At 34.7% G+C, this 72,089-nt stretch overlaps 2 protein-coding genes and 1 long non-coding RNA gene across 3 annotated transcripts; 2 read left to right on the forward strand and 1 right to left on the reverse strand.

Annotated features, from left to right (window-relative positions):
* Window positions 1–6,484: 6,484 nt before the first annotated feature.
* Window positions 6,485–6,963, reverse strand: LOC122142009. The gene is made up of 2 exons (XR_006158279.1): window positions 6,852–6,963; window positions 6,485–6,726 (listed from the first exon to the last, which is right to left on the reverse strand). It is a non-coding gene; the product is annotated as an uncharacterized LOC122142009 (long non-coding RNA).
* Window positions 6,964–19,001: 12,038 nt separating this feature from the next.
* Window positions 19,002–43,298, forward strand: LOC109106943 (E3 ubiquitin-protein ligase Itchy). The gene is made up of 25 exons (XM_042750087.1): window positions 19,002–19,158; window positions 23,105–23,195; window positions 25,001–25,142; window positions 25,377–25,501; window positions 26,794–26,928; window positions 27,017–27,062; window position 27,104; window positions 27,799–27,970; window positions 28,744–28,939; window positions 29,130–29,225; window positions 30,521–30,695; window positions 30,778–30,841; window positions 31,171–31,255; window positions 32,365–32,493; window positions 33,524–33,596; window positions 34,077–34,148; window positions 34,344–34,432; window positions 35,246–35,404; window positions 35,561–35,695; window positions 36,609–36,749; window positions 37,969–38,089; window positions 38,345–38,447; window positions 38,521–38,619; window positions 40,123–40,195; window positions 41,268–43,298. The coding sequence occupies exons 2-25, from the start codon at window positions 23,126–23,128 to the stop codon at window positions 41,365–41,367; spliced, it is 2,601 nt and encodes an 866-aa protein (XP_042606021.1). The 5' UTR covers window positions 19,002–19,158; window positions 23,105–23,125; the 3' UTR covers window positions 41,368–43,298.
* A 1,929-nt stretch (window positions 43,299–45,227) lies between these two features.
* LOC109106942 (transcription factor E2F1-like) lies at window positions 45,228–51,643 on the forward strand. Its single transcript, XM_042750944.1, has 7 exons — window positions 45,228–46,377; window positions 46,837–46,939; window positions 47,218–47,437; window positions 47,530–47,682; window positions 47,858–47,972; window positions 48,075–48,291; window positions 51,219–51,643. The coding sequence occupies exons 1-7, from the start codon at window positions 46,135–46,137 to the stop codon at window positions 51,467–51,469; spliced, it is 1,302 nt and encodes a 433-aa protein (XP_042606878.1). The 5' UTR covers window positions 45,228–46,134; the 3' UTR covers window positions 51,470–51,643.
* Window positions 51,644–72,089: the final 20,446 nt, after the last annotated feature.

A 72,089-nucleotide genomic window follows, 5' to 3' on the forward strand; every position in this document is an offset into this window, starting at 1 on the left:
AAACTTCCACATCATTGCATCCTGTTTTTATTCACAATTTGTACAGTGTCCCAACTTTTTTTGAATCGGGTTTGTGTATATATATATATATATATATATATATATGTGTGTGTTTGTGTGTGTGTGTGTGTGTGTATATATATATATAATTTTTTTGGGGGGGTGATAGAAATAATACTTTTATTTAGCAAGAATGCTTTAAATTGATCAAAAGCGATGAAAAAGACATTTATAATGTTACAAAAAGAAATCTATTTCAGATAAAAGTTGTTCTGAACTTTCTAGTCATCAAAGAAACCCTGAAAAAAATTATACTCAGCTATTTTTTAGCATAATAATAATGTGTAAAAAATGTTTTTTGAGGAGCATATCAGAATATTTAAATGATTTCTGAAGGATCGTGGTTGGAGTAATAATTCTAAAATTCAGCTTTGAAATATCAGGAATAAATTAGCCTACATTTTAAAATATTTTCAAATAGAAATAAATAAATAGTAAATATATTTCACAATATTATTGCTTTTGCTGTATTTTGGATCAAATAAATTCAGGCTTGGTAAGCAGAAGAGAATTCTTTAAAAAACATAAAAAATCTTATATATTTATATATATATATATATATATATATATATATATATATGATATCTCGAAATCACATTCAGTGGGGGGCGGGGGTCAAAATCAAGCCCATCCGGCTCCAGGGTCGTGTCTACTTGGTGACCAGGGGTGGCACTGAACTGCTAAAAGAAAGCGATGATGGGATGTGCATGAACAGAGCAGCTGAACCAAGTCTCGTGCTGCTTGGAGATGGCATCACAGTATGTTAAGGGGCGTAACATTTCTGTCACATGCTTGAGGCATTTGGCCAATCACAACACACTGAATAACTGGCCAATCAGAGCACACCTCGCTTTTCAGACCGATGAGCTTTGTAAAAATCGACGTGTTTCAGAAGGCGGGTCAGAGAGGAGAAACTATAACGTACATTATATGGAAAAAATTTGTTGTTTTAACCTTAAACCGCATAAACACATTGCATTACACCAAATAGACAAAATAATGTTCTTTTTAGGCAAAGCAAGGCAAGTTTATTTATATAGCACATTTCATACACAATGGTAATCCAAAGTGCTTTACATAAAATAAAGTAAAATAATCATGAAAAAAACAATCACAAAAGTAAAACAAGGAATTTAAAAACTTTGAAAATGATTTAAACATTGATTTAAAATGAATTTAAAACAGTTAAAAATAGAAAATGATTTTGTGCAAAATACAGTGAATACATAAAATACAATGCAATCAGTTCGGACATCGCACAGTGCTCATTCAATAAATGCACAGCTAAACAGATGAATTTTGAGTCTAGATTTAAAAGTGGCTAATGTTTTAGCACATCTGATCTCTGATTCCAACTGCGGGCGGCATAGTAACTAAAGGCGGACTCCCCTTGTTTTGTGTGCACCCTTGGTATTTCTAACTGACTCGATCCTAATGATATGAGTGGTCTGTTAGGTTTATATTCAGTGAACATATCTGCAATATATTTTGGTCCTAGGTCATTGAGTGATTTATAAACGAGTAAAAGTACTTTAAAATCAAGCCTTAATGTAACTGGAAGTCAGTGTAAGGACCTGAGGACTGGTGTGATATGCTCAGATTTTCTGGTTCTAGTCAGAATTCTGGCAGCACCATTCTGGATGAGCTGCAGCCGTCTAATAGTCTTCTTGGAAAGGCCAGTGAGGAGACCATTACAATAGTCCACCCTGCTGGTGATAAAGGCATGAACAAGTTTCTCTAAGTCTTGACTGGAAACAAAACATCTAATTCTTGTTTTTTTAGATGATAGTATGCTGATTTAGTTACTGCTTTGACATGACTACTGAAACTATAAGGTCTGTCTCCAGAGTCATACCAAGATTCCTGACTTGATTTATAGTTGTTTGTCCCCTTGAGTCAAGGTATGCATTCAACTTGAAAACTTCATCTTTGTTTCCAAATGCAATAACTTCAGTTTTTTCTTTGTTTAACTGAAGAAAGTTCTAGTACATCCAACTATTTCATCAACACATTTGCAGAGGGAGTCAATGGGGCTGTAGTCATTTGGCGATAAGGCTAGGTAAATCTGTGTATCATCAGCATAGCTGTGATAGGCAATGTGGTTCTTTCTCATTATCTGACTTAGTGGGAGCATATACAGGCTAACCAAGAGCGGTACAAGAATTAAGCCTTGTGGGACTCCGCATGTCATGGACGTCCACTTAGACTTATGCTCTCCTAGACTCACATAATAACCTCTCCCTTCTAAGTATGACCTGAACCATTTGAGTACCATCCCAGAAAGCCCGACCCAGTTTTTCAGTCTCTGTAGAATTATATTATGATTGACAGTGTCAAACGCAGCACTGAGATCTAGTAATACCAGCACTGATATTTTGCCAGAGTCAGAATTTAAGCGAATTTCATTTATTATCTTAATGAGTGCTGTCTCTGTGCTGTGATGCAGTCGGAAACCAGATTGAAAATTGTCCAGGTATCCATTTGAGTTTAAGTATTTGTTCAGCTGATTAAAAACTACCATTTCTATAATTTTGCCTATAAAAGGAAGATTAGATATTGGTCTACAGTTGCTCAAAATGGTGTTATCAAGATTGCTCTTTTTCAGGAGGGGCTGAACAACTGCAGTTTTCAGGGAGTTTGGAAATGTCCCAGAAAAAAGTGAGGCTTTCACCATTTTTAAGAGATCTGTTTCTAAACAGTTAAGCGCACTTTTGAAAAAAGATGTGGGAAGTGTGTCAAGATAGCAGGTTGACGATTTTAGGTGCTGCACTATTTCTTCCAAAATTTTGCTGTCAATTGCTTCAAAAATAGACATAGTATATTCTTTTTGATATTGTGGTCGAATCTGTCTGACCTCTGCATTACTTGAGGATGTGCTAATTGCCTTCCTGATATTAATGATCTTCTCAGAAAAGAAGGAAGCAAACTCATTGCATTTGCTGTTTGGGAGCATTTCACTGGGAATTTGACTTGGGGGGTTTGTCAGTCTCTCAGCAGTGGCAAAAAGAGTACGAGTGTTGTTTAAATTACTGTTTATAAGGTTTGAGAAGAAACTCTGTATAGCTGTGGCTAGTTCCACATTGAAAGCACGAAGGCTATCTTTATAGATGCTATAGTGAATTTCAAGTTTCGTCTTCCGCCACATCCGCTTGGCTTTTCTGCATTGTCTTTTCATAGTTCCATAGTTCAACTGCTGTTGATCTTCTCCAAACTGATTTCTGTCTGCTAATTTTCTTATTGACTATTACAAGAGCAATATCATCAATAACATTCTTAACTTTTGAGTTAAAGGAATCAAGGAGAATATCAACAGAGTCTGCAGAAATGCTTGGTGTTAGAGATATAGCCTCCATAAACCGCACACTAGTGTTCTCGTTAATGCATCTCTTTCTGACAGAGACAGATCTAGATTCAGTGGTAGCAGAGATCAATATATCAAAGAAAATACAGAAGTGATCAGATAGTGCTACGTCCCTAAATAACAATGGATGAAATGTTTAGACCCCTACTGATGATTAAATCTATATTCTTTCAAAACAACTTTCTTTTTCACTTCAAATTCCTAAACAATCCAAAAGAATATAAAAACACCATCATTTCTTTTGTAGTTTTGTTTTCTGCATTATCTATATGAATATTAAAATCCCCTGCAATAGTAAAACAGTCAAACTCTGAGGAAATCATTGATAGCATTTCTGTGACCTCTTCAACAAAGGCTGGAGAGTATTTTGGAGGCCTGTAAATAATGATAAACAGAATGTGTGGAGCACCTTTCAGCACAATTCCTAGATATTCAAAAGACAAGTACTGACCAAATGACACTTGCTTGCATTGATAGACATCTTTAAATAGAGCAGCTACACCTCCACCTCTCCTCACAGTCCTGCAGACACTCATGAAAGTAAAGTTAGGAGGGGCTGCTTCATTTAGGATTGTTAAACTGCAGCTGTCTTCTAGCCATGTTTCGTTTAGAAACATAAAATCCAGATTGTTTGTGATTATTAAGTCTTTGATTAGAAATGATTTATTTTTTAGTGAGCGAATGTTTAAAAATGCTAACTTGATGGCACTGCTTTGTGTCTTTACAGAGAAAGACAGTGTGTATGCGTGTGTGTGTGAGTGAGTGAGAGAGATGGAGAGAGAGAGAGAGAGAGAGAGAGAGAGACTGACTTTAGTGTTATGTCCAGCTTGTTGAACAAATTTTCTGCATTGCCTTGGGCATGTGGGCATGTCTAGAAACTTTGTAGCTACTTCCAGGTTTGCCTCATTGTATACCCTTGCAAGTATGACAAATTGCTTATAAGCGTTTCTGTTGTTGGACTCATCACAATAAAAGAGAGAAAGGCTGGGATTTACAGATTGAATGTCACATCTTCATCCATGTCCAGAGCTATGGCACCTGTGCAGCAAAAACGTGAAGTTAACATTAACTAACATTGACTTAATGTCAACTTAAGCCATCCTTACACCAGAAGACTTTGACAAGATTTGGGAAAGATTCTTGAAAGATTGTAGTCTTTTTGAGTAAAAGCGTGAATGTGGGACATTAGTTAGAAAGACTGCAAATCTGTAGGCTGCATCTTTCAGAAATCTTGTCAGTCTTCTGATGTATGGATAGCATAAGTAAGTTGTGATTCGTGAAAACCCCTCATATGGTGTACCCGTAGTAACGTTAACGTTAGAAGAGCTTAGGCGAATCCTGACATGTGTAGGCTGCAAAGAACATTTTCACTCACAGTTCAAGCACCCTCAAAAACTCCCATTAAAATCACGGAAGCTGTTTACACTGGGAAGTGAAAATCTTACTTACAGATTCATAGACACGATCTGCACTGAGTTGTTTCGAACGAGAGAATTCGACAGAAGGGAGGAATTCAGTCAGCGAGCAAGTTATGAAAACACCGGCATTTTAGCGATGACTCATCTGAACTCCTCTGTTTTGGTTGTTGCATTCAGAAGCTCAACCGCTCGCGTGTGACGGTCTCTGACTCAGCGCCAGCCAACGCAGGTTTGAACTTACCATGTAATGCGCTGAAGGATGTAATAACGCTGGTGTGTAAATTTCATGTGAAACTTCTGTGATTTAACCGGAAGTCTCTCCGCAACGTCATCAAGCAATAGATTGAAGCGCTCGTGTTTGCAGACGTGTGCACGAGCCACTAGAGAAAGTTCTGTCAATAATAATATTCACAACGAACATTCATCATGATTTTAAAAACAGATCGCATCCTATTAAGGCTAACAGAAACGCATGTTTAATCTGCATTCATCTGCGGGAATGTCCCGTCCTAAGTGCGCTGAAAATCAGCTTATTTGTGAAATGCGGCTTTGTTAAAGCGAGTTGTCTCCGTTTTGGCAGAGTTACATGCAAATTAATTAGTTTAACTTTATTTTCCATTCTTGTCACAGAGTGGAAATGTTTGACACCACTGACATGATACATAATAATAAAGTATACAACATATATTTTGTACACAAATACTTTAAACTTCACTCTACTTTTTTAACTTAAAAAATACATTTTATAAACGACTTAATAAATAAAATATATTAAATGGTTTAATGACTCACTTGTATTGGAGTTTTGCATGTTCAGTGTGAATCCGCAAAGTGCGAGGTGATAGATGACACCAAGCCGCATGCCATAGTTACACCAAGCAACAACAGGAAGTTAACAGAAAGACATGCTAAAAGAGGGTTACACAAAACCACTCCGAGAAAACTTTTAAAACCACTCGCATCATGTGGTATAGAATCAGTGAAAAGTGGAAGTATACATGCTTTGGTTAACTGTGAGATTCCTTTGTTTCCTGTTCCTTTGTTTCCTGTCCTATTTGTACATCTCCATCTTAGGATGACTAATGCAAATGGACGTGTCTGTGTTTGATAAAACAATATTTCTAAAATGTAATGTACTGTTTTGTCAATTTAAGAAAAAAATAATAAAAAGTGTGAATAAATAAAGATTTCATCTGGGCCGAAACTGCTTGCTGTCTGGGTTGTGGGTTTGCTACTGTTACCATTTAAAATAGTAGAAGGGTTAAAACATGTCAAGAAACACATGATGGAAGAAAAACAACCAATAAAATTGATAATGGGTATAATCAAGCATTATCAGTCGGTCCCCAAATAAAATTCTGCTTGGGGCCCCATAAAGGCTTGGGCCCGCGCGCGTTGTTGGCTCAGTTTCCAAAGATGCACGACTTCAGTTGGGAGAATCTGTCACTCTGATTAGAGAGTTACCATCTTTTAAAGAAAATTTTTATTCATACTCCGTATGAGTCAATATCAGTTTCAAGGCATCCTGGACATCGTGAAAGAGGACATCAGCTAACTCTTTGAGGAAACCTGATCTAAAGACCAAAACTTTAAAAGCATGGAAATGTAAAAAAAAAAAAAAAAAAAAGAGGAGGAAGAAGAAGAATTAAATCTTTTTTTGTAATCATCCTTTTAATAAGTGATCACAGAAAGTATTTCATACAAAGTCAAGAAAAAAGTAAATTTCAAGTTCGTCGTTTTATCTGTTGACCCTTTACGCTACTTTTCTTCATCAGGCATCATATTCCTCATCATCCTCACTGAACGGACACACTGAACTCTGGACTGGTTCTCGGGTCTCCTCAACAGAGAGAAGCAAATCCACAGAGTCACCGTCCACTTCTGTGACTGCAAATTTAAGAAAAGTTGAAACTGACAGGTTAAACACGGTGTTGCTATTATCTTAATTAAAAAACAAACTCGTGTTAATAAATAAATACCATGTTCTATCAATGAAAAAAAAAAAAACATACTCCCACAGGGAAAGACAGAAGTCATGGTCTTCCACAGAGCAGACAGACAGATGGACACTGATGGACACCCGCGTGACTGCAGACCCCGGCGCGAGCTTCTGGGTGAACTAGCAGCAAAAACAACAGAGATTTGTTTTTTTTTTGGGGCATCGATTTGGAATTATTGCACTCATATCAACAAATTTACTCCACTCCCCCACATGTACATCTAAAAATGTCATCAAAACGAATAACACTTTATCCTGACATGAATACAAATGACTTTTTAGCCATTTTAAGCCAGCAAAATAATAATTTTTAAACGATAATCTTAAACAGCTAAAATAACCCAGCATGTGTATTTTTTAGTGGAAAAAGTAAAAAAATAAAAATAAAATAAAAATAAAAAATATATATATATATATAGATATATATATATATATATATATATATATTAATATATATATATATATTATATATATATCATATCATATCATATCATATCATATCATATCATATCATGTGAGTTTCTGTTAGCCCAAACATTCAAAAGAACATCGCCAAATTCTTTTAAAACGGCATGCTATTTGAGTGGGAAAAAATGTTTCTATTTACATTATGGAATGACAAAATTATAAAACTTATAAAAGTCCTTACATAGTTTAATAGGTGTGTGACTATCCAGTTTTGCCCTACCTGGCTGTAGTCATGAAGATGGCTGGAGTTTAAATGACAGCCAGAGAGAGGTCTGCAACGATAATAGAGCACCTCGCTGCTGATTGGCTGAACGCAATTAGCGGAAACGACGTTGACTACTGAGTCTCATGAATGTGGGTCATGTTAAAAGTGAAAGTAAAAACTGACTGAGCATACATGATCTTGTTTCCCGACATAGTGGACAAATGTAAAGAAAGAAAAAAATTACTTCTTAAAAAACATTTTTTTTTAAAAACTCTGCTCTAAAAAAATAAGATCAAAAAAATTTTTTATTGATGACTGCATTGTTAAAATTTCAATTCAATTCAATTTCATAATTCATTTTATAATAGACCTTTTTTTAAAATATATATATATGTTCAATGTGGAGTAAGCTAATAGTCCAATCTGTTATTGGGTTGATATAGGCTAGGCTATTAGTTTAATAACTCGCTTGTTAATTGGAGTTTTGCATGTTCGATGTGATTCGAGGAATGAACTCCATTCCCTGGACTTGGGGTTATATTTCGTCCAGAGCTAAGAATAAGCAATATATGTAGACTAGAATGCTTAAGAACTCAAATGAAGTCCAGCAAAACTCGAAAACTTGTTGTTCAGAATGTGAGAACTTTTCATATATAGGCTATTCATATTTGTAAGTTGAAAATTACACACAGCTCTGATGTGAAAAACTGAATCTTTCGATTTGCACACACAGACGATGATCAAAACACTCGTAGCAAAAATTGACTTTGGCGTAAATACTGGATTTGAGGAAGTTCTTTGAGGAGGAAGTAGTTCTCCAAGGGTCAAGATTGTTATGACTGAGGGTTTTACAACAATCAACACACACTAGGATGTACTATATGTTTCATCAACGGATTATGGAAAAATTACTGAAAACCTGAAAGTGATTTTTATTTGGATGATTTGTAAATCATGAGTCAAGATAAGCAAAAACACCTGATTTTTTTTTTTACATCTGACATATTGTGAAGTCTTGACTGAGAGTAAAGAAATGTAAGTGTAATTGGGAACAAATACGGATTGAAAAAGGAATTTAAGATACTCCAGCTCCTTCAAATGTGAAAGAACTGTGAGTCCTTTTAGTTCTGGTAAATTATTATGGACGTGTTGTAATATACACGCAGAGTTGGCACCATTGGAGACTTTTTTTTTTTCAATCCAATTTTTATTAAGTGTTACAGAAAGTTACTATACAGAAATATATCAATAGAAATAAAGTCCAACACTGAACTTTATTCATTTTAAATGCAATCCACCTGTCGTGATCATTAAGAAACTCTCTCCCTCCCCACTCCCTCTGTAATCACAGACAGTCTATAACAAAATTAATTATCTAAACTTTTACAAGGCAAGTACGATGTAACATTGTGTAGACGGTTAAAAGATGCTTGGTGCTGGGGTTAAAAAGAACAAGCCAGCCGCCTTCAACTGCTTTGTGTACATAATCCCACAAAAGACTCAAATATGTGTTTACATGCTCATGCACTACAAATCATCTTGCACTGTTTCCCAGCCAGCTGCTTAACTTACGATGTTTCTTTTTGCACATGTACAGTATTATGTGAAGCATTCGTATAGTCTGTTTTTTTTAGTTTATGTATAGGTAAACAATTATATATAGTATGTATAGTCAAAATCTGTCAGTAGGTTAGTTGTGTATAGGTGTATTTATGAAGCACTGTGGTTCTGTGAGGCACGACATTTCGTTCCACTGTATGTCCACACATGTAGCAGAATGACAATAAAGCTGCTGACTAGCAACAAAGTTTTAGAATATTATGATCTACAATTACTTTTGACTTTAGCATGTGATGCTTCTGCATACGGAATTAGCGCAGTGCAGTGCCAAATGGTGAGGAACATCCCATTGTACATGCTTTACGTACTTTGTGCAATGCTGAAAAAAAAATCGTTTTATTTCGTGGCCCTTCACGTTGCTCCTCTTCATCATCCTCATCATCCTCAGTGAGTGAATGGACGCACTGAACTCTGGACTGGATCTGGTTTGTTCTCCTCAACAGAGAAAGGCAAATCCACAGAGTGATCCTCCATTTCTTCGTAACCATTGGCTGTACATTTTTTAAAAAGTTGAAAATTACATGGTAGCCTATATTATCTTCATTTAGAAACAAATTATACAAAACTATATTTTTTTTGACCATTAAATGACAAGTGCGTTGATAAATTAACACCACGTTCTTATATATATATATATATATATATATATATATTATATATATATATATATATATATATATAAAAATTAAAAAAAACATACCCCCACAGGGAAAGACAGTAGTCAGCATCTTCCAGACAGCTGCTAGACAGAAGAGGACTGATGGACAGCAGACTGAAGCAGCTCCTGTAAAGTAACACCGACATCTGGTGGCTCAAGATTTCAAGTTCAAGTGATTTTGAAAAAAGAATGAAATCCTTTTTTGTGATCATCCTTTTAATAAGGGATCACAGAAACTATTTAATACAAGAAAATTTATAATTCCAGTTTATCGTTTTGTCTCTTCACCCTTCGAGCTGCTTCAATTTTTACAGAATGTAGCCTATTAATCCTTGGTAATGTTAGCTAATAAAAATACAACTGTAAATTTTTTAACCTGTAGGCTAAATATTGGAATCAGTTGCGGAACTTTGTTTAAAAATAATGGGTGGGACAGAAGTGAGTGACTGTGTGTTTAATTGGGGGGGGGGGGGGGGGTTGTTATTCTTACATGTTGTACTATAATAAAATATATTATAAGGCCCGACATTATTCATGTTACTGAATAAATACATAGATACACAATAAACATTCGTATTCCTAAACAGTAGTATATTCGTGTTAGAGGTTTTGGGTTCTAATCCGCCCTCGCATAATTGTTTTTTCTTTAATAAAATCAAATGTTCATCAGTGACCGTGTCTCAAGAGCAGGGACATGTCTGTGTGTAGCCTAGGCCTATTTCGTTTTGTGATTTAACCGGAAATAATAGATAGTCTCAGCAACTTCATTAAGCAATAGATTGAATCGCTGTTTGAAGACTGTGCACTAGCTGCAAGAGAACCTTCCGTCAATAATATTTCACAACGAACATTCAGCATGATTTCACAAACAACAGATTGCAGAGCCAGATCGCATCCTATTTAGGAGAAGAGAAAAGAATGTTTCATCTTCTGCATTCATCTGCAGGAATGCCCCGCCCTAAGTGCGCTGAAAATCAGCCCATGAAATGCGGCTGTTTGTTAAAGCGAGTTGTTTCTTAATGCACCAATCTTCCACTTAAAAAAAAATAACAAATTGCAAAATGTTAGCCTACCTGGGATTAAACAGCACAGATTTTAAATAGTCAAATATTTGTGTTAGATTAATTTTTAATAAAAGATAAAAAAAAAAGAAAAGAAAAGAGTTTTATTTGGAAGTCACAACAAGCAAATTACTTAGTTTAACTTTATTGCCCATTCTGCCTGTCACAGTCTTTGACACTGCTGACATAAATAGGTTACATTCACATTAATACTTAAAAACACATCACATAATACATGTTCAATTTTATACACAAATACTTTAAACTTCACTCTACTTTTTTTTTTTTTTACACATTAACATTTTATATAAATTATAATTAATAAAATATATTAAATAGTTTAATGACTCACTTGTTGTATTGGAGTTTTGCATGTTCAGTGTGACTCTGCAAAGCACGGGGTGAATGCTGAGACCAACTTTAGGCTGCATGCATGGTGTAAAGCAACAGGAAGTGAACAGAAAGACACACCAAAGACAGGGTACAGGACAACTAATAAACTACTGACCTCATCATGTGGTAGAATCAGTGGAAAGTGGAAGTTTAGAAGTGGTTTTATTGTGAGAGAGCCCTCCCTGTTTCCTGTTGTAGCCTACTAGGTCTTGTGAATATTTCATATCTCCATCTTGGTGTCAAGCCCCTTGCCCCATCGCAGAGAGAGTTTGCATGCAAACAGATGTGTCCATGTTTGATAAAACAATATTTCTAAAATGTAATGTTCTGTTTTTGCAATTTAAGATTTTTTTTTTAAAGTGTGCATAAAGAAACATGGATTTATGTTAATTATTTTTACTGCTGCACTATGAATTGATGTGTTATATATTGCTTGCTAATACAAATGTTAATAAAAGTGTCTTAAATGATCACATAATGTGTGTGTGTGTGATATATATATATATATATATATATATATATATATATATGTATATGTATATATATATATATATATATATGAGATGTCAGAGTCATAAAATTAAATTAAAATGAAACAAAAATTAAATCCATAAAATTAACCCCTACATTTTCTATATAGGACCTTTTTCCTCGCTACTTTTCCTGGTTCTTTTGATTCAGTCCTTAAAAAGGGTTCTATAGCCTATTTAGGGGTTCTGAAAAAAGTGCCTGATAGAACCCTGTTAGTTTCTATAGAACGTTTTCTTATAAGAGTGTGGGTGTGCTAACAGTTATATATATATATATATATATATATATATATATATATATATATATATATATATATATAGTTATCAGTTCATTAAAAAGAGTATTGTGGAAATGTCTAAAACCACATTAAGAATCCCTCTCCTCCATGCCTCCACCCAATCCTGGGTATTGCTAAATCATTTGCTAGTGTTATGAAGAATATGTGTCTTGATGCGTCTCTATCAACACAGTTGACAGTCATTGGTCGCCACCTAGTGGTGTGATAATAGAACATACAGAAACATTTGCTTAATTCGTCTTATTAGTGAAAGGTGTCAATGGACTGGAATAACTGGGTGTGTCAGAAGGTAATACAAGTGGGCAGTAATTAAAGTGCCCCTATTATGGATTTTTGAAAATTACCTTTCATGCAGTGTGTAACACAGCTCTAAGAGAATGAAAACATCCTGCAAAGTTTTAAATCTGAAAGTGCACCGTGTATAAAGTTATTGTCTCTCAAAAGAAAGAGTCGACTCTGAATCACTGAAACAAGTCATTTTTAAAACGAATCCTAAGCCTTTTCATGTTGCCCTCAACATGAAACATTAGCATATTGCTGCCCACTTGTTGCTCTTTTACTTTGGTCTGAATGAAAATGCAATTCATTCTTTCAGCAATGTTCTCTGCATTTCTAAGATACTGAATTTCTTCTGCCTCATGAGTCATTGAACAGGGCAGCGTTTCCCAAAAGCATCGTAACGCAGCTCAGCTGTGCACATTATGACTCTTGGTCTTACTCAAATCTGTCTCTGACACATTCACAAAAAAACACATACACACACTGAAACATGCCGGTGTTGAAATAGCTGCAGGAGGATACCACTATACTTGCATAACTGACAGTCGTCATTTGATAAAGATTTATTTGATTTTATTTTTTGATCTGATGAAGGAAGGCAGTCATAAATATATTTGATGCTCTTAGAATGAGTAACAGCGCATTTTATTTTGAGCAAACTTTCATGAGCGTTGTGTCTGTGTGTGTGTGTGTTTTGCAGAGGTTATGAAGAACAAGGGTCAACACTGTAAATATTGACTCATTATATTTTTTTTGCCAGTAAAAGGCTTTAAAACTTCTGATATGCTTATCATTGTTTTTCAGTATACCATAGAAACGTGAAAAAATCTACAAATACAGAAGCAGAAAACTTTGCAAAACACAATTTATGTCACTGCCAAAACTTTTGGCCATGATGGGCTAAACTGTGGATCATTTAGGTTTTCATTGGCACAAAATACATTCAGTGACTACATCAGTCAAATTACATGAATTCATTTCTCACTCAGACACAAATAAAGCCCAAACTCAGTGAACCTATCGACCGCTTCACACGTTAAGCCTACATGCTACTTTCAAAACTGTAAAGCTTAAGTTCAAAAAAAAAAATAAAACACAACAATACATACAATTAACAAATCTACATTACAAAAATATGGGGGGGGTCCCCAATATATTCCTAAGTATTTTTAGATAATTGTATTATGAGATTAATTTTTTTTGAGTGAAATCCTTTACTAGTGTTATGAGGAATGACTGTAAGTCTTAACTTGTACAGTAGTCTGTGTACTGTGTTTTGTACTCTTCTATTCATCAAATATCATATATTTTTAATAAAACTTGCCGTTCACATCAGAATGAACAATCAACGTTCCACAGTCTTGCAGAGTCAATCTAGAACCATGAGTTTTAGTGTGAAAAGGCAGGTTCATATACTTTGTTCAGTATCTCTGATGCCTTAACTGTAAAATAAATATTATAAGGAGGTGGGAGTAAGTCACACGTATGCAAGTCCTATAGGTTTCAAACCTTCAGTGCAAAAAGTAAACACAGACAAGTCAATAAAATTAAATGTTAAATTCTGTGGAAAACTTAGACAATGCACACATAAAGGACTAAGCCAGAAACTGGCAAAAAAAAAAAAAAAACCTATTTGGCTTTTATTGGTGCATACTTAATTTTAACCACAATTCACTGGTTAGGAAATTGGCAAGATTTGCACAAATACTGATGAAGTAACTTGTGGGATAGCTGTTCCCTTTGCTTTTTTCAATGCTTAAGTTGTGTCAGTGAACGTGCCAGCTTTTTACAGGAAGAAGCATCAATGTTGTTCCACACAATATATTGATGGCTTCATACAGTTCATAAAAAATGTCATCGAACTAGGGTTCAAATCTGAACTCTGATCAGACCAAATCATGAGACGGATGAAGGACTTGTTCTCAAGCCACTACACATTCTGAAAAACAACATCTGATCGTTCCTCTTTTGGAAACAACTGTTCAATTTTGGGAAGTAGGCCATTCTGTAATATTCACTCATACTCATACACTCAGACTTTCCAGAGAGATCAGCTCACCAGCAGCAGCAGCTGAAAAGGCTCCCCACATCATGACACATCTTACTTCATCTTGCTTCAGATGTGGTAGAGATGCATTTATTATTGCATTTCTCACCAGATCTTCAAAGACACCACTCTGCAGCATCACAATGCAACTTATATTTAATTGTGATTCATAACTCCACACAAATCTGAATGATGTTTTTCTGGGGAAAATGATGTTTTTCATTTGTAGTACATTTGATTATTATTATTATTATTATTACCAGTAATTTATGGTTATGAAGACCATTAAAAGCTTAATGTTTAGCCATTTTGGACTTGGCCCAATTTTTACCTAGGACTAAGATAGAAATATATATATATATACAGGTCCTTCTCAAAAAATTAGCATATTGTGAAAAAGTTCATTATTTTCCATAATTTAATGATGAAAATTAAACTTTCATATATTTTAGATTCATTGCACACCAACTGAAATATTTCAGGTCTTTTATTGTTTTAATAATGATGATTTTGGCATACAGCTCATGAAAACCCCAAATTCCTATCTCAAAAAAAGAGCATATTTCATCCGACCAATAAAAGAAAAGTGTTTTTAATACAAAAAAAGTCAACCTTCAAATAATTATGTTCAGTTATGCACTCAATACTTGGTCGGGAATCCTTTTGCAGAAATGACTGCTTCAATGCGGCGTGGCATGGAGGCAATCTCCTGTGGCACTGCTGAGGTGTTATGGAGGCCCAGGATGCTTCGATAGCGGCCTTAAGCTCATCCAGAGTGTTGGGTCTTGCGTTTCTCAACTTTCTCTTCACAATATCCCACAGATTCTCTATGGGGTTCGGGTCAGGAGAGTTGGCAGGCAAAATTGAGCACAGTAATACCATGGTCAGTAAACCATTTACCAGTGGTTTTGGCACTGTGAGCAGGTGCCAGGTCGTGCTGAAAAACGAACTCTTCATCTCCATAAAAGCTTTTCAGCAGATGGAAGCATGAAGTGCTCCAAAAATCTCCTGATAGCTAGCTGCATTGACCCTGCCCTTGATAAAAACACAGTGGACCAACACCAGCAGCTGACATGGCACCCCAGACCATCACTGACTGTGGGTACTTGACACTGGACTTCAGGCATTTTGGCATTTCCCTCTCCCCAGTCTTCCTCCAGACTCTGGCACCTTGATTTCCGAATGACATGCAAAATTTGCTTTCACATCCGAAAAAAGTACTTTGGACCACTGAGCAACAGTCCAGTGCTGCTTCTCTGTAGCCCAGGTCAGGTGCTTCTGCCGCTGTTTCTGGTTCAAAAGCACACACCTGTGCACGGTGGCTCTGGATGTTTCTACTCCAGACTCAGTCCACTGCTTCCGCAGGTCCCCCAAGGTCTGAATCGGTCCTTCTCCACAATCTTCCTAAGGGTCCGGTCACCTTTCTCGTTGTGCAGCGTTTTTTTTGCCACACTTTTTCCTTCCCACATACTTCCCACTGAGGTGCCTTGATACAGAACACTCTGGGAACAGCCTATTCGTTTCAGAAATTTCTTTCTGTGTCTTACCCTCTCGCTTGAGGGTGTCAATGATGACCTTCTGGACAGCAGTCAGGTCGGCAGTTTTGAGTAATGAACCAGGCTGGGAGTTTTTAAAAGCCTCAGGAATCTTTTGCAGGTGTTTAGAGTTAATTAGTTGATTCAGATGATTAGGTTAATAGCTCGTTTAGAGAACCTTTTCAAGATATGCACATTTTTTGAGGAATTTTGGGTTTTCATGAGCTGTATGCCAAAATCATCAGTATTAAAACAATAAAAGACCTGAAATATTTCAGTTGGTGTGCAATGAATCTAAAATATATGAAAGTTTAATTTTTATCATTACATTATGGAAAATAATGAACTTTTTCACAATATGCTAATTTTTTGAGAAGGACCTGTATATATATATATATATATATATATATATATATATATATATATATATATATATATATATATATATATACATAAAAAATCACTTAAGTACTTTCAATTAACCTTTATAAAACACATACTTTGTCTGTGCATATTATGTGTGTGTTTGGAAATTGCATCTGGAGTGTTTGCTCATATACTTTAAATGAGCAAACACTCCAGCTGAAAAGGCTCCCCACATCATGACACATCTTACTTCATCTTGCTTCAGATGTGGTAGAGATGCATTTATTATTGCGTTTCTCACCAGATCTTCAAAGACACCACTCTGCAGCATCACCATGCAACTTATATTTAATTGTGATTCCTAACTCCACACAAATCTGAATGATGTTTTTCTGGGGAAAATGATGTTTTTCATTTGTAGTACATTTGATTATTATTATTATTATTATTATTATTATTATTATTACCAGTAATTTATGGTTATGAAGACCATTAAAAGCTTAATGTTTAGCCATTTTGGACTTGGCCCAATTTTTACCTAGGACTAAGGTAGAAATATATATATATACATAAAAAATCACTTAAGTACTTTCAATTAACCTTTATAAAACACATACTTTGTCCGTGCATATTATGTGTGTGTTTGGAAATTGCATTTGGAGTGTTTGCTCATATACTTTAAAGTACATATATTTTATCCTTCCTTTACAGATTTATATAATATATATATATATATATAATATAATATATATAATATATATATATATATATATATATATATATATATGATATATATATATATATATATAAAAAATGTAATGGTTGTCAAAGCTAACAGAATGCAATCCTGTTGTTATGTGAGATTATGATTTATAATGCCAGAAATTTGATTAAGAAGGACATTTCAGCTCACTCATAAAAATAAAATTAAAGCATTAAATAAACACAGAAGTATCAAGGCATTTTCATGTCAGAATTTTTCTTTTTTTCTTTTTGTGCTTCATTTAAGTCAGTTCAAACTATTTCTGTATGCTTCATTCTCGACCTCAGAAGAAAGGAAGGCATGCATTACAAACACAGACCAACAAAGTATGACACATATTTAATGCATTTTCATATTGTTTCAGATCTATGAATGGTGGATGGGATGAGGTGAAGACAGTGAAGGAAGGAGATGCTCTCACTCTGCATGCAGGAGCTACTCATATAAATAAAGACTCTGAGATGAGATTGTTTTTTAAAAGTGGCAGTCTTACCATCCGTATAGCACAGATGAATAACAGGAAAGTCACATAATGAAGAAAAAAAAAAAACTAGATCAAGAGGGTGGAACATTGACCATCAGGAATATCAGTAGCAGTGATTCTGAAGTATTTCTCACCATCAGACTGCATGTCTCTGAGATTAAGATCAAACTTGATGTATATGGTATTTTACAACTGCTACCAAACAGTAAATAATGCATTAATATTATTTACTGAATGGCAAGTGCCAGTCTCAGAAAAAAAGCTACAAATGTTGTCACTAGGGCGGTACCTTTTCAAGAGATACATCTTATACCTTATTTGTCCCTAAAGGTGCATATAAATACCCTAAAGGTGCGATTTATTTTAATTTGAAAAATTACATATGCCCCCAGTGACAGCTTTTGTACCTTTTTTTAAAGAGTGTAGTTTAAGCAATATTAATCCACAGCAAAGTGTGGATTTTACATGATTGCATACATCATAAGTTTCAAACAGCATCATATTAAAACTATAAATACTGTTGTAGACAAAAAAGATATCACTTAATGAACAAATATCGGTTTGTTTGGATGGTTTCTGCAAAATGTGGCTTTTAAAATACGTACATATTTGCAGTGGCCTTTTTTCTACAGAAGATTGTCTGGTTCACTGTGGCGTCTCTCAGGCTCTGGTTCATCTGGTTCTGTCTGGTCTGCTGTTAATCACCACTGTTGTATTTCTGGTTGAGCATCTGAGGTTCAGCTCATCTCAGAGAAGAGCTGCTTCTTCTGTGTGATGGTGACTTGCACAAGAGTTTTTAAGGTGTAAAATTTGACATTGGTTTGCAAAGTGTTACCATTAGGGTACACGTGAAGCACCTCTTGTTTACAGTATTCCTTATTTATTTGCGGTGGAGATGCAAGTAAGTGCTAAAATAATATGAATTTACTAGAGTAGCTAAATGTGACCAGTTTTGAAAATATAAAATAGGCTACACTCAAAAAATTTCCGCAAATACAAAAACAAAAATATATATGAATTTACAAACCCAATAATTTCTAATAATTTACCATCCTAATCATTCTTTAATACGATTTTTCTTATGTTTGACTGTTGTAATCATTGATAATGTAGGCTATTAAAAGTATTAGCTAAAACTTTAATACGCGTCTCAAGCCAATGGGTATTTTAGGATTGAAACGCGGTGGAATATTGAATATTTTACAGTGTTTGTCATGTTAAAATTCTTCACAATGTGCTGTTAATGCACCGGCTATTCAAATTTGTCATTATTTTGGCTATTATTCATGCATTGTATATTCATGCCAAAAACGAATCTTTAAAATTAATATATCAGAAAGATAATACTTTCTTCCTCACGCAAACTTCTGTAATAGGGCCATAGAGCGCCATCTGTTGGAATCACAACAGAATGTCTCACGCGGAACGGACTTTGTCTCGAGCGGAAGCGCTGATTTTTAGAACAGAGTCTTTGGTGACGTATTGCCCTGAAGATGGCGGAAGTTCGTTCCTGATCTAAACCGGATTCGCTCGGTACGGATTGTCTAATAAACTCTTTGAAGACGGATCGATTCGGCTTCACGCCTCACATCTGACCCGCCGATATATTCGGGTAAGCGATGACCAGCTGATTGAGACTGTGTGCCGTAGTTTACTGTCTGTATACGCGCTCATGTATGTGTATTGCGTTACAGTGACACTGAATCGTGTCGACAGCTCGACAAATCACTTTGACTATTTGTATCTCATATAAACAGCTCTGTTTTGACAACGAGAGTCAGTGCCTGGAGATGTTTCGGTGCGTTTATTGTTCACTAATTGTGATCGGGTCATGTATGAACACATGTGGCATGTTAATTCTGTCATGTCAGATGTTCAGCTTGAGTTTGATGTTGGCTTTGGTTTCCGCTGATTTAATGATTTAAATATTTCCGAGCTAAACAGATCCGCCCCAAAGACCCCCAACAAAACTACAAAAAAAACAGCAAAAAAAATGATTTCTGCACCCAAAATTAAAAAAAAAAAAAAAAAAAAAAAAAAAAAAAAAAATAGTTACTGGAGTTTTGTTACTTTTGTTACTTATCTTCGAAAATAGAATGGTAATACTATGCTATATTGATATATATACCATGGTATTTAAATGGTCATTGTAGTTCCAAGAGTACCATGGTTTTCACTACTATGGTGCATATAATGCACTTTTATAAAAGTAGCATAGTAATTAATTATCATTGTAATACTGCGCTATTATTTAAATTACCTTGGAATTTAATGCGAATATCATGGTGTTTTAATAAACATTTTTTCAACTTATACTTCACTATACCATGTATTCACTATTATTTTGTAAAGGCCTGAAAGCTGCTTAAAGGAGAGGCATTGTTGATTTATTATGAGTTTACAGTACTAGCAATGACAGTCGTAACTGGTATTTTGGAGGAAACTATTACTAGTATGGAAATTCTGTTCAATTATCTGTTTCTATGCTGATCCATTTTGGAACAACTTTGAGTAAAAGATAGAAGTCATTTTCTGTCTAGAGTTCAGTGTTTGTCCATTTTATGGCTGTGACTGTTTAATAAAGTGATTAGATATGCTAATTTTTTATTTTTTTTTACCATATGATTAATCAAACTCATCAAAACGCATGTTAACAGAAAGAGACGTCAGTTAAAAATTAATAGTTGGTAACAGTTTTAGGGGTAACGCTTTACAAGTTAAGTAACCAGATTACTTTTTTCAGGTAACTAGTAAAATAACATTACTTATAAATTTGCAATTAAATGTATATGTAACGCTAATGACTTTGTTTTCCTGTTTATTCACTGAAACCTCTTCTGCCCCCGTGTTGAGTGAAACTGAGAGTGAGGGCATTTCCTTTAGCCTCGGGCTTATTGCACTTATTTCACTGTTAGTGTGAAAGGGCCTTTGCGGTTGCCACAGATATAACTTTTTTTTGTTGTTGTTGTTATTAAAAAACAAATAAGCAAGTCCAGCCCAGTTAACAAGAAGTAATGCAAAATTAACATAATGCATTACTTTCCGTAAAAGGTGACTAGGTGATGCAGTTATTTACTATTTATGGAGTAACACCATATTGTAATGCATGACGTTTAAAAGTAACTTTTGTAGTTACTAATAAAAGTATCTAAACGTATAATGGTATCGCTCCAGAAAAAACACATCATGAATAATTAAAAAAAATTGAGTATTGATTTGATCATACAGTAATGATTCGATTAGGCCAGCGACAACTCATCATGAATAATGAAATAAAGTACTCAACAGCGATTATCGATTAATCCGATCACATCACTTTACAGAAGTGAGTAACATATTTCTATGGACAAATGCACATTAAATACAACAGAAGACTGAGACTGTATACATAGAAATAAAGTTTGGCAAGCTCGCCCGATTAATCGAGTAAATAATCGACAGATTAATCGATTACCAAAATAATTGTTTGTCGATTATGGATAGATTTGGTTATAAAATGTTGTCACAAGACAGGCATGTGGTAAATGATATTAATGTGTCACAACCGCAAGTATTCTTTTGTAAAGAGTATTGTTGAGTTTTTAAGATAAATAAGATATTAATAGAAGTTTATATAGAGTTATGAAACATTGTTTTGTGTTGCTAGGGTGTTCTGGGTGGATGCCAGGCGGTTAATCTTTCTGATACACTCCGTCTCCAGATAGGTCTTGGTTCTTTTGTGGGATTTTTTTTGGTCCGTTTTATCGCCACAAACACTCCCTCCATCTGACAGATAGCCCCGCCCCCGAACTCACGCCATTGGTGGAGTCCGAAGTTATGTTGCGTATCTCGAACAAACAGATTGACGTTCTGAAAGGGTGTTTGACTCTTCAATGATTACCTCATATAGTGACTGAGCATTAGACTGACAGCAGAACGTGTCGATGTTGCAGACGACGCAGAGGATATGGCTTTCCTGTTTGGATTCTCTCGCTGGCTGAGTGACGTTTAGATTATGAAGGAACACGTCTGTCATAATCTCTAACCTAGAAGCTTATCAGTGCCATTTAGAAAGCTTTAGCTGTTGTTTTTTGCCTGTGTCGTCTGCGCCGGTCTTTCCTCAGGGCTGTTATTGTGGCCCGACACACGATCAGCGATGAATAATTAACCCAGAGATCAGCTCGAGTGAAAGTTTATTCAGATCTCACTCTGATCTCTCTCTCTCTCGCTTGGGAGCGTCTCAGTTTGATTGTGACGTAACTGGAGGAGAAGTTACCGAGCACAGCGTCTGTAATCTGGGATCTCCTTACAACAGGAAACAGAACAAGCTGACAACACTTTAATAATTATGAAAGAACAATCTCATTGTTCTCTTCTCAAAAGATTTTGAAATCGATGTTGATTGTTTCATCATTTACTGCGCTTTGGAATATACGGTGAGCTTGATTCATGTTTCCTTGCTCTTCAGTTCCTCTGTTCATGCTCAAGTCGTGCAATTCTGGGAAAAATTGCATAATTTTTTTACTGTCTCGTCATAGTCTTCCAATCTGACCTAGTTACTGTTAACTAGGTTTTTACTGTGTATTTACTTGTGCATTAAATATTTAGAATCTGCTTGGCGAAATGAATGAACATAAATCAAAATATTATAAATTATATAAATATAAAAAGTCAAAGCTGACAAATACTTAATAATTGAAATTTTAAAATAATGCTTAAATTGGCAAGGATGTGTTAAATTGATCAAAAGTGACAGTAAAGATGTTTATAATGTTACAAAAAAATCCTACTTTAAATAAACTTTCTGTTCATCTAAATATATATTAAAACAACATGTTTTAGTGTATATGTCATGGTTTACACAAAAATATGAAGCAGAAATTAGAATGATTTCTGAAGATCATGTGACACTGAAGACTGGAGTAATGATGCTGAAAATACAGCTGCGCATCACAGAAATAAATTTCAGTTTAACATATATTAACATAGAAAACAGTTATTTAAAATTGCAAAAATATTTCACAATATTACTAATTTTACTGTATTTTTAATCAAATAAATGATGAGCACAAGAGACTTCTTTTAAAAACATTAAAATGTTACAAACATCAAACGTTTGAGTGGTGGTGTTGTTTATTTTCCTGAAAATTAAATTGATCTTAAGATGCTTTTGACGTTACTTTTATAGGGCTCTGAATTTATGCATGACTACTGCTTACATGGGATTTCTCAAAAATGGCAAATTCTGATTTTGCGTAAGAAAACGTTTATATATTGTTCTGCTGTAGAAAAAGTAGTGTACGAGTTCCTTACAAGTTTCAACTTAGTCTAAGTCTAACTACAAGTCTAAGCCTGATTTTTGAGGTTTAAATATTTGCTGAATTTGTTGTTTTGTGTGTGTGTGTGTGTGTGTGTGTGAGAGAGATTCATGCCATCAGATCTTTGCTACATTAATGTTGAACATCAACGAGCAGAACTGTACTTTGTTTGCCATGCAGCTAGATAATGTCTTCAAAATGCACAAATGTGTGTGAGAACATGCTTCAGTGTGCGTTACGTGTGTGTTTTTGTGCTCGCAGGTGTCCGTGTAGCCGTGTGTCATGGCCTGCAGTGTTGCTAAAGCAGGCCCTGTTAATGGCTTTCCTATGAAAGCGCAGCTGCAGATCATGGGTACGTTTGCATATTTATCTGATGTGACATTCTTCCTCATCCGCTGGACTTTGATGTTCTGTCTCATTAATAAACACCAGTATTTCAATTCTGATGGCGTCACGGAGCAGTAAAGGAGCTGCGGTGCACGGGTTCAGTTCACTTTTATTTCACTAATAAAAGAACAAAAGGCCAAAAAAATCAAAAAGAACATCATACACATATGAACGCACAACACACAGCTTGTTTTTTGCTTTCATTCAGCAGCGATCACTAAAAAAGAAGTGTGCGTGTTATTAGTGTGTTAATAGTAAGTTAATATAATAATAATAATGCTTTCCTAATTATTTTAATATAACTAATACTACTAATTATACTAATATTAAAAAATGTAATTTTTTTTCTGTTTAATAAAGAAAGTTTGTAAACTTCCTAATAGTTCTCTGATGTATTAAGTTACTTCGTCTGCTTGTGCTGAATCATTTTGTTTAGTAGGATTTTGCAACTTTGAAAAAAAAAAAAAAGCATAAAGTAAATACAAATACAAACATTTTATTTTTTAAGATTTTATTTAATCTTAATTGTTTCAGTTAGCATTAACAAATTATGACATTTTTGCTCAAGTGAACGTAATATCTCATGTTTCATAAACCAGTGTTATTTCATTTATTTTTTATTTTATTTATATATTATTATAGCTTTTATTGATATTTTGAATTCACTTTAATTTTTGTAATTTTTTAATTTTAGTTATGTGCTTTTGTCATTTTGTTCATTATTGTTTTAAATTTATTTAATTGTTGATTTCAGTTTTAGTTTTTATTTATTTCCAGTAATTGCTTCCATTTAAACTTATTTCAGTTGCCAAGGGAACATGTCTAATTTTCATCTAATATTTAGATTTTATTTTATTTAAAAAAATAAATTTTATTAGCAAAAATATTTTAATAGTTTTAGTAACTATAATAACTCTGGTACATTTAAATTTAAAAGATATTACTGGTAATTATCAAACAATTTTTTTTTGTTCCTTTATATATTAGCAATTTATGTGTTTAAAAATAATATTTTAAAAAAAAATTAAATAAATAAAAAACAATGGGGTTTGTGAGAAATTAATTTTTGAAGGGCCAAAAAACCTTGTTTATTTTCATGGATGTTTTTATTAAACAATGTGTGTCCCTGGAGCACAAAAGCAGTTTTAAGTCTCTGGGGTATATTTGTAGCAATAGCCAACAATACATTGTATGGGTCACAATCATTGATTTTTCTTTCATGCCAAAAATCATTAGGATATTAAATAAAGATCATGTTCCATTAAGATATTTTGTAAATTTTTCTACTGTAAATATATCAAAACTTAATTTTTGTTTAGTAATATGCATTGCTAAGAACTTCATTTGGACAACTTTAAAGATGATTTTCTTTGATTTTTTGCACCCTTAGATTCCACATTTTCAAATAGTAGTATCTCAGCCAAATATTGTCCTATCATAACAGACCATACACGATTTATCATTTATTGAGCTTCCAGATGATGTATACATCTCAATTTCGAAAAATTGACCCTTATTAATGGTTTTGTGGTCCAGGGTCACATTTGTGTTTAAAACAAAATTGTGTTTAAAAAGTGCATTTTTATGCACAATATTAAAAAGAAACCCAGTTTCAATACAGTGTATTTTGAAGAAAACATTTTAGTCTATTCACCTGTGCTTCCTCCTTACAATATCTGCTTTTCTTCTGTAATGTTAAGTGAAACAAGTTTGCAAACATTTGCAAAATCCATCAAAACAGTTTTGACCGTTTGTTCTTTGGGTTTGCAGTGATCTCGGCCAAACTCAAGGACAACAAGAAGAACTGGTTCGGCCCGAGTCCGTACGTGGAGGTGTGTGTGGACGGCCAGTCCAAAAAGACGGAGAAATGCAACAACACACACTCGCCCAAATGGAAGCAGCCGCTCACTGTGTGAGTTTGGTGTGACCCCAGCCCTGTGTTCTTGATTCTGCACAGGCTCTAGCAGATCCTCAGTGAACTTCAGATGCACATTGTCATGCGGCTCGATTCTCTATTGAACTGCTTTCATCTTCTTGACGTGAAGTGATTGTTAGTGACGTCAGAACTGACGGTGTACTCTATTATTTGCATTGTTTGTCAAGTCAAGCGGTTGAGTGAGTGTGTGTGTGTGTGTTTGTCCGTCAGGATCGTGACTCCGTTCAGCAAGCTGATCTTCCGTGTTTGGAGTCACCAGACGCTGAAGTCGGACGTTCTGCTGGGTTTGGCCACCCTCGACGTCAGCGAGACGCTCAAATCACATGACATGAAGAGTGAGTATTTCTGCTCTGCCGCTTTAACCACAGCAACCACATTAAAGAGCGCAGCACCAGCCTGGCTCATAATGCTGATCACTGGAGCCCCTCTGTTTTATTCATTTAAGAAAAAATGACGGCATCTACATGAATGAAGTCATCCTTTCTGTTGTCTATATGCTGCTTGGATGAATCAGGAATTATGATGTTGGACTGACTAGATTAGAAAATTATTGTGCACTTTAAACGTGTACATATTTAAATATAAACTTTAAATTGTTACAATAAAAAAATAAAAATATTTCTAATTTATATAATTGTATAATATAAGTGATTGAATTGTGTATAATTTATGTAATATAAATCTAAGAATATATGTGTACATTTGTTTTAAATATGAATTTAATTAGTTATAATAAAAATATTTAAAATTTTTATAATTGCATAATATAAGTGATTAAATTATACGTTATTTATGTAATATAGATCTAAGTATATGTGTACATGTTTGTTTTAAATATGAATTTAAATTGTTAAAATATTTTTTTTTTAAATATTTATAATTTATATAATCATATTATATATATAATTTATGTAATATAAATCTAAGAATATGTAGACATTTTTATTAAATAATTAAAAATTCTAATAATTTTTAAATAAATCATTCAGTTGAATTTAAATGTAAAAATATAAATGTCATTTTTTTTAAATATAAGTAGTGTTTTATAGAATTTTCTGCATTTACTGTTTTCTCAGAAAACATGCAAAAGTTATCATGTTTACCAGCTGCAACAGACAGACATGGTTTTTTAAATATTATGATATTTTGATATTATATTATAAATTAGAATTTGTATTTATAATATAATTGTATAATAGAAATATTATATTACTTTTTTAATAATATAAATTAAATATATAGATGTTATTAAAAATAAAAGTCTAAAAATAAACTTTAAAATGTGAAAAAAGAATACTTATAAAAAGAATATTTTGCTATATTTAAAAACTAAATTTTTTTTAAATAATTGTTACATATAAAATATTCTGTTATATGTAATTGATGTTATATATTATTTAAAAAAAGAATATAATTTATACAATATAAATATATTTAATTGTAGAATATGAATACATTATTATATTAAAGAAATTAAAAATAAATGGTAAAAAAAAAACAGTCAATAATTTAAATATAAAAAAATAAATAGAATTAAAAAAAGTTTTTTTTTTTTATCTCATTTACTCTGTTTTCAGCAGTTGAGTGCCATTTGTTGTTTGGAGCTTTTCACACTCTTCTCTTTCAGTCTGTGAGGTGGTGCAGACGCTGCAGCTGTGCGCAGACAGAGATCCGTCTGATAACATCGGCGATCTGTCCGTGTGTCTGGACGGTCTGCAGGTGGATCCTGAAATGTTCCAGTCGGCCGAGGCCCTCAAGCAGAGTCAGTCACTCCAGTCATTTCAATAACAGTGCTACTTTCATATTTTACACCAAAAAGAGCTCCAAAAACTAACGATATTGTTTTCCAGATACTTTAAACGGGGGATCTGAGCTTAATGACGACTCAAGCAGAAGGTATCTTCATATTACTTATTAAATAACTATCAAAGTGACAGTGTAAATTAAAGTTTCTTTAGTAGTTACTGTAGTTATATGTGCATTTTGGAATATTGCATTTAAAAAAGCTGGATGGAAACGCCAAGATGCACATAAAAAACATATGCGCACAACTGAGTAGAATAAACTTTTTAGTCCACATGTTTCAATCGTAGTCTATGCACATTTTTCTTATCGGATAAAAAGTTTATCTTACTCACTTTGCGCTAACTTGACCAACCAGCGAACCGATCTCGTTCACAGCATCTGTATTGTTTGTTATTGTTTTGGTCGTTCTGAAATGCTGGAGGAAAGTCTGTCATTGACGTATTTCTGTATAATTTTCTCTGAAAGCAATGACTGCATTTATTGTGTTACGTCTGCTCTCTCTGAGGCGCAAGTCATTTATTATGTATTTAATTTTTTAGATATTTAGAGCCAGTTTATCAGGAAGTGCCAATTTTGTTCTCTTTGACTCGTTGGATGGAAACGGTGCTTTATTCACAAATGTTTTATGCGATATTCCAGTTTTGTGCATCAGTTAAATTTGCATCTTTGGATGGAAACATAGCTTGTGCCAACATTCGTTTGATTTGACCAAAAATGTAGTGAGGCTGTGATTAGTTGAGGAATGTCTCATGTCTCTAATCAGTTTGCGTACATGGTTTTGAATGAAACATCTCCACCTGATGTCCTGTCTCTTTCTCTGGAGAAGAGAGACCCGTCTCCATCGGTCACAGATGGTCAGGAGCAGCCGTCGGCTCCTAACGGCCGTGTGAACGGCATGGACTCTCCTTCAGCATCATCCAGAGGGTCGCGACCCCAGAGACCCCCGCGACCCTCGCGACCTCCGCCGCCGACCCCACGCAGACCCACGTCCTCCCCAGGTTTGGTTATAGCAGTTAGCTGTTTAATGCTCTACTTTTCATATTGAAACATGTTGGATCAAGTCATAAAGATTTTAAAAAAATTAAAAATATTACCCAGGCTTATTTATTAGTAGATTTTTGGTCAGCATCAGCTGATAACGAATCATTTATGGCAAATTACCAGAAGTATGCAATTTCAATTTTTTAAATAAATAATTATTGCAATAATTATTAGTACATATTAGTAAATATTATGTACAAAAAATATGTACTGATTGTTAACATTATGTTGTATTACTGTACATCATGTATACTCACTACTATTTTTGAAAGAAATCTCACCAAGGTTGCATTTTTTTGATACAAAATACAGTAAAAACTGTAAAATTGTGAAATATTTTTACTATTTAAAATAACTGTTCTCTATGTGAATATCTGTTAAAATGTAATATATTCCTGTGATCAAAGCTGAATTTTCAGCATCATTACTCCATGATTTGCTGCTCAAAAACATTTTTGATTATTATCAATGTTGAAAAAAACTGTGCTGCCTCATTTTTTTAATTTTTTTGGAAACCGTGATACATTTTATTTTTCAGGATTCACAGATAAATAGAAAGTTCAAAAGAACAGCATTTATTTGAAATAGAAATTGATGTAAATAGAACCAAAATTATAATTTTTTTTATTAAAGTATGCATGTATTTGTCCGGCTCTGCATTTGTATTGGTTGTTGAAAAAAAAATGAGTGCAATGAGGAAATGGTGGTGAATTTTTCCTCCTCTTTGCAGCTTCCTCCACCGGCTCATTTCCTGATGGCAGCGATTCGTCCCGTTCAGACACTCCGGTTCGGAATCCCACCGGAAGCGGAGCCTTGGAGTCTAGCCCCGCCCCCACAGTGGAGCAGCCTGGTAGGACGTCCCTCAGCGTAGTCCCCGCCCCCAGCAGGATTCCCAGCATGGTCAACCCTTGTCCGCTGCCACCTGGGTACGTCAGTGAACAGAAGCGCTGGTTCCTCCTTACATCACTTCCCCAATTTACAAATATCCTGTCAACAGAAAATGCATGCTTTGTTTTTGAAAATGTTCTATCATTTAACTGAATTCTATATCAGCCATATGTTGATATCAGCTCCCATACGGTTCACTCACTAACTGTAGTGTGTGTGTGTGTGTAGTTGGGAGCAGCGGGTGGATCAGAACGGCCGTGTCTATTATGTTGACCATGTGGAAAAGAGAACAGCATGGGAGAGACCAGAGCCTCTGCCGACGGGGTAAGAAACCCTCCTCTGTCATTGAATTACTGGACACACCCTTAGAAGAATGTACTATGCATACTTGTAATATATTTAAACTGTAACACCAAGTCAGTGCAGTATGGTGGAGTTTGGATGTTTCAGGTTAATAAGGAAGTGATATTTTGTTTAAGAAAATGCAGCTTATTTGTTTTAGGACCTCTTTTTCTGCACTGTGAACGTGTACTAGTACTGAAATACTGACAAAACATTTCCATGACTGATTAGTTGGTGGGCTACCTGAATAACATTTCTACTGAACAGCCTGTACTTAGGCTGGTTTTTCAATAGAAGCTTATTTTTGTATATAACAGGTAGTTGCAACGGTTTACCTCACAATTGTTAACCTTTTATTGTTGATAAATATTGTGACTTTTTGTCTTGCACATGCAAATTTATATTTCACAATTGGAACATTAATTTTTAGAAATGTGATTTCAGATCTTGCAATTCAATTTTTTTTCCCCTAAACAATTCTGACTTTGTTTTTCACAATTCTGAGGGGGTTTTTTTCGTGCTTTTTTTTTTGCAATTGCAATCTTACAATTTGGACTTCTCAGAAATGTGAGTTTAGATCTCACAATTCTGACTGTTTCTCGCAATTTTAAAAATTTTCGCGCAATTGTAAATTTATATTGCACAATTCTGACTTTTTTCTCACAAATCTGAATTTAAATCTTGTATTTTTTTTTTTTTGCATTTGCAAGTTTCTCACAATCTCACATTTTGGACTTCTTAGAAATGTGAGTTTAGATCTAACAATTCTGACAATTTCTCGCCAATGTAATGTTTTTCTCGCAATTGCAAATTTATTTTGCACAATTATACCATTAATTCTCTGAAATGTGTGTTTAGATCTTGCAATTCTAACTTTTTTCCCCTTACAATTCTGACTTTGTTTGCAAATTTATATTGCGCAATTCTGACTTCAAACTCACAATTCGCAATTAATACAAATCATATAAACTCAATACTTAAATTAAATCAAATAAAATTTTTAAATTTACTCTCAATTTATTTCAAAAGCAAGTTTCTCGCAATTTTTGTCACAATTCAGATTTTTTTTTCTTGCAATTGCGAGTTTACCAAAACATTAAAAAAGATTAAAAAATACTCAAAAAAACTCATAAAAATACCCTTTTACCTTTTTTTTTTTTTTTTTTTGAACTACAACTACATATTTCTTAGAATGTGTTAAAAATACTATTCCGTATTGTTTGAAATGTTGATGTAAATGTTAATGCATAATTTTTTTGGCCTCAAATGGACTGTAGCTGGGAGCGGCGTGTGGACCCGATGGGCCGGGTGTATTTTGTGGACCACATTAGCAGAACCACCACGTGGCAGCAGCCCACAATGGAGACAGTGCGAAACTACGAGCAGTGGCAGCACCAGCGCAGTCAGCTGCAGGGAGCCATGCAGCAGTTCAACCAAAGATTCATCATCGGGGTGAGGAAATTAAACACATGCATTTATCTTCATATTTTAACATAAACACACAGTTACCCATAATGTTCTCCTGTTGCCGCAGGATCAGGCTACAGCCACCCAGAATAAGGAGTTTGACCCACTGGGACCTCTGCCACATGGATGGGGTGAGAGAGAGAAAGAGAGAGACAAACCTTCCTTTCATTGCATGGAAAAACTGCTGTAAAACTGTACCCTTTTCTGTTATATGCTGGACTAGCAGCTACTTTTTATTGTTCTGGTAACCTTATTATCTGCACCTGTGAAGCAGCACTAAAATTAGCCGGTACATCCTTCAGTGTCCCAATTTAACAAATGAGAAGCGCTTGCACCGTGTAAACCAGCTGGTGAAAATAGCTCAAATGTTGAAAATAGCAAAGTTTGCAAAGGCTTAATCATATCTTGGCTCCATTATTTCTTACTTTCCTCCTGGTGTCTCCTTCTGTCTTGCTCTCAGAGAAGAGAACGGACAGTAATGGCAGAGTTTACTTTGTTCATCACACGACCAGAACGACGCAGTGGGAGGATCCGCGCACACAAGGGTCAGATCCTCTTTCTTTTTCCTCTAAAATGCCAGTCTACAGAGAGAAACAATGAAGCACTTTTACATTAATGACTTTCAATGCACTCCACTTTCAGCTGTGATTTAAAGGGTTAGTTCACCCAAAAATGAAAATTAGGTTTTTAAATTTTATTTTATTCACCCCAGGGGCATCCTAGGTGTATATGACTTTCTTCTTTCAGATGAATGTGGCAGAGTTATATTTAAAATTGTCTTTGATCTTTCAAGCTGTTTAATGCCACTCAGCAGGTGTTGCATGCATCAGTCCAAAAGAAGTTAAATAAAAAGCGCCTATCCATTTAAGAAGTGTCCCACACGGCTCCGGAGGGTGAACAAAGGCCTCCTGTAGCGAATTGATGCATTTATTTAAAGAAAAATATCCATATTCCAAATGTAATAGTCACTTTAATGTAGCTTGCGCCAACAGTTGTACACAGAAGCAGTTCCTTCATACGTCATCCGCCCGGTGCTGCTTCTGTGTACAACAGTGAGCGCAAGCTAGATTAAAGTGATTATTACGTTTTGAATATGGATATTTTTCTTACAAAAACACATCGATTCGCCACAGGAGGACTTTGTTCACCCCCCGGAGCCGCATGAGCCACTTTTTATTATGGATGGATGCACTTTATTTAACTTCTTTTGGACTGATGCATGCAACACCCGCTGACTGCCATTAAACAACTTGGAAGATCAAAGACAATTTTTAATATAACTGCAATTGGATTCGTCTGAAAGAAGAAAGTCATATACACCTAGGATGCCACGGGGGTGAGTAAACAGCCTAATTTTCATTTTGGGGTGAACTAACCCTGTAAGGAAGACCAGTTTCGGAGAAGTTGTTTTTTCTTGTTCTAATGATGTTGTAATTTCCATCTGCAGTGTAAATATGTCCATAAAAAAAAGTTTCAAATGTAAACATTTGTTTAAATTAAAAATCTTTGGTTAAATTCATTTTTTTCTTATTTAACAGTGAGGCGCAATACTGTATTGATTTAAACAAGTAATTATTGCCCAGCTCAATGAGTCACTTTTCATAAACTGATGCCTATTAAAGTGTGCTCATGGCTCTGTTTCTGTGTTGTGCAGTTTGCTGAATGAGAAACCACTGCCGGAAGGTTGGGAGATGAGGTTTACGGTTGATGGCATCCCTTACTTCGTAGATCACACCCGGAGAACCACCACTTACATCGACCCACGGACTGGAAAATCCTCTCTGTACGTGCAAACACTCCCGCATACACTTAGAGAAGACATAGGCATATGCCTAGACAATACAGTTCTATCAGGTTTCCCCGTCAGGTTTTCCTGCACTGCATTATGATTTTAGCAGCAGTTCATTAGCACGTTATTATGTCAGCAGTAGAGTAGTGTTTATAGTTGCAATATAATGTGAGTAGCAGTTCACTGTCACATTAAGATGTCAGCAGCAGTTAACTATCACATTTTGTTGTTAGCAGGAGTGCAGCTTTAATGTTGCGTTATGATGTCAGCATCAGTTCAGTGTCACACTGATGTTATCAAGAGTGCAGCTTTCACAGTTGCATTATGATTTCAGCAGCAGCGCAGCTTTCTTTTCTTTTTACCGATCTAATGCTTTTTAAATCAGTATGTATAAATGACATTATAAATGTCATTTATGACCTTGAGACTGGTCAGAGGAGTAATGTTTTGCTTAATTTGGTTTAGCTTACAGATGCACGGTGATCTCTTTCAGGCGAGACAGTGCGTGTTCATCAGTCATTACATGCATAACAGGAAAAACGGGTTTGTGCGCCTCAGGATTGAAACTGCATTTGATTATAATCTTCCGTGATGACTCGGCTCAGAGAATGCAAACATGCCTCTCTCAGAATGTGTGCATTAATCCACATCAAGTGTTTTGAAGGCACAAAGGGATCCTCTACGTCAGAGGAATGCGAGACATGCTGCTGATGTCAAAATATTCCCAACAAACAAACATCTGCACTCGGTGTTACCCGTCATGAGCGTCAGAATAAATGCTCTAGATAAGGCTTTTATTAGGATGTTTTCACCATCAGCTGTTCTGTGTACAGTTTGAGGGCATTTAAGAAGTAACCAGTAATGATTAGCATGCACAGCAATTTTAGTCGTTTTCATATTTAATATTAATTTGCAACATATTTTGCTGTGGTGCTTTAGATTCAGTCCTGAACAAAATATGAAGCAGTTTTACTGTATATTGTGTTTGCATCATAAACTATTTCACTCTTTTCCTTCCCTTCAGTGAGAATGGCCCTCAAATCACATACGTACGAGACTTCAAAGCCAAAGTTCAATACTTCAGATTCTGGTGTCAGGTGAGGATTTCCCTCATTTCTGTATTCATGGTACAGTTATGTTTTTATGGATGAAGAAATTCTGAAGTTTTAATGAACAAATATCAGAAGTCGTTTAGAAAAATATTAAAGGAATAGTTCACCCAAAAAAGAAAATTGGTTAAAATGCATTCACCTTCAGGCCATCCAAGATGTAGATGAGTTTGTTTCTTCGAGAAATGTAGAAATCACTTGCTCACCAGTGGATCCTCTGCAGTGAATGGGTGCCGTCAGAATGAGAGTCCAAACAGCTGTGATGTTTTTATCAGCTTTCATTCTGACGGCACCCATTCACTGCAGAGGATCTATTGGTGAGCAAGTGCTGCATTTCTCCAAATAAGATGAAGTAACAAACTCACTCATGTACATTTTGGATGACCTTAGGGTAAAGTTTTTAAAAAGCAGCCAAAATGGATATTATAATATCTTCAGTTATTGATTGTTTTGAATTTTTCATTACAGCAATTAGCAGTGCCACAGCACATAAAGATCACCGTCAGCCGCAAAACGCTGTTTGAAGACTCGTTCCAGCAGGTACTGCCGTCTAACTTTAAAATAACCCATGACCGCTGTAAAACTGTAGTGTTTTTCTGCTGGTGGCTCCAGGATTTAAAAACCAGATCAGGGACATAGCATGGAGCCTGTAAATGTCTTTAAACATGTCAGACATCTGCACAATTTGGAGTCTCTGAAGATGTGAAATGACGTTGTTCTGGTGTCTCTCTGTAGATCATGAGCTTTAACGCTCAGGATCTCCGGCGCAGGTTGTGGATCATCTTCCCCGGGGAGGAGGGGCTTGACTATGGAGGCGTGGCCAGGCAAGTTTCATATTTCGCCCTTTCTGGAGAATAAAGTCCAGATCAAAGCATTCTAGAGCAGGGCTGCACGATACATCTAAATATGGATTAGTGCAAATTAAATAAATGTGCTCTGAAACCATCAGCACATACTTTTATTGCTGGCAGTCTTTCCAAATAAAAGCACATTTGTTTAAAGTCCAAAAAAATGTAAAAAAAAAAGAAAAAAGTATTGTAACATGTCAGTATTGTAATTTTACAGTTGTACTATAAAATAGTTGTTTATTAAATGCTTAATTGTTTTTTTATTTTTAAAGTACTACAGTAACAATAATACAATATATTTCTTATTTTGTTAAATATAATAATATAATAACAATAAAATCACAATTATTATTGTAATCATTATTTTGATAGTTGTATTATCCATAGAATTGGTCAGAAACAGTGGGAATGTGCTCCTATAGGTAACTAAAACTGAAAACTAAAATTAAAACCATAAATACAAACTTTATCATTACCTAAAATAAATGTTAACTGAAATAAAATAAAACATAAACATAAAAGCATATAAAATAAAGCATGAATGTGTTTTATTTCACCTAGTTGTTTAGTTTAACTCAAAAACGACAAAAACTAAAATTGACATAAAAATAAAACATTATATATACTTAGCAAATTAAAGAAAAAGTTTTCCCAAATTGTTAAGGCCTCTCATGCTCTGGTGCAGTGGTTTTTAGTTGTTGAGGAGTGATTTAGGTTTGGTGCATCACACTGCATTGCTTGCGTCCAGTGTGATACTGTAAAATAAAAGGTGTTGTGTGTTTTGTGCAGGGAATGGTTCTTCCTGTTGTCTCACGAGGTGTTGAACCCCATGTACTGCCTGTTTGAATACGCTGGCAAAGACAACTACTGCCTCCAGATAAACCCCGCCTCCTACATAAACCCTGACCAAAACAAATACCTCCTCATCATACGACTCATCACCACCATAAAAAAGCCTCCCCACAATATTTAGAAAAATGTATTTTAAGTGTTGTGATATTAAACAACTGCTCCTGTTTCTTAACTGGACTTGGACATTCAGGAAGATTATAGTAGCAAATCTCCATGATTGCTGTTTAGCATTTATTCTTTGTGCTTTCTGCAGGCCTTGTTTCATGGGAAATTCATCGATACGGGCTTCTCGCTGCCGTTCTACAAGCGCATCCTGAACAAGCCCTTGGCCCTGAAAGACTTGGAGTCCATCGACCCGGAGTTTTACAACTCGCTCATCTGGATCAAGTCAGTTTACCAGCTTTACTCAACGCGTGAATATTCATTACAAATAAGTATAATGCATTAAAGTCTTACAGAAGTGGTACCATGGTACTGTAATATATACCATAAGGTACTTTAAGGTACTTTAAAGAATACCGTGGTACTTTTTGGGTACTTGTTTAAAAATAAAAAAGAAACAAAATACTTGTAATATTACTTGTAAAAATAATATTCATGACATAACGTAACATATATGATATGAAATATATACGTAATAAAAAAATCTACATGTTAATTTATTAATAATATATATTTTATATATATATTGTTTAATATATAATAAATAAAAATAACATTTAAATATATAGATTTATGTATATCATATAATTGTTTTTTTTTATTTATTCTATTGAAATGAATGAATGAATGAATGAATAAATATGTATGCATGTATTTTGTATGTATGTATTTATCTATTTACTATATAAAATATTTTTCTTCCAAAAATAAACAGAAATTCTAACTTATTAATACTACTTCTACTACTACTACTAAATATGTAAATAAAGTTCACTTTATATAATGTCCACTTTAAATTTCAGAGTAAAGTTGCATTGAATACTTAAGTATTATGTGTTTAGGCCTCCAGATAAAAATCTAATAAATAGCAAATTATTATTTTGTTAATTATTTATTACAGTGGTAAAAAAAGGCTAAATTTAAGTAGTCTTTAAAAGCCTTTTTTTTTAATGTTTGCCTTATTTTGTGTACGATCACCTCAAATTATTATATATGGATACTTTTTGTCAGTGTTCTAAGCTGAGTTAGTATTATGAATTCTTGAGTCGTTCTTGTGTTTGGTGTGATTATAAATGCTCAGCGTGATTGATTTCAGTCAAGAATGCCTCTCTAACTGTGTCTGTGTGTGTTGTTTCAGGGATAATAACATCGAGGAGTGCGGGCTGGAGATGTTTTTCTCGGTGGATAAGGAGATCCTGGGTGAGGTGTCGACTCACGAGCTTAAGCCGGACGGCGGGAACATCCAGGTCACAGAGGAGAACAAAGAGGAGTACATCAGGTGCCCGTCTCAGTCTCATAATGAAACACTCTGGATGCTAAATAAAGCCAGACCCCACGCTGACACACATAAAGCCCTCTAGTTGCTTTAGTACTGGTCATGCTGTTGTTGTTACAAGGGATTATATTCACTTTACTTGTCAAAGTCCAGTTAGTGATGATATTATAAGGAAGGAGCTCAGTCTGCTTTTTCATTTCCCTCATTTCAGTGCCGTCACTCTAGTGAGCTGCTTATCTACGCAACAATTTAAGGCCATATCAAAAAGTAAACAGCAAATTTATGCTGCCTCTAAGACTTCCTCATTTTGACATTTTGCATAATTTATATATGTGTGTGTGTGTGTGTGTGTGTGTGTGTGTGTGTGTGTGTGTGAAAAGTTGCATTAACTTACACATTATGCATTTATTTAAAAATTACATTTAAAAAATTTCAATTACATTTACATATTAATTACATTTAAAAATTATTCATCTAATAATTTATATAATAAATTTTTTATGTACATTTTTATTTATTATATATGAATTTATATTATTTATAGAAGTAATTATAAAACTAATTTAAAAAATGTAAATTTAATATAAATTTTATACTTATGTACTATATATATGTATGTATGTGTGTGTGTGTGTGTGTGTGTGTGTATATATATATATATATATAAATATATATATATATCTATATATATGTGTGTGTGTGTGTATATATATATATATATATATATATATATATATATATATATATATATATATATATTATGTATATATATATATATATATACACACACACCCACAAAAATGTTGCATTAACTTGCATGTAATGTATTTATTGCAAGAAACTTTTTGCAACATTGTATTTATAAATTATTATTATAATATCAATTTATATCATGTTTGCATTATATTTAAAATATTGCACAACTTGCAATTAATTTAATATATATGTTGTTTCTTTGTTACAGCAATGTTTTTTTCCTAAATGGATGTAAAAAGATTAACAAAATACTTGTTGTTTTTAGCTGTTAGCTGTTGTTATGTTAGCAGCCAATAAAGTGCATTTCAAACCAGGTACTGTATTGATGATCTCTTAGATGGTAGCTACCTATAAAGACAGCAAGGCAGCTCACCAGAGATTGGAACACAGCTTATGCTTCCTCAGGTGATGTTAAGAGTGTGTTGGTTATAAACGTCCTGTTGTGTGTGTGTGTGTGTGTGTTCAGGTTGGTGGCAGAGTGGCGTCTGTCTCGTGGTGTCGAGGAACAGACTCAAGCCTTCTTTGAAGGATTTAATGAGGTTCTTCCGCAGCAGTACCTCCAGTATTTCGATGCCAAAGAGCTGGAGGTGAGAGACGCTGATTTAAAATCTCTTAAATCCCATACAGAGTTGCCTCAAAAATATATGTGCACTCAAGTCACACTTCAGCATATCTGAATGTCATTGCGTTACATAACAAAATGCAGTGGCATTCTTACATATTTGGGATACATGTGCAAATACTTGCACTGTACATTCCAAAGCTTGCAGAATCAAATCAGACATCTCATTTAAATACGGTTGCATCTATTCTGTAATTAACCATGTGTTTGTGTGTCATAGGTGATGTTATGTGGAATGCAAGAAATAGATCTGAATGACTGGCAGAGAAACACCATTTATAGACATTACACCTCCACCAGTAAACAGATCCTGTGGTTCAATCATCAAAAAACCAAATAATTATTTTAAATGAATAATTATTCAGATTGCACCAAGACACTCTCTCTTTTCTCTGTAGTTTATTAAAGAGATGGACAATGAGAAGCGCATGAGACTGTTGCAGTTCGTCAGCGGTACCTGCCGTCTGCCTGTTGGAGGCTTTGCAGACCTAATGGGTGAGTTATTATTTATTTTGGATTCAGATCAGTTTTATTTACATTAAAAAAAAATTAAACCAAATTCACTATGCATTTAACTTGCACAGTGTGATGTATTATAGCATTAAGGCAAGACACAGTAAGTGAGTAGGGCAAAAATATTTAACTAATACACATCATCATACTTTCTCCAGTTGATTAATCAGAGTACATTAGTAAAGTTTTCTAAAATATTTAGTTTAAATCTGTAAATAATGCGTTATCTAATTAGACATTTCTAGAAAATTAATCTGGCCATTGGATAAAGACAGGTTAAAATGTTTTTGTAAATCTCATTTTGTTGACATATTAGAGTCAAAGGTTTTTACTGAAGGGATTTTGTATATCTTTTTTATCTCTCCACAAATCAGAAAATGCTGTCAACAAAAAAAAAAAAAAAAAAAAAATTATATATGAACAAACCCCTCAAAAAAAAATTGTGAATTTTAGTAGTTTTATATGAACAAACCCCTCAGTAAAAACCTTCAGAATATAGAAAGAAATAAAACTGCTAAGTTTGGTGTTTGTAAGTGCTGCTGAAGTGAGAAAAAACTTTTAAAGTTATGGATTGTAATTGAAATCTACAGACGCAAACAGATAAAGTGTTATAAAATAAACACTTAAAAGTATATTTTAGATGTTTGTTTTCTTTTTTACTAGTCTGTAAAAAGATTCTGTTTTCACAAAATACCTATAAAATTTGGCATAAAGTATGAAAGCAGCATTAAAAGATATTATAGAAAAATATTACCATGTGTGTGTTTTTTAAAAATGTTATCTAAATCAGTGTGAATGCAATATGAACAAACCCCTCAGTAAAAACCTTCAGAATATAGAGATGAATAAAACTGCTAAGTTTGGTGTTTGTAAGTGCTGCTGAAGTGAGAAAAAACTTTTAAAGTTATGGATTGTAATTGAAATCTACAGACGCAAACAGATAAAGTGTTATAAAATAAACACTTAAAAGTATATTTTAGATGTTTTCTTTTTACTAGTCTGTAAAAAGATTCTGTTTTCACAAGATACCCATGAAACTGGCATAAATATGAAAGCAATAATAAAAGGTAATCTAGAAAAAATTACCATGCATGTTTTTTTTTTTCTACTTTTTTTTTTTTTTTTTTTTTTAGAAATGTTATATAAATTAGTGTGGATGATATATTAACAAACCCCACAGTAAAAACCTTCAGAATATAAAGAGGAATAAAACTGCTAAGTTTGGTGTCTGTAAATGCTGCTGAAGTGGAGAAAAAACTTTTAAAGATATGGATTGTAATTTAAATCTACAGACGCAAACAGATAAAGTGTTATAAAATAAACACTTCAATGTGTATTTTAGATGTTATCTTTCAAAGAAGAATAATATGGAAGCAAAGTTGATCACAGTTGTTAGGTGTTTTGATATTATTGGCTTAATATTTTTTTTGTTTGAGTCCTGGATCATGTTGGGAGAGTGTGACGTTTGTCATGTGTTTGGTTCAGGGAGTAACGGACCGCAGAAGTTCTGCATCGAGAAGGTTGGGAAGGAGAACTGGCTTCCCCGCAGCCATACATGGTACATAATCTCACTTCATAAAGACATTATTTTGATCTCAAAATTTAAGCTTAAGATGTGTAAGTACAGAGGACTTGTGTCAGAGGAGGCATGTTTTAAAATATTAGTCCAGTGGTTGCACATCTTCAACTGTCTAAATACATTTTAATGTAGAAAGCATAAATAAAATATAGTACAGTGTATGTGGGTGTGGGTTAGTATATATTACATGCATATGTTTATATTATATATATTAAACGGTTTATATAAGTATACACAAGTATGTGTGTATTATATATAACTCATTTATATGAGCTTGATGAAATTGTTGTTTTTCTGGTGGTTATTATTTATGTAGTATATATTAATAATTTAATAATACTATTTCAAAATATTGTTAAAATAGTTATATAAATAACAATATTATTATAATATATTATGATTGTTTATAGTATTTTATCTTTTTTTATAACTTTTTACATTTTTGAAAATAATTTAATAATTTTTGTCTAATTGTTGTTTATTGAATCAATTGCGTTATGTAAATGAGTAAATGATTATTCAATATTTAATTACTCGTACACAAATTTAGTCATCTTTTTAATTTGACGTTAATACATTGATAACTGATTCCTTCACTGTTTTTAAGTGACACTCCTAGCACTTCATATACTGTACATTTTTACACATTTGCACCATGTTTTCAGAATTCTTACTGCATATAATAACCATCTATAATTTAGATTTTTGACACTACTTTGTCTAAATTACTTAACTATATTTTTTAAAAAGTTGATTTAGTAATTAAATAATCTTAATTTATAAATAATTGTTAAATATCTAATATTTTCAATACATTTATTTAAATATTTATTTTGTAATTCATTATAAATAATGAATTGTTTTTATGTGACACTCTTAGAGCTTTATATATTGTATTTTTTTTTGTATTCATTGTTGTATACTGCATATAATAATCATCTTAATCAATAATATTCATCTGTAATGCAGCAGCAGTACATATACAGTATTCATTGAGTACACAGTGTGGATATTAAACCTGTAAATTCTCTTCTTTTTCTTTATACTCCAGTTTTAATCGTCTGGATCTGCCGCCGTACCGCAGTTACGAGCAGCTGAAGGAGAAGCTGATGTTTGCTATTGAGGAGACGGAAGGTTTCGGACAGGAGTGAGACGCTCTCTCTCTCTCATATACACACACACACACACACACACACACACACACACACACAAAGAGGACATCCATCTCTAATGCACACTAGTTTTCCTGAGAGGACAGACCGATGATCTGACACACAGGTGCATTATGGGAAAATTAGGGTTTCTGCGCTCACCTGTCATTCGTTATTAATTTCTGTATCCCCGTGAGATGAGGAGGCTTTATGCAAGCATGTCAGAGACGTGACGCTGACGTTTCTACATGTAATTAATCCAGAGAGTGCTGTTCTGAACGACTCCAGAAGAAAGAGCAGACGCTCTGAAGAGTCCCAGAATGATCGGAATGATTCACCAGAGCTCTGTGAATGTGTTTTTATGTTCATAAACCCTTTGATGGGTCTCCTTGTGCCTTTTTTCCTCACTGTCATCCAAACAAACTGAGTTATTAAAGTGTAGCACTTGACAACAGCAGGATCTTGAGGTGAGAACCTGATGGCTTGTTGCACAACTGATCAAATTATTCATTCAAACTGTCAAGAAACAGCCAGTTTCATCCCAAAAGCATTTAGAAATTGTATTTTAAAAATATTATTAAAAATAAAAACCAATTAAGATATTTTGCATTGTGACTTTAAAACATGTTCATGACAATGAAACACTTTTTTTTTTTCTTTTTTTCTTTTTACAAATTCTCATTAGTATAATGTGGAAAATTTATTTTTCACATGTTCCTGTAACTGTAAAGTGAAAAAAAACAGTATATATACATATACTTTCAATTGTAAGTAAACATTGTGTTGTAGTGAATTTAACTTGTGCTGATCTAACCAAAAAAATAATAAACATTTAACCAAACTAATACATTTGATAATTAAATAACAGATTTTTTTTTTTTTTTTTACAGAAATGCATTTTTTCCACATTATGCTAATATAATTTTAAAAAAATTAAAAATGTTTGATTTTCATGAAAATACTGTTGCAGTGCAAAAACTGTTACGTATATAAGAACATTGAAAAACCATTTCAAATATAATGTTAAAACAATATAAAAATATATATATTTTACTTAATATTCATAGATATATAAAATATGAATTTTGAGGTGAAACATGGCTTGGACATTATGCAAATGAGTCTAAAAGTTTGCGTGATTTCAGGACATTATTGTTCTTAATCTCCGATGTTTCTGATTTCACGCTCTGGTTCTCCAGCACAAATTTACATTACTAAATTATTTCTCTGAAATGAACTGAAATTGTGTGGTTTTCAGTCGCGGCGCTGGCCTTGAATCCCTGAAGTGATAATGTGAGTTTATTTGGGCCTAAATTTGGGAGCATGCAGTATTTATCACAGGTACCGCTCTAGTTCTATAGGGCGGCTGCTCTAAACGCAGCTTTTTAAGTATTCTGGAAGCTCTTGGGCTGTTCAGATCATAGTTTATTTCATTTTTCATTAATTATTTGAAGTGAATCCTGTCTAAACCACTGGAGGAGCCCAAAGCCCTGCTATAAAACGTACAGCTGTGATTCAACGCATTGCATTATGGGTAATAATATCAAGACTCGTATGGACGACTGTTTTAGGGTGTCAGGGAGGATCTTTTAGATTTTCAAAAAAAAAAAAATCAACATCAAATATTTATTTAAAAAGCTATTTTTATCCAATTTACCCTGTCTGAATGAGAATTTAACCAGTGGTTTAAATGTGATATGGCTCTCTTTTTTTTTCCGACTGATCCATGTAAACCAAACCACTATATGAACTGAATCCTGTACATGGTGTGAATACTCTCCTCTGTCTTCAGATTAATCCAATGATTTTAGTATTAAAGTAGAAGTGGCCGCTTTCACGGTCGTTTCAGAGTTTATTTACTAGCGTTGATTTGTATGTATAGTCAAATGTGAAAATATGTTCAGCAGTTGAATAAAAAATTCTATGGGAAATTGTTTTTTTTGTTGTTTTGTTTTTTGAGACCTTCATGCTGTTTGAAATGCAAAACAATGTGCATTGGCATTAAGTCCACATGGGATGAAGCACAGTTGAACTAAACTGAACGCAGGAGTTTCCAGACATTTTATTGCAAAAGTTTAACTTTTGCATATAACTTGATACACCATCTTAAAAACACAATGCTTATGGCATAAAACCTCACAAAACATGGACAAAAAAAAAAAAAAACTAAAATGAGAAATTACTGGGCAACTAACTGAAATACAATATGTGTCAAGGTGTCAAGATACACCTTAAGTTTTTCTTTTAAAATTATTTTTTATTGTTTAAACAAACATGATTTTAATAGTATTTTTTATTTTATTAATTTATTTTTAACCTTTTTTAAGTAAATTGAACACTTAAGTATAAAAATATAAAATTTTATATTTCTCTTGTCCTTTCCTTGCACATTATTATATATAATTATTACAATTATTATTAAATAATAATTATTTCAACTCAAAACAATATTCCAAACCCATATAATTATTTAAGAACATATGTACGATTGTCTAATGAACATGATTTCCATATTCATGCACCATGATATTAATCTTTATATATGTTTATTATGACCATTTCTTTCTATCATTCTACCAAGCGCTGTAACGTTACTTTGGGGATGGAGAACATCTGTAACACAAAGAGTCAAATCTGGACACAAATATAAGAACTTATACCAAATAACTACTATTTTATGTACACCGAACATGAGATTGTTAGTGTATTATAGCACAATAAAACATTTATTAGATGTAATGCTGTTTTGTGGCTTTTCCAGTGTTGTGTCTCTCTCCCTCCGGACCGCCATGATCCGCAGCACGCCTCTTATACTAAAATCTCTCCCCCCCCCCCCTACACCAAAATCTCCTCACATACACACAAAAGAAAAAATAAAAAAAACAACAACAATACTCCAATAAAAATATAATTTTTTTTTTTACATATTATTGTGCTGTTCTGACACTCTGGTATTTACACGAACCGAAACAACTGTGTAAAATGTGTTTCTTTGGCCTTTTCGCCTCGAGCGCGCATGCATTCTCACTGTAAACATAAAATAATATATCACAGCTTGTATATACGCTGGAGAATTTTAAATAAAGTGCATTAATACCTTCCAGAATCTAATATTGCCTGCGCCATCTTGTAGCTCATCTATGCATAACGCCAGCGGTGGGCGGAGTTTATTACAATCATTTACATTGAACAGAAAGTTTACGTTTTTGTTTATTTATTTAGCCAGTGATTTTTTTATGACATCGGCATCTCATATATGGTTTTAGATATGTTTTCAAATCCGTGTGCTAATTTGTAATTAGCACACGTATATATAGGACTATTTTATATTTTACATTGTTTTGAAACAAAGCTTACCCTTGTCACTTTAAAAAAAATTAAAGCATTAATAAACGTCATGCATAATGTCATGATAGTGATGTTTTTTGTAAGCTATTTTATATGAAAGTAAAGATGATTATCACATAGGTCAGAAGAATTCACAACAAAATAATACAAATTTAGATTTTATTAGAAACAACAACTTTACTAGACGATTAGACAAAAGCTTACAGAGCACGAGCAGATGGTTCTTTATTTCTAGACATACAAATAATGACATTTCCAACTGATCGAAGTTATTTTACAGCGAAACTCGTCATCCGTCACCGTTACTTATTAAAAAGCTTAAATAAATCCAAAGACGTGAGATGAAATGTAGTTTTCCATTCAAACAACTCTTATCTTTATTTAAAAAAGAAAAGAAAGAAAGAAAGCGGGACATCTTTGAGTGACAGCCGCAACAGCCAACCAGCGGCCTGGAAACTCTGACGCGTAGGGCGAAGGACGCAACTTATCAGCCAATCAGCGCGCGGCACGCTGGCACGTGCCAGTTTCGCGGCAAAAAAGATTTGGCGCGTAAACCTTTGAGCAGGTTCCGATCAGCTGGAACAAAAAAACACAACAATAACAGAAGCGATTCCGGCCGCGTCGCGCGCGGGGACAGTCGGGCCGCACCTTTCTCCTGTTTCAATGGATTTGTGCGTTAAATGAGCGAGAATCTGGATGTTATTTGGAGTTAATGACAATACTTCCTGGATGGAGTCATTAAAAAGGACAAAAGCGGAGGATATTGTGGATTAAAGTGGCAGATGAGAACAGAAACCGGACTTGGGCTTTGTTCCGCATCCGGATCGGGTTATATCTTTATATTTACTTTCTTTACAGCCTGTTTACCAATATTATAACACGCTTCAAACGCGTTTACCAGTGCTAAAGTGAAAACAAACTCCGTTCCTAACAATATATCGCAACATCGTCAATAATTTTAGTATTGTATAGAATAATTTCATGTTTCATGCACTTTAAAGTTTGAAACTGCATTGCTATTTGTATATGATGGTGTTTATTTATGATGAACTGTATGTGTTATGCTTTTCAGCCATTTTCAAAAGCACTTCCTTAAAGCAACCACAACTCTAAACTCATAATGCATGTGAAATATATCTTAAACATGTTTATAAATAACATGCATGGTCTTATAAATAACTTTTATTGATCTAAAGTTCATTTTTGTTTCGCAAACTGAAGTTGACCTACATTCTGGCCTTGTTGTGGTTTGGGAGTCTCACCCATATGTTCAGCCGAGGCTTGTTTTTAACATGGCTTATCCAACTATACTCTCTCTCGTGCATGCATTTTGAAAAACAACCGGGTTCCATGCATTGAAAGCAGTAAGGATTGCAAATAAACCCAGAGACTAAGTGACCCCTGCTGTTTTAGCCCGATATGTCTGAGAGTTTTATATCGGGTCAGACCTCGGAGGACCTGCTGGCGGATTTTGAGTCTCTCTTGAACAATGGCAGCATCGATCTCAGTGAAGATCATCAGATCGTCATCATCTCCACTCCCGGCACGACCTCGGCCAGCACTGCAACCGGTGACATCTTGCTGTTTGCCACCCCTCATCACACCACCACTGCCACCACAACCCTGCCGGACCACCGGAGACCCACTCTGGGACGCCCGCCGGTACGCCTTCAACCTGTCTAGGCACATATGCATGCGTTCAATTCCATGCATGTGATCTTTAACCTTTGGGATTCCAATTTATAGTCTTCCTTTTTGGAATTTTCACCATTTGAAATTCCATTCCACAGTGTAGCTTAATGGTTCTTACTGGATCTGGGCTTGCAACCCTGTTGGGTCAAAATCCATAAGGAGTGGTCTGTGATCACCGTTGTACTTGAGTAACTTATGCTGAAGGTCACAACTCAGATTTCTCAATTACCACTAGATTATCAGCATGCAATTAGATGTTTGTTAAAGCAGCGTTATTGTTTTATGACGCATGCATTCTTTTAATTACACTGCAGTTAAAGGTTTTATGTTGTTATTGAAGTAATGTTTGTGTTTTATGATGCATACATCAGTGTATTAATCAGGCCTTAAAGGTCATAACATCTGGTTCCTTCTGCTTTTTGATTTCAGGTGAAGAGAAAGTTGGATTTGGACAGTGATCATCAGTACATCTGCACGTCCCGACCTGCTTCACATGGACCAGCACCTCCAGCCACACCCGCGCCTCCCAGAGGTATGAATGTTTCTTAACATAGTCAAGAAAAACTGGAAATATCAATCAATGGTGAATAATTATAGTGTTCATTCAGAGTTATATTAAAAATTCCGTTACCGTTAGATTGGATTCGTCTGAAAAAAGAAAGTCATATACACCTAGGATGCTTTGTAAAATACGAGCTAATGTTCATTTTTGGGTAAACTAGCCCTTTAATGCAGTTAGGATATTCATTCATTTCACTCCTGCATTGCAGTATAAAACAGTTTTTCACGTGAAATCCGCTCTTGTTTCAGTGCCTAAAGTGGCTACGGAGAAGTCCCGCTACGACACGTCTCTGAATCTGACCACCAAACGCTTCCTGGATCTCCTGGCTCAGTCTCCGGACGGCGTGGTCGACCTCAACTGGGCCTCTCAGGTGCTCGACGTCCAGAAACGGCGCATCTACGACATCACCAACGTCCTGGAGGGGATCCACCTGATCTCCAAGAAGTCCAAGAACAACATTCAGTGGCTGTGCGTTCATCGTAGGCATCACGGATTTGTTCGGGAGTGACTCGGGAGTGTGTAGTTGTTTATCTGCGGTGTGTCATGTGTCTTGTGTTCAGGGGGAACCGTATCGACGGGGCGTCCATGGCCAGGTTTCAGGCGCTGCAGAGGGAGGTTTCTGAGCTGACGGAGGCCGAGGAGAAACTCGACGAACTCATTAACAAATGCGGCTTACAGCTCCGGCTCCTCACAGAGGACACGCACAACAAGAAATATCCTTCATCTCAGTGTGTGTGATGAGAGTGATCTTCTCAATGTCTTCAGCTCTTTATTTTAGTCTTTCTTCATGGTTTGGGTGTAGATTTGAGTGGTTTGAAGCTGAGCTTAGGTCTGGAAACAGAAAATGATGTTAATTAGTGGATATTGTGATCTTTAACGGAGAGTCACGCTGGGGTACGTTAGATGTCAGGACCTGCGTAACACCGTGAACCCGCCGGATCAGATCATCATGGTGATTCGAGCTCCGCCGGAGACGCAGATGCAGGTGTCTGAACCCAGCGAGGTGAGAGAACACACGCACACACACACACACGTATTCATCTATATGCTTGTAAAGTGTCCTCGTCCCTTTAAATGTCTTAAACTCCTTCTGTCTGTATTTTAGGGTTACCAGATTTCACTCAAGAGCTCCAAAGGCCCGATCGACGTGTTTCTGTGTCCCGAGGACAGTTCTGGGGTCTGTAGTCCAGTCACTGATTGTAGTCCAGCGAAATCGTCCAATCAGAGCCCCCCGCGGTCTGATACCATCTCACAGGAAGTGACATCATCGACGCCGGCTACTCTCCCCAGTTCCTCTCCTTTGCCTCTGGGTGCAGACTCAGGTTAGCATGTAATAGCATCTTAAGCCCTATTCGGATGGGATTAGTTTTACATGGAGAGGTGAGGTAAAAGTAATTATCACCAGAGCTTCTCAGTGATTTCAGTCTCAGTGATGTGTCATCTCAGTAATGATTACAGCGACTTTTACCTTCTGTAAAAAGTTACCTCAGGTAATGCTAATCCCATCCGAATAGGGCTTTAATTTACTAAAATCATTGTCTTGTCACTTTAGCACAGCAAATACCATATTTTGAGAATTTTAAACCTGAATGTAAATCTTATATAGAAATTTTAACGTGGAATCTGTGTACATTTTAAATACAAATCATAAATGGAAAATATATATATATATATATATATAAATATATATATATATATATATATATATATACTATATATATATATATATATATATATATATTATATTTATTATATATATATATATATATAGAGGTATTTTAATATTAAACATAAATCTTAATTGCTACATGTTAATTCCAAATTAAATAAGATATTTTGAAATATTAGAAATACATGATTAAATAGTAAATGTAAATCTTAGACATAAAAATTCATGATTTACATTTTTAGATTTAAGATTTACATTAAGTTGAAATTATTTAAATGAACAGTTTTAAAGGGGTCATGAACTGTCTTTTTTATTTTGTACTGTTCTCTGAGGTCCACTTATAATGTTATCAAGATTTTTACATCAAAAAACATCATAATTTAGAAGTAATGCGCTATTTTCTGTCCAGTTTTTAACACCTCATCAGAATGCTCTGTTTGAGTAGCTGTGGAGGATTGTAGACTCAGTAGTAAACACCCACTGCTGTGATTGGCTAATAGTTGTGTATGTTTGAGTATACATTCCTCACAGATGGACGCTGCTGAGATTTAGGTTAAAAATACATAAATAACACAATACATATCAAACGATCTGTAAGAGACAAAGCAAACAGTTACTCACACTTGTGTTGTGACATTACTGTCGGATCCAATATATTTAGCACAGCATCGTCTTTTAGTTTCAACATTTTTGAAAATCCAGCATCAAATTGTGCCTTGCCTTTATTGTTTGGTTTCTGCGTATACCTGCGCATTCGCCTTTCTCTAAACACTAGATGTGTGAATCAGTGGGCGGGGTTAAACAGGCAATGATGTAGAATCGGTGGGCGGGGTTAAACAGGCTGACAATTGAAGCACGGCTACAGGCGGCGATCAACGAGAGTAGCTGATGTAGAATCGGTGGGCGGGGTTAAACAGGCGTTAGGTGCGTTCGACTTGAAGCACGGCTACAGACGGCGATCAACGAGAGTAGCCGCTTACAGTCAGGGGTGGAGTTGAAAACAGACACATCAAGCCGGACACTTTCTGCTCCCGTTAGTGACACTCACGCGGTGTTTGCATACTTTATCACAGATGAAGTGAATTAAATGCAATATTTGTCAAATACCAGACAGTTTTAGAAACGTTTTCATAAAGCAACAAAAACAGTTTTTCACATACGGCTTAGAAGTACAGCGCGATTTTGTTTTCAAGAATAAAGTTCAACATAATCATGCTACTATTTAAATACTAATAGAAGTGAGTGTATATATGCTTTTAAAGGCAGTGTGTAGTATTGGTAAACGTTACTCAATACAACAGTGCGACTACAGTAAAAAAGCTTTTACCTTTCTAAAAATACAGATTTGTGGCCATTTTGGAACTGAAAAGGTTAGAATAAACACGGCACACATGTGATCGTTGTCATGCGGTGAATCTGGCCAATCGTGAAGCAGCGGTGGGTGTCGTCATCAGCGCTCGTAGCAGTTGCTCTGGAGAAACTGCGGCGGCTGAGTCAGCCGGCTGACTCTCGAAACGCTTTCGCATTTGTAGAATTTGATGGCACACGTGACAGTCAGTGTGGCGTCGGCGCCGTCTCAAGTCGCTAACAAAATTTCTAAATCGGCATGCAAATCGGTGGGCGGGGTTAAACAGGCAGTGATGTGCAGCGCTTCATGAAGTCGAACGCACCTAGTGATGTAGAATCGGTGGGCGGGGTTAAACAGGCAGTGATGTGATGTAGAATCGGTGGGCGGGGCTAAACAGGCAGTGATGTGATGTAGAATCGGTGGGCGGGGTTAAACAGGCAGTGATGTGATGTAGAATCGGTTTAAACAGGGGCTAAACAGGCAGTGATGTGATGTAGATCGGTGGGCGGGGGCTAAACAGGCAGAGTGATGTAGAATCGGTGGGCGGGGCTAAAAGGGCAGTGATGTAGAATCGGTGGGCGGGGATAAAAGGGCAGTGATGTAGAATCGGTGGGCGGGGATAAAAGGGCAGTGATGTAGAATCGGATGGGCAGGGCTAAAAAGGCAGTGATGTAGAATCGGTGGGCGGGGCTAAACAGGCAGTGACGTAGAATCGGTGGGCGGGGTTAAACAGGCAGTGACGTTGAATCGGTGGGCGGGGCTAAACAGGCAGTGATGTAGAATCGGTGGGCGGGGTTAAACAGGTAGTGATGTAGAAACGGTGGGCGGGGCTAAACAGGTAGTGATGTAGAAATGGTGGGTGGGGCTAAACAGGCAGTGATGTAGAAGCAGGTGTTGATCTATTTCTGCGGAGGCGGTACTTTATCAACACTATTACATCACAGAGTAGAACATTCCACAAACTGTTGTTTTGGCAGACGTTAAAGTTCTGAGTTCTGAAACTTACAGTATGTTGTTGTACAGTGACCTCTTATATGTCAAAAGATCAAGAGAATTTTGGTTTCTCAGTTCATGACCCCTTTAAATTATAAAAATGTGCTATTAATAATTAGTGATTCTTGCTCTGATTGTTTACATGCTACTTTTTCTATTAAATGATCTTGAGTTTTTCATATGGCTTTAATTTCTGTAGTAGAACAAATGAATCAAATCATTTTTGTTCTCTTTTTCAGAGTCATTTCTGGACTCGGACCCGTTTTCAGGCATTTGCGAGATGCCAGATTTCAATTTGTCTCCTTTGGACTCATCTGACTTCGTTCTGGAGCGCGGCGGTGAGACGGACGCCATCGGCCTCCCACTGGACAGTTTTATCTGCCTGTCTCCGCCACACAACCAGGACTATCACTTCGGCCTGGAGGATCACGAAGGCGTCAGCGAGCTGTTCGACTGCGACTTCAGCGACCTCGGCCATCTGGAGTTCTGACAGACGGATCCGAGTATTCGTTTCCCAGTGTGAACAGGAAACTGATTCCACTTCACTTTTGAATCCAGATTTGCTCAGAGGGCTCTGAACAGCGCCGTTTAATTTATTAATAATAAGTCACCTTTAAAGGAATCGTTTACCCAAAAATGAAAATTTACTGAAAATGCTCTCATCATCAGGTTCCGACAAAAGTAGAATAGTTTGTTTCTTCATCAGATTTGGACAAATGTAGCATTGCATCAGTGTCTCAGCAATGGATGCTCTGCAGTGAATGGGTGCCGTCAGAATGAGAGTCCAAACATCTGATAAAAACATCACAATAATCCACACCACTCCAGTCCATCAGTTAACATCTGGAGAAGACAAAGGCAGCGTGTTTGTAAGAAAGAAATTCATCAAGACATTAACTGTTTCTGACTGTTTTGGTTTGTAAATGGTTCTTGATCTCTGCATATTTCTCTCCTAATTCAGAAAGACTTTTTCACTGGAAAAAAGCATTATTAAAGTGAAAACGTCTTTATACTTGAGTGATGTGGATTATTGTGATGTTTTTATCAGATGTTTGGACTCTCATTCTGACGTCTCATTCACATCCACTGGTGAGCAAGTGATGCAATGTCTCATTGGACGTCTCATTCACTCCATGGTGAGCGCAAGTGATGCAATGCTACATTTCTCCAAATCTGATAAAGAAACAAACTCATCTACATCTTGAATGTGGCCTGAGGATGAGCACATTTTCAGCAAATATTCATTTTTGGTGAACTTTCTTAAATTTCGTTTTTTTTCGTGTGTTTTTATTCAAATTTATTGTAAATCCAATGTCGTCGTGAAGGTTTTAGGATGTCGAAATCGTACTGGATAAGCGGTTTGAATATAAACTGACAGGTTTTATGGACTATTTCTCAGGAGAATGGTAGAGTATTTCAGGTGAGTGATAACGTATTAGTTACCGTCTGTATTTCGGGTCTGGTTATGTTGCATAGGTTGGTTATGCATGCTGCACGATAATCAATCCGTCATCGCTCGTGTAGCGATAAAGAGGATTTACAGAAAGTGAACTTTCAACTATTCACACAGTCATAATATCGCTTAATCTCTAATCACAATTATATTCACACGTTCCGTGCAAATGTTCATCATGTCACCGATTCTCTAGCATTCACAAAGTTCTGCGTCTTTTAAAGCATAGTGTATATAGGTTTGTGCGTTTTTATCGCTGTTACACGAGACGTTCTGTATTTATTATAATTAATATCTGATCCTAAAACAGTAAATCCCCAATTACTATATTTAGTCCCCTAAAAATTCACTTGACAGTCATAATATGCTTGCATGTGTGTAAATATCATAATTTCCAGCCTTATATTCACACTGATATTTAAAAAAAAGCAAATGTATTTTTGTTTTGTTTATTCCACCGATTCCTTTAGCAGTCCATCACAAAGTTTGAATTGTGATTGAAAGTTTCGACGTGTGTTGTGAAGGACACTGTAGCTACAGGACAAATAATATTTAGAAACACAAAAATATTAAAATGAATTTCAGTGAAGAGGCAGTTTTTAATAAATTTGATTAATCTATTATAAAGGGCTCTGAAGTTTAAGGACACTGTTTGATAAGCTCTTCATCTTATAAAATTTATAATTTAATGCAAATTGGCTTTCTGTGTGTAGATTTGCTCGGGTTTTGCCTTATTCTGTTTTCTAAAGGCAGCTTCTGTTGTTTAGTTGAATGTGTTTTTTGGACAGAGTGTAAATCGTAAATGTGCATGTGTGTGTGATTTGATGTTTGTGTGACAATTGTTAGGTAGTTTTTGTTTTATTGTGTTTGAGGTGGAGTTGTCTGGGACAATTCTTATGACGGGATCAAGCGCTTCGGAGAGTGTGATTTATGTTTATCTGGATGTATAATAGAAATATTTTTCTAATAGGGCTTTTTTTGCATAAGTGTTTTTCCTGTTTACTTTATAAGCCACTTTAAAAAGTGGCAATTGGCACGGTAAACACGTGTGTACTATTAAAATTAAGTGCAAATAAAATCAGATTTGGATCTAAAGTCAATTTAAATTGCCTCGAATTATGGCTTTAAATTCCATTTGCAGCAGTTAGTGTTTTTAGTTTAAGTTTTGAAGTTCAAGATTCAAAGGTTATTGTTTGCAAGCACTGATTGGTTGTTTTAGCAGAAGGGATGATATTTGTGATGTGATATGTCAATATTTTAGATTATTATCTGTCAGTCACAGATTAATGGATTGTCTTTGTTCTGACAACATAAACCTTTTGACTTCCTAAAATCACTGATTGTCTTGACTTCTGATGAGATGCTGTAAATCCTCATAATTGTTTTCAGATTGAGCTATAATATCTTTAAGGTTTATTTTAAAGGTTTACATCATTTTAAATAATTTGTTGCATTTGCATGTAGATAAACCTACCTGACATTAAAAAAAAAAAAAAAAATATATATATATATAAAATTTACTTAAAGATCTGTTTATTCCAAATATTTTAATTTAAAACGGCTTTAAATGTCACAATATTTGACTGTTTGGAACGGGGGAAATTTAATTTAATATCATTGATATACTATTCTAGATTTTGTTCATATTTTGAAAGATTTAATTTCTGTTTTCACCTTAAATTGTAGTAATTTTGTTGAGTTTATAATTTTTATATATTTTTTTTTTGGTCACTATTTTAGTTCAATAATATTCGACAATATTTTAGTTTTGTACTAGGCTTAATCTAACAAAAAGAATTATGTGTATATATATATATATATTATAATATTATGAATATATAATATATTCATAATAAACAGTGTAAACACATTGGTAACCAGCAGATGGCGCGCTTATCAAAGAACTTACTAGTGACAGTATCTGACGGCAATACCACCATGGTGCTTTAAATAATATTATGGTACTATAGTACATGTCCAGAAACATGGTATTGCCATGTGTACATGCAACAAAGACCACAGTTTTGTGCTGAGTGGTCAATAATGAGCATCTTTTATACAGGAGGAGAATATGATGAAAGCATGTCCTCAAAACCCAACAGAACCAGAGTCAGGTTGATTTAATCAGTGAATGATTAACCTGCAGACGCAAATAATTACCCTCATTATAATTGATCTGGAAGATTTATAAACCTCACAATGCTAATTTCTCTGTGCCGGCTAATAGTTAATTTGCATTTTCCTCTGGGTTTTAATTTGCGGTTATGTGGACTCAGGGATTCCCATTTTCACCTTTACAGATCTGCGGATGGATGAGTTTAAAGTAATAGTTCACCCAAAAATGAAAATTCTATCATTTAACGTAAATAATGTATGCAGCACCATGTGGAAACATTGTTTTCGTTCAGATCAAAGAGTAAACTAAGTAAAATACGTATCCGCTTGGCGTTGCTGACACGTTTACGTTCAGTGGATACTCTCCGAAATGGCACCAGGGTGACACGGAGAAGACAAATTGTTGAATAAAGTCATTGTTTTTGTTTTCTTGGTGCACAAAAAGTATTCTCGTAGCTTCATAAAATTGCGGTTTGAACCCCTGATGTCACATGGAGGGTCAGAGAGCTCTCGGATTTCATCAAAAATATCTTAATTTGTGTTGCGAAGATGAACGAAAGTCTTACGGGTTTGGAACGACATGAGGGTGAGTAATTAATGGCAGAATTTTAATTTTTGGGTGAACTAACCCTTTAACACAGAGAGATGCTAACCCGGAGGCTCTCCTGGCCACTGGTCGGAAATTAATGGCAAAAAAAAAAAATTGTCAAAATTAAACTAATTCATGAAATTACAAGATTAATACAGCGACAATTAAATGCAAGTGTCAATTACTGCATGAATTAAGATATGCTCCTGTTGCAGCATAGTTCTTTTTATGCATTTTACACCGTTGAGCTTTTTAACCAATCACATGCTATTCTGTTGAGTTTATGAATGCAATAGCCAATCAGATGAGTCATCACCTCTGTTCTGAGTGCATGCTGACTGACTGCATTCTACACTCGCTGTAACATTAATTTATTCAGTTTGAATAGCCTTGAAATTAAAGTGTTATAATAAATTATCTCTTAATAAATTGTGATCACGTTAAATACATTTAGTCTTATTAAAACATTTTATGGCATCATAGCCGTATTTAGTACTTAATTTATGATGCACGTATTTAATAATTACAGTAATAATAGGCTACTTTTGGCCTCACCCTGAAGTTAGGTCACCCTCTGCCTTTGTAAATGCACAGTCTGTGCTGATAAATCATGTTAGAGATAAACATTCATTCTGTGATGCATACATCTGACCTCTGACCTAGAGTCACTAGACACTGACGTCCTGCAGAGGTGAGACTGAACCTCTCTCTCTCTCTCTCTCTCTCTCTCTCTCTCTCTCTCTCTCACTGGATGTAGCTGCAGCGGAGTGTAAAGCAGAGGAAGGTTACCTTTACACCCACTGCTTTTGGCACAAACATGCTGTGTGCTGGTGTGATGTTCACAAGCTGCTTCATCATAATCACCTTCACCCTTATCACCACAATTACCACCATGACCTTCTCACCACCTCATCACCACCATCATATAATCACAGCCACTGACATTACCACCTTCATCATCATCACCATAACATCACTAATAAAGTCACCATCATTACATTATCAACATCACTATCATCACCACCAACATCAACTTCATGACTACTATATCACCACAACATCACTGTTACTATCACATTATCACCATCAAATAATCACAACCTATCACTATTATACATTATTATCAACATCACTATTATCATCACCAACATCCACTTCATGACCACTATATCACCACAACATCACTGTTACGATCACATTATCACCATCAAATAATCACAACCTATCACTATCATAACATTATTATCAACATCACTACTATCACCAGTCACTGTTATCATCATCACATAATCACAGCCACTGACATTACATCATCATCACCATCATCAACACTAATGCAAAATTTATGACCACAATATTACCATAATCAACAATATTACCATGTTATCATCATCACTACTATTATTGCTACCATCATCAGCTTAATGACTGCCATATCACCATAACATCACTATAATCATCACATCACCATAACATCATCAACATTTCCCTGAATTACTACCATCACCATAACCACCAACACCACTAAGTGTCACCATTGTCAACTTCATGACTGCTATAACGCCATAACATTATCATCACATAATTTTTTTTTTTCTGTGATCAACTTTTTTTTTTTTTAACAAATAGGGAAGGGGGAGCAACAGACACACCATCAACAATTCACAATCTGCAAGAAATGAAAAATAAAAAATACATTTTCATTCTTTTACATACTCCAAAATGTCAGAAGAAAAACATTGCCATGCATCAATAGTCCCAGACCTAGATCCGTTCATTTGTGCTGTTGTACATTCACAGGCCACTATCCCAAGGAGGCTATGTATCCAAAATGTTTTTGCACACATGTTCGGAGTAAACCAGTTTTGTATTATTGTCTTTCATCATCACATTATCACCGTCATCACCATAACATCACCATTATCAACATTTCCCTCAGTTACTATCATCACCATTATTATCATAACATCACCATTATCATCATCAAAATTGCCATAACATCAACAAACATTTCCCTCAGTTACTATCATCAACATTATCACCAACATAACATCATCACATTATCAGCATCATAACATCACCATTATCATCATCAAAATTGCCATAACATCAACATTGTCAAACTCATATTATCATCATTACATTATCACCAACATAACATCATCACATTATCAGCAGCATCACCGTTATCACCATATTCTTCATCCTCATTATTATCAAGACTGTCACCGCTATCATCAGGAGCTTCTAGGAAGTCACCTTTTGAGTAAACAAATTCACAACCCAAACAGGCCAGAGGCCTGATAAGAGTGCCTGTGTGTGGTTAAATGTTAGACAAGCTTTTCTTTGATTATTATATACCATCAGAAACACTTGTTCCTGCTAATCACAAGTGTAGTGTTGGTTTAACGTTCATTTAGTTGATCTTCTACATTTAGATTTATTGTAGTTCTGTTCCTAGCTCCACTCTTTTGGTCAGCAATAAAGAAAAAAACAGTGCTAGTGCTCTCACTCTAGTCTCCGCCCACTCATCTTCCGCCACCAATCAGAACACTCAAGCGTTCACTGACCACAGATGCTCTTGCAGTAGCTCAGAGCTGGTTTTCTTTGAGGTGGTCGGATAACATCAGAGTGTGGTTAACCTTGCAGACCATCGCTTAAATCTACTCTTCCTCCCTGCGGTATGGTAATATGTAGTGTCCTCCTTTGATCTCCCACCTCATATGTGGGTTTTGTTGTTTTGGGGCTGAATCTGGGCTCCTGGGGTTTAAGAAGTGGGGTGTTTTTAGGGTTTTTTTTTTTTTTTTTTTAGTTCCTCTACAACTCTTTTGCAGTCTCCACAGGTGAACATTGTGACAACATGTGAATCTATATGAAGCCATCTCACCTTTGGAGGTCTCCATTGACTCAATTACACCACGTGACCGCTTGGAGGCGCTAGTGAGACACTTGCTGCTTTGGCATCATATGAAGCATCTCAATGTCATTCAGTCTCAGGTAAAAGTTGAACACACACCCACCTCCTTTACTCTACATTAAACACCACAATTTCCATTTCATGACTCATTTACAATCAGATGCATTCTAAACGACCCTCGTATCATTCAACAAAAATGCATATATCATCCGCAGCTTATACCTGCTCAAGGTAGAACCTAAAATAATGACATCTATAACATATATTTCATACTTTCGGTTCCCTGACAGACGGCACAAATCATTTCTACTCTCCCGCTCTCACTCTAAATCAGAGGATGCTGTTAAATGATCCAGCAGAAGTATATATATATCAATACAAAATTAATTTTCTCACCTGCACATCCAAAATGCAGTGCTGTGGATTGTGGTTTCTTTCACATGGATGCATTTGCAATTTATATCAATGTTTCGTTCAAAAAATACTGTGGTATTTTTTATACATGCTTGTATGAAATTACATTTTAATGCATCCAAATGCTTACTAAGAATTCAATGGTGGTGTTAATGCCGTGTTAATGTGCTTTACCATGCATGGCTATGTTTGTTCTGGTAATACAGTGGTTAAATCATTTATCTGCATTATGCAGTTCAACAACATGAAAGAATAAACCATCAGGACGGTCAGATGCAAACGCAGCCTGATCCTGATCAGATGCGTCATTATTTTCTGATGGTTACGCACTGGTTTGTGATACTGACAGTGTTTCAGATGTTCAGTGATGGTGAAAGCACAGATTTGTGGAGAGGTGGCGCTCGTTGAGATAATCAGACTTGCACGGTTGCTGATTTTCAGACAAATTAAATGTCAGGGGAAACGCGACTCGCTCGAGTACTTTTGAAAAGCTGACTATCATAAATTATTTAGGCCTCCTTTACTTTTCCAGAGCCTCTGAGATCCGTCATAGTGAAGCTGAAGTCTCCAAACTTTGTTCTGGTTGAGGCATTAACAGACTTGAGTAGCCTATCTGATGGGAATTCAGACACGCCGCAGAATCCAAACCTCAGCAATCCGGGCACGTAGTTTATAGGTGACACGTTTTTCCTTTCTTTGAATGATATCTAATGCCTTACTATAGGGGAAAATGGCATATATCACAGTGCGACAGGAATGAAAAGTGAGAAACGGGTCCAGAGGAGAGGAAAATAAAATAGCAAATAAAACTAAATGAAAATTAACAAACATAAAATAGCACAGTTAAATAAAAAATAAAGTATAACATGGAACTATAAAGAGAATTTAATGAAGATAAAACAGATATAGAATAAAAAATAACTAAAATTAATTTCAATAAAATAGAATAAAATTAAATACAATAAAAGTAAATAATCAAATAATAGTAATTAACAAAAGTAACAGAATAACATAAATAAAAATTAACAAAAAACAATGAAATAACAAAATGGAGCAAAAATAAGTTGCATAAAATATAACAATACAATAGCATAAAAAGTAAATAAAATAAAGCAGAACAACAAAATGGAACAAAAAGTAAAAAAAAAAAAAAGTGAAAGTTCCAAACTAAAAACAAAAAAACAATTAATAAAGATAAAAATATGTAACACAATAGAGTAATATAAAATAAATGAATAAAACAACAAAATTAAAAAATAAGTTGCAATGAAATAAAATAACATGAAGATAAAACATAAACAAAACAATAAAAGGTAAATAACAAAATAAAATGAGTAACACATGTAAATAAATAAAATAACATGCAAAGAGTAAAAAGGGGAAAATATCAGCAATAAATTCCCTGGCACTTTGTAGTTTGACAACCTTGGGCACAAGACTTAATGTTAAATTAAGCTGTAAAACTGCAAATACCGTTACCTTTTGCAAGGTATAATTAAAAAGCATTAATTTAGATGGAACAACTCAGTTTCTTAACACTTGAACACATTATCTGACTGATAGAATGTTTTAAAGTAACAAATGTGCTTCAAATGCACAAAATATCCACTGTTTAACTGAAATGGTCTACAGTCAGATTAAAATATCTTGCATTTTCCTCCAGTGAATCTGCATGCTTTGCTAGCGCTCAGAAGTGTGTTAACTAGATCTTCCTGACAGCAATAATGAGTCTATCGTGACCCCATTCATCGCCATTATTAACAGGTCAATACTGGACTCAATATCCCATTATAAACGCCGCCGGCCGGCCTCAACCATTTGTATCTAGTCACATTACAGCCGTTTTAGTTCTGTCAGAAACAACATTCATCTCGGCTGGATTCTGTTCATCCGTGTTTGGAGAGCTGACGAGAATCTAATGAATTTTTCCCCTAAAATGTTCATCATTTTGAGTCCAAAAATTTAAAATGAATAAACAGAACTGTTGCATAATAAAGCAATGAGCCATGAGAGACTGTGATACAATGTAATGTGAAAAAAACTGGAGCGGTTCCATGTAAATTCAGTTCCCACTGTAACAAGCAATGAACGACAGGACGTTTTGAGTCATGCTGGGAAGCAGCTGTTGTGAAATCTCACTTGTCCAAAATCCTGCTTCTCATAGCTGCAGTTAAACGTCAAATATCTTCTGATGAGCCGCAAATGTGTCATATTGCATATTGATCATATTGAAAGGTCATGCGCATGTGTCTGATTAACACAGGAGTTGCATCTCAAATCATGTGCTACATTATGCATTTGTACAATTGTGAAAGTGCATTGATTCAAATGGAGCACAGCAGTTTTTGGAGTGTTTTTTGTTTATAACAGCTGATATGCACACACATCTGTGAGTAAATAGATATATGCTCCCTCTAAGTTCTATTTTTGAGAAATTTGGGATTCACCATCATTTGTATGCAGATGATTCTCAGACTTTTTAAAGCAGGTTGTACACATTGTTGGTTCCGATGTTAAATTTTATTAATCTGAGTCTACCAGAATAGTTCCTGATAGTCTGAAATGTGCCTTAACGGCAATTTTAAAAAAGCCAAATTCAGACACATCGAACTTCAGACCTGTTTCCAGTCTACCTTTTATCTCCAAAATTTAGGATAAAGTTGTTCTAGTTCAGCTACAAGTCTTCTTGATCTAACCAAATCTACAAAATGTTTCAGGAAATTACATAGCACAGAAACAGCCCTCTTAAAAGTTCATAATGATATTTTAATGTCAACAGATGCTGGAAATGCTGTTGCTTTGTTCTTACTAGACCTAAGCTCAGCTTTTGATTTGAAGGTTTCTCTTTGTGAGGTTTGGTTAGCAGTGACTGAAACACAGCTTTAACACAACTATCAGTCTGCATGGAGAGGATCTTGAGACTCCATTAGCTTCAAACATCTGTCTGCTGCTCAGCAGTGGCTGCCATTACAATACAGTTCATTTGTTTGACAGAAACTTTCCTTAATAAATCTTTATCTGACCAAGATCTCCTGTGCTCTAAGTCACTCACAAATCTTTTGACAGTTCAATAATTTCTATTAGCTTTTCGCGAAATATTGTTTGTTTTGATGCCTTTTGCAAGACATTGCATTGTTTCATACTTTTCATCTTCAGAAAGATCTTTCTTCCTCACCATATTTCACGAGAACTGTGACTTGATTAATAATGTGGAACAACCTCTTTAAGTAGAGTTTCCATTTACCTTAGAAGACCTGACAAACTATCGACCAAACCTGTCTGAGATTGATACCAGTTATCTAAAAAGATGTGAAAAAACACACAAACAAAAATCGGACTCTTTATTCAACCGAAATCCTATTGATATATCACTTGCATAATAATCTGTGTACAGTGGCTACCTGTTAAACTTAGAGTGGAATACAAAATTTTAACAATGGTTTTTAAAGCACTTCATAATCTTGCACCACTCTTCATCACGGAGTTGTTGCAAACACACAAATCAGTGAGACCACTCAGATTTTTAGGAACTTTATCAATTCCTAGGTCCAGATTAAAACACAGTGGCGATCAAGCCTTTGTAATTGTTGTTTAAACTCTGGAACGATCTTACGATTGCCATCCAAACAACTTCTTTATCTGTTTGCTTAAATCTCATCTCCTTGATCGATTTGCGTCAAATCAATGAAGTGTTTTTGTATTTATCTAATGGGATCATTATTATTTTAAATTATTAGTTTATAATCTAGCTCTGCTGTCTTGTTGTATAATTTTACTATGTAAAGCACTTTGGTCAACTCTAAGTTGTGTTTAAATGTGCTATATAAAAGAAAGAAAGAAAGAAAGAAAAAACTTATTTACCACTGAAACATGGGTATAAATGTGCCGTTCAGTCCCTATATGAAGGTTTGACTGAGGTTAAATGCTGGTTGGGAAATAACTTTCTCGAGTTGAATGAGGATAAGACAGAGATGATTTTATTTGGTAATAAGGGGTGTGTAGAGGGTGTTTATGATTGCCTAGGAATGCCTACTGATAAAAACTTAAAAAAACTAACAAACTGTTGAGCGTGAGAAACCTTGGGAAATGTTTTAGTTGGAAGTTCTACTAATGATTTATTTTTTAAAAAAAATGTTTCTACTTGTTTCAGAATGTTCAGAGAACATTCAAAATTAATGTTCTGTAATGTTGGCTAAATGTTCCCTTAACGTTCACATAAAATACATTTCTGAAACATTTTTTAAAAAACTGGACGTTTTGAATGTTCAGAGAACATTGAGAAAATTTAATAGGAACATTAGCAAAATGTTCTTATAACATTTTTGTTGGCTGGTCTACTGTCATAGTTGATGCATGAATTTCTAAGGCCTCCTAAATGATCAACATGATCAAAACTGTGCTGAAAAACCCATCGCACACAATCTACTCCATTCCTTCTGATATGATGTTTTTTTTATCCAGTCAAAGCTATTTTAGTGTAATTGTACAAATGTCCACCTTCAGCTGGTGCTTCACATGTCTTTCCTGTTTTATATCAAGTAAAGGTCAGAATAACTGCAGTAATATCTCCAGATGAACTCTTACTGGACTGAAGCAGCTCAGCTTTACTTGATTCTCCATCAATCATGTTTTAGAGTCTTAAATCTGATCATCAGGATCTTTTGAGAAGCTTTACTTTCACTGTTCCTCAGCGGAGGAATGATCTTCACAAGCCTCCAGAACATCTCACATCTTCTGAGGAGACTTTATTTCTTCAGCTCAATCATCACTGGATTGCATTGCATTATGTTTGGATCATAAATCTAAGCATTTCAGTAAATCTTACTGTATATTGGCAGATATAGAGTGAGGAAAGATACATATAATGTTATAATGTTATAAACATTTTATTGGTCATATTAATATCAGCATCTGCACCAAATTGCACATTTTTGCTCAGTTTAGGACTGAATAAAACAGAGCAGTTTTTTCCTTCATATGTTCACTACATCAGAGTATATGAGCCATAAAATCTATAAATATTGAGTATGGTACTCAAAGAAGAAGCTATTTTATTTATTTTTTGTTTCACTAAATCGTTACATTAATAAAAAAATAAATAAAAAAAAAGAAAAGACATTCTCCTGATTATTATTTCTGGCTTTACAAAATTACAACAAATCTAGACTAATGTTGAGTAACTGATGTTTAATAACTTAATATCAAAATGTAATAGCACAAGTTATTTGGTTTATCTTCACTTTTTCCACAAAAAGCAGTATACTGATGAGCAAACACAAAACTAGCTGCGATGCAAACAATGAAAAGTTCCAGTGCACCAGAACCAAGTCAAAAACCACAACTGCATTACTTGTCTGAAGAAATGTTAACTGTGATTCCTTTAAGAAATAGAAGAATATTATAGAAATATAATTATCATCTAAATCGTTATGATATTAGCAGCTGTCGTGTTTTATAAAAGCAATAAAGTATGAGAGCCAGCTTATTGCTTTTTGAACTTTATTAAGCCTCCTTGTGTGTGAGAGCCGAATGTTGGTTGTGAAAGAAGCTCTTGTCTGCTTGTCTGCAGATTGAGACGTGTTAGATCCGCTGGCGAGCATGAAGCACCTGAGAGAGTTAATGGGATGAGATGAACAGAGCTGCTGCGGGACGCCCCAACATCAGTCACACACACACACACACACACACACACACACACACACACACACACACACACTGCATGGAGATGATGTGCTGTCTGCTCTCAGTACTGCAGGTGATTTTTACTTTTATAATACCATTTTTTCCTGTTGAAAATCTTTCTGCTGATTATCAATAGTAATTGCCATTTGCACAAACCACTAAGCGTAATTAAAAACAAACAAACTTATAATTGTTGGAGTCAGTTAATTTAAGTATACTATAGTTTTTGTTCATTTTGAATTTGAATTTTTTTTTTTTAAGTTAAACCTTTCATTTTATTGTTTTTATTAAACTAATTATGACTTATTGATTGTCAAAAATTTATTTCAGACTTTATCTCATAATTATTACTTTGTATGCCATACGTTTGACTTTTTATCTAATTTCAATTTAGGTGTGTTAATCTCAGTGTGGACTTATTATTATTGGATAATTTTGGCTTTAATTGTCACAATTGACTTTTGTAATAATATTGACTTTCTTGTAATTATGACTTAAAAGTTTGACTTTTACATCTTAATTTTGACCCTATTTTTTTTTCTCATTCTGACGACTTATTTCCTAATTATTACATTTTATGACATAATTTAAACTTTTTAAATCTAACAATTTAAGGATTTTTTGTTAAAAGCAACATTTTATCTCATGTTTATGACTTGCATATATTTTAATCTTGTGATTTTGACTTTCATGTAATAACATTTTGACTTTCAAATTTCAAAGTATACGTTATCTAATAATATTTAAATGTTTGTCACGTTATTAAGACATTGTCATAATAGTGTCATATGACTTAAATGTCATAATTTTGACTTTATTCTCATAATTTCAACTTTTTATATAATACAATCTTGACTTAAATATTTATTTATACTTTTTATAGTATAACATAATTTTGACTTTTTATCTCAATTTTTGTTTTTAAATATATCTGTAGAAAATCATTTTATAATCAAGAATTTTCACTTTTTATTGAAAATTATGATGAAACCCTTTTAATTTTAGTTTTAGTAATTTAGTACTTAAATTTACTGATTCAGTCCTTTTATTATTTTTAGCTGAGCTGAAACATTTTCTAAATTTATAAATTTTTCAAGTGTAAGTTTTTTATATTCTAACATTTTATATGTGATTATATTTTACTAAGGGCGGTAAAATACTTGAGTAATTTTACTTGATTACTGTACCTAAGTATTTATGTGGGGTGGGGGGGGGGCTGGGGTAAGTTTTTACACATGATTACATTTCTGAAAAAAAAAAAAAAAAACAGTATAACCTTTTACTCTTAAAATTTTTATAATGCACAAAAAAAAATTAAAAATTAAAATCAAATGTGTGTGGCTGACCTGAGAACCAATTACTTTATTTCAATTAAATAAAACACTTTTGAATAGTTTCAGTATAAATGAACAGCACTGTTCTTCAGTACATACTGTGCATAACGTCCTCATTTTCTGCATTAAATACCCAGATGTGCTGCAGCTGAGTCAATGTATATGCACATGCATATTCTTCTATCACAAATGAGACGTTTCATTGTCTTCTAATGTTTAAATTGAGCTAATACTATTTTCTCTAAAATAAAATGCATTTAAATGTCTTCTTGGAGTTGTTTATTATCTGATATTACTAGCTGAGTTCAGGTTTTTCTGCTCTTGACGTTTGGTCCTCTGGTGCACACAGACACTTTTTCTCGTCTTCAGGCACCTTGAGATCCGAAAGCATTTTCTTGACACTATCTTTAAGCACACAGAGGGCAGATGTCGCCGTTATCTCCGTGTTATTCCCGCAGCATCGTGACCTGTGACCGGTTTAATGTGCGTTGGGCATCACGGGTGTCGCGGTTTCCCCGCTGCGCCACAGTCTATCGGCTCTCCTGCAAGAAATGAGTGTTTTATGAGAACGATACATCACCGGCCAGCAACAGCGGCGACTGACACCTGCGATTTTTCTTCTGGCTTAAAGGAAAGAAGAGAAATAAATGGACAGGATCAGGCCTGTGTTTGTGGGAAAGGTTGAAGGTCAACCGCGCTGACAGAGAAGACTAGCTGAAGAGGAAAAACTACAGGCCTGACAGCATATTTCAATGTGGTTTAATTAAATCAATACAGCCGCGGTGTCAGTCTCTCAGGAGGAAACCGTTTGCACGAGTGCTCAGTGATTACAGCACAGCTCCACACAACACGCTCCAGGCCTGAGGAGAACTTTCTCATTCAACACTGAACATGCAACCAATTGAAATCCATTATGAGACAACATATTACATAAATCTAAGGCGAAACTTGATTTTATTTTTTGGTAAATGATCAGAAGAGAATCCCATTTCTGCTACATAAGAAAAACGCAGGATTTGTAAACCATAATTATGAGATAAAAATCTTAATCATGAGATAATAAGTCGAAAAATTATAATATTAAAGCTGGAATAATTATGTTGAAATTGCAAAAAAATATTTAACTTTGTTACGACTTTCTCATAATTATGAATTAGTGTGTCATAATTTTAACTTTTTATGACAGTTTTGACTCAAATAAGTCACGATGGGCATATTAAGAGTTTTGATTTAATCTAATAATGTCACTTAACATGTTATTGAATAATTATAATTATGAATAAGTGTGCTTTAATTTTGACTATTTATCTAAAAAATATGATTTAGTGTCATAATTTTGAGTTAGTTCTAACTTTAAAATCTCAAATTCATATTTTTTAATTTTTGCAACAATTTTGCATTTTTTTTAACTTTGCCATAATTTTGATATTACTTGGCATGTCAGAATTTGACTTTTGACTTTTAAACTTTGTCATAATTGAGCATTTTTTTATAAATTTTGCTTTGTCATAATTTACTGTTGTTTTTTTTTTTTATTTTTTTTTCTCAATTTTTTTTTTTTCAACTTTTTTTTACTCATAATTGTTTTTTTTTTTTTTTTTTTTTTTTTTTTTTTGTCTTAAATTTATAAATTAGAGTGCCTATAAAAATTGGAGGATGCTTTTATCTCAAACCCACAAATATGATTTAATATGTTGTAATTACATTTTTATAATCTCATAATTTTGATTTTTCATCTCATTTTTACATACAACATAATTTGGGGTTTTATCTTTTTAAAAACCTTGTTTTTGCTTTTATCTCATAATTATGACTTAATATGTCATAATTTTGACTTTAATCTCACAATTTCATTTTTTTATGACTTACGACTTTTCCTTTTTTCATCTAATTTTGTTTTGTCTCATAATTAAGATTTAGTGTCATAATTTAGATTTTTAATTCCTAAAATGATAAAGTATGCCATGTTTTTATTTAATGTCTTAGTTTTTTTTTTTTGGCCTTTTTATTTCATAATCATCATTTACCAAAGCATAATTGTTTTCTTATATGGCAGAAATGGTCTTCCATATAGACATTAGATAGAAATGACAGTAATTTTAGAGGTGAAGCAAGTTATTTTGATGAAAGATTACAAACGTGTTGTCCTTTATAATAATATGCATTGGAAATTTATTCACAATGCAGGAAGTAGCAGTTTAATTTTCATTCACGTTGACTTCTAGTATGACTTTAACAGTACATGCTGCATAAATTACAGTAACTGTTAGCAGAGAATGGCGTAGTGTCCGGGACCTGGACTGTGCTGGGCCCGGTTCCTCTTTGATAATTAACAGTGACTCATGGACAACTAAAGGTGGAAGCAGCTTTTCTTGTGAGGGAAAACTAAATGTAATGGCATTTGTTTACCGCGCCAGGATGAGCTTGTGACCTCGGATGAGGAACACATTTATATTAGAGCCAGAACTCTCTGCCTTTAATTTCACGCTGGGTGCGTCTCCACGAGAGAAAAATAAGGCTTAATTTTCTGCCAAGTTTTCTAAACCGGTGGAAATGAAAGAGAGAGAGAGAATAAATATCACAGTTTATGTTGAAATGCTAATTTGTTGCTTGGGTTGTTCTCAGGAAAGCCGGGTGTTTGTGGTCCGTTTGTCCAATTATATCTTGCAGCTGAAATAATTAATAGGATACTCAGTGATTTATGAATTGTGAGGTGAAATCATATTTGCTAGTTAAGGCTGTTATTAAACATTTTGCTCTGATCTTTAACCTCTTTTTTTCCTATTAGAATGTGTCAATCATTATAAAACTGTCTGAAGTATCTGAACAACAATTTCAGTGAAGAGTCTAGTGATCAATATAACTATACAGTCTGCAGTCATATTTACATCAGAAATTTTCTTTGATTTATTCTTGGGCGTCCATCGGTGGCGGGTCATTTCCAATATTTACATCGAAAAAAACTCATTATTCTGATCTTTAGAATTATCTCATTCACAGTATCATAGTTGTATTGTTTAACCTCATAATAAATTTAAATTTATCTGATTTCGACTTTTTTTTATAATCACGACTTAATGTCATAATTTTAATTTAGTATGAAAAAATTTGATTTTTTTTAACCTCATAATTTTGAATTTTAATCTCATTTTTAACCTTTTCTCAAAATTTCAAAATTATCACTTTTATCTCATAGTATTTCATAACGTAGGACTTTTTCTTAAAAGCTTGACTTTTATGTTAATTTTGACCTGTGTAATAATTTTGAGTTTTTTTATCATTTGGTGCGACCCTTTTCCTCGTCATTTTGACATTTTATTTAATAACTATGACTTTAACATGTCATAATTTTAGATTTTCTATCCAATAATTTTATCTTTTTGGTCATAATCATGACTTAATATGTGTGTAATTTTAATTAGTATTGTATTAGTTTGAACTTTTTAATCTCATAATTCAGATTTTTTTTTATATGGTCAGAATTTCTACTTTTTAAAGCTCAATTTCCATCCACCTTTTCTAATAATTTTGACTTGTATTAATAATTATGATTTCGTACGTCATAGAGTACATAACATGGTTTGTCATAAGTGTGACTTGACAATCAGCTATTTTTGACTTTGTATGAGTAATAGTTTTGACTTGTGGCAAAATTTCACATTTTTAACCCCTTTTCTCATAGTTTTTGACATTTTCTTCTCATAATTGCATATTTTTAAGTATGTCAGAATTTTAGACTTTCTTCTAATTTTTTTTTTTTTTTTTTACTTTTTGCCATAATTATGATTTAAGTCATATTTTTTTATTAAGTATATAATAACTTGGGCTTTTTGATCTCAATATATAATTTTAAATCTCAGTTTTATCATTTTTCTCTTAATTCATAATTATGATTTAATGTCAGTTTTGACTTCATATGTAATAATTTCAGTATTTTGTCAAAATTTCATTTTTTTTTTTCTCATAATTTGACATTTTATTTCATAATTGTGACTTAGTATGAAATAAATCAACATGTAATAACCTGGAATTTTCAATTTCATTATTTTGACTTTTTATGTCCATTCCTTTGTTTTCTGAATTTTTTTTTCATAACTCTTTTACACGTTATCAGCAATTTTTTTGTCAGGTCACTCTGACACCCATCTTTCTGTTGATGTGCTTGAATTACCGGCTTTTTTCTCTGTGCATGTAGGTTCTGGAGGAGGCTTTGATAGAAAGCGTGATTTGAGTTACGTGCTAACCCGAGCATATGCTCACGGATGGAGAGAGACAGCGGGGCTGAAATTCTCTCCTGCGGCTTCTGATTGATGGGGAGTTGAATAGACGACGGCACTGAGTACAAGCTCAGTTTACGAGGTTATCGTCATCCTAAATGTGTTGCCCTGATAGGTGAATGAGCATGACTTTGCTGCATTACCCTGGCGCAAATCAAAGGTGGTGAAATAAAAGACAAACACAAAACATCCTTGGACCAGTCCCAACTCTATAGATGATAGTGAAGGGTTTCTTGTGTAATTTTGTTTTTCATGCCCCTGTCATCTGAGCAATTATAATATTGTTTTTTGATACCGTAATGTGGGCGGGCATATAGTTAATGAAGCTCATGAATGACGTAATATCACCATCGTCAGCAGTCTATCAGGTTTTGAATTTTGCAGTTTAGTTTGCGCCAAATGTTCTATTTTCTACGTAGTGAGACTAAAATACCAAACGAATAAGGCAAGTAGACTATTTTCTATTAATATATGAACCCCTGAAAGTATCAAATGACCAGAGCAGGGTATCCAGTCAGTTGTTATAATCTTCAGAATGTTCATGGTCAAGAACAGTCTCATGCACAGCAAACTATAAATGTCTGCCATGCAGTGTGGTAGATATGCTGCTTGTTGTGTCATAGTCAACCAAATAACCTCGTAGCCGTGGTCTTGCAAAGACAAATTTTGCATCAGCGGGAAGAGTCTCCCAGCAAAGTATATTTTTGAGATTCGTGCGGCAGGTATTGAGCTGATGGCAGGTGTGGATTTGTGTGGATGCTGAAATCGGAGGCCAGAGGATGCACAGCCTGCTGCTTGCAGTTTTGATCAAAATGTAAGAGTCAATTGTTGTTGCCTTCGCCGTTCCACGGAATAAAAACGCGGTCTCTGCAGCTCTCTCGCCTTATATACAACTATAGACAATCACCAAAACAGAGGATGAAAGTCTGTCCCCTCATGCACCAACGTCGAGAGCGATCAAAGATATGCTGTTTCGGGATTTTATCTTATATACACTTTTCAATTATGCAATAAAACCATCTATGCAGTCTGCCTGAGACAAGAATCCGACGACGCGAGGAGGGGGGATACCAAACCGAACATGACAACATTCACGGGAATTTGACAGTCTTTATAATTCCTGTTCCAAAGTGGGGGAACAAAAACAGCGATACAAACATCAGAATTAGCGAATTGGTTGGTTGGCTCTATCGATGAAAGTAAGTCTATAACGGTCAGGGACTTTGGAGCCTTTAAGAGCAATCGTGTAAGCAGCACTACAAAAACCACCTCAAAAACAGCGGCAGAGATGACGACCGATGTTTATATAGAAAAAGCAACATATGGCTGAAGGTGAGTGCCTTTTATTGTGGCCACCATAAGTGCACACCTGTGCAATAAATCATGTTGTCTAATCAGCATCTTTGATATGCCACACCTGTGAGGTGGGAGTGGATTACTCCGGCAAAGGAGAAGTTGCAGATTTTAGACAGATTTTGTGAGACAATATTTGAGAGAAAGAGGGCCTTTTGTCGTAGGCATAGAAAAGAGTCTTAGCGTCTTGGAGTTCAGCTCTAGTGAAGAAATTGGCGGGCGGCAAAAAATCAAAAGTGTTGCGTTTAATAATTTTGTCAGTATCATATGAATTCTGAGGGACGGGAGTGAACTGGAGTTTATGGGGGTTAGAAAGAAATCTCTAGCATTAATGTCTTGTTCATGGCTTTGTACTTGAACAAACAATAGACAGTTTGACGTCGTCGTCAAAGAAGTCACTACTCTCAAGATGTGTGCACCATAAATGTTTCTGACACTGCCTGAATTTCGATTAGAGGTAAAATTTGATCAGCATAACGGCCCTTAATCGGGCTGTTGGTGAACAGATTTTAGCTAGAGGCAATATAGGAATCTTTTCAAAAATTTGGTCGTATCAGATGCTCTACAAATCATGGCCCACGGAAAAATGCCAACAGTAGTCGTGTTTTCCCATCCATCTATGGGTTTTATGCGTCTTTTGGAGTATGACCTATAAATGAGAAGAACAATATGACATGGAAATCCCCCAAGAATGCACATAATTTTAAAACTTCAACGTGCGCATAAAAATAAACTGAGTAGGATAACTTTTTTTTTTATTGAAAACAATGTGCATAAACTACAAACGGTAAACGAGCATTTACCGAATAAATTCGCACCTTGCCATCATCAAAAAAGTATGTGTGACACTACATTTGGGACATTGATAACGTTTGAATCTAACCAGCAGACGGTATCTCGTCACACAGCATCTGAAATGTTGTTTTGGTCGCTCGTGAAATCCTGAGCAAAAAAGTCCTGTCACCAAAGGAGGCCC

The sequence above is a fragment of the Cyprinus carpio genome, chromosome B23 (assembly GCF_018340385.1).
Source record: "Cyprinus carpio isolate SPL01 chromosome B23, ASM1834038v1, whole genome shotgun sequence".
Taxonomy (NCBI): Eukaryota; Metazoa; Chordata; class Actinopteri; order Cypriniformes; family Cyprinidae; genus Cyprinus; species Cyprinus carpio.

Bases quoted from the DNA above. Each gene is read 5' to 3' on its own strand.
- LOC109106943 (XM_042750087.1), top strand. From the start codon at position 23,126: ATGGCCTGCAGTGTTGCTAAAGCAGGCCCTGTTAATGGCTTTCCTATG. The intron at 30,696-30,777 runs GTGAGGAAATTA...CTGTTGCCGCAG, and splicing joins ACCAAAGATTCATCATCGGG to GATCAGGCTACAGCCACCCA. The intron at 40,196-41,267 runs GTACATAATCTC...TTTATACTCCAG, and splicing joins CTTCCCCGCAGCCATACATG to TTTTAATCGTCTGGATCTGC.
- LOC109106942 (XM_042750944.1), top strand. From the start codon at position 46,135: ATGTCTGAGAGTTTTATATCGGGTCAGACCTCGGAGGACCTGCTGGCG. The intron at 46,940-47,217 runs GTATGAATGTTT...CTCTTGTTTCAG, and splicing joins CACACCCGCGCCTCCCAGAG to TGCCTAAAGTGGCTACGGAG. The intron at 47,973-48,074 runs GTGAGAGAACAC...TCTGTATTTTAG, and splicing joins AGGTGTCTGAACCCAGCGAG to GGTTACCAGATTTCACTCAA.